Source organism: Silene latifolia, chromosome 11 (genome assembly GCF_048544455.1).
Source record: "Silene latifolia isolate original U9 population chromosome 11, ASM4854445v1, whole genome shotgun sequence".
Classification (NCBI taxonomy): Eukaryota; Viridiplantae; Streptophyta; class Magnoliopsida; order Caryophyllales; family Caryophyllaceae; genus Silene; species Silene latifolia.
In genome coordinates, this window is record NC_133536.1 from 179,799,220 (window position 1) to 179,871,308 (window position 72,089).

At 37.2% G+C, this 72,089-nt stretch overlaps 3 protein-coding genes across 5 annotated transcripts; all 3 read left to right on the plus strand.

Moving 5' to 3' along the window:
- The first annotated feature begins 12,163 nt into the window (after positions 1 to 12,163).
- LOC141612113 (homeobox protein ATH1) lies at positions 12,164 to 18,729 on the plus strand. Of its 3 annotated transcripts, none has more exons than XM_074430828.1 (6): positions 12,164 to 13,900; positions 15,608 to 15,867; positions 16,059 to 16,792; positions 17,358 to 17,707; positions 17,846 to 17,906; positions 18,309 to 18,729. In XM_074430828.1, exons 2-6 carry the CDS (start codon positions 15,618 to 15,620, stop codon positions 18,474 to 18,476), a joined length of 1,563 nt encoding a protein of 520 aa, XP_074286929.1. In that variant the 5' UTR covers positions 12,164 to 13,900; positions 15,608 to 15,617; the 3' UTR covers positions 18,477 to 18,729. The 3 variants fall into 3 exon arrangements, with proteins under 3 accessions (XP_074286929.1, XP_074286928.1, XP_074286930.1); XM_074430827.1 differs by having other exon boundaries at positions 12,251 to 12,661; XM_074430829.1 differs by having other exon boundaries at positions 12,790 to 12,968.
- A 1,966-nt stretch (positions 18,730 to 20,695) lies between these two features.
- Positions 20,696 to 24,373, plus strand: LOC141612114 (NADH dehydrogenase [ubiquinone] iron-sulfur protein 7, mitochondrial). The gene is made up of 2 exons (XM_074430831.1): positions 20,696 to 21,200; positions 23,906 to 24,373. Exons 1-2 carry the CDS (start codon positions 20,803 to 20,805, stop codon positions 24,138 to 24,140), a joined length of 633 nt encoding a protein of 210 aa, XP_074286932.1. The 5' UTR covers positions 20,696 to 20,802; the 3' UTR covers positions 24,141 to 24,373.
- Positions 24,374 to 53,542: 29,169 nt separating this feature from the next.
- On the plus strand, positions 53,543 to 54,262 carry LOC141614425 (uncharacterized). Its single transcript, XM_074433169.1, has one exon. It carries the CDS (start codon positions 53,543 to 53,545, stop codon positions 54,260 to 54,262), a length of 720 nt encoding a protein of 239 aa, XP_074289270.1.
- The last annotated feature ends 17,827 nt before the right edge of the window (positions 54,263 to 72,089 follow it).

Here is a 72,089-nt window from a genome sequence, read left to right on the forward strand (position 1 = left end):
TTTGTGCAATAAAATATTCGTAGTAATAGCAACCATTTTATTTATTAACCCATATTTCTTATTGTAATGGTTTTACAACTTTTGTGGACAATTTATTCTCAATTTGTAAATGTTTTAAGTTAACCTATTATAGGTTGATCTCATAAAAGAGCTATTAATGTTTTAAGTTAATCTATTATAGAGCGATCTGCTAAAAAAGTTATTAAAAAGTTTTATTCATGATAAGTGAAATAAAAGTATTAGACATGTTTAATAAATAATACGTAATTACCTTGTGTGTGAAGTGTCTCACCCTCTCTCTAAATCAAAAATCCTTGATCTTAGTATTTTTATAAGAGAAATTATAAAAAAGTAAAGTAGCTGAATTTAAAATAATAAGCACATTTCATTCCATTTTCACCATTCAATTCTGTTTTGAATGCTTTAATAATGTGAAAAAAGTAATAAAATATGTGAAGAACCCATGGTTACGTCATCGGTATAATGATTTAAATAGGGCCATTATTTGCCAGTTTGATGAACTTGTGTTAACCTCTTATTTGTTCCCGTCTAAGTTTATTTGCAGTCAGATATGAATTCATATGTTGGGAAGAAACCCAAAGTTTCACATGTGAGGATTATTCCACATTGAAAGTTCCACATGTGAGGATTATCCTGCATTGATAAAAGAGGATAAGAATTACCACTTTATAAGGCAATGAGGTACTCTCTCCATTGCCAATTGACTTTAGAGTGAAACTCTCCTGAGCCTGAGTTGTGGACTCTTTCTCCTCAGTTTGGATGTGACTCAGGCCCGTTATTGAATTTAACATGTGTTGATGGTTCATGTCTAAATTTAAGATAGACCTCACATATTAGGGGACAATGTAAAATAAGAACTTGAGTCTAAGAGGTCTTACCGTCTTACTATAGCTATTAAGCCGAAGGTATTGTGTTTAATAGGTCACGTGTTTAAATCTGCCTTCCAAATATTACCCTTGTGGCTCAATTGAGATATTACGTCCCCAAATGGTTTTTCATCTTCTATTCTGCGCATTAGGATTTCGACCCATCGCTTAGAATGACTAAATGCAATTGAATATAATCTAATATTTTTAAAATAACCGTGTGTAACACCCCCATTTATTTAAGGGCCTGGATTAGGACTCCTCAGATAAAGAAGGGTGTTGCCATCTCGGAAACCCGAGGCAGTAGATAACAAAGAAAAAATAAACAGTACTTTAAATTGAAAGTTATAAATGTTTAACACTCAAACGGAACATGTCTCAAAACTGAAATAAAGTCTGATAGCTAAACTGAAATAAAAGTGGGCTAGCTCTAAGTCAGGTGATCCATGCTCTCTCCCCCGCCACTCCATATGTCTCAACAACCCACAATCGCTCCCCGCAAATGGATCATCACAGGCGTACACGAATACACAAGGTCAACCGCGAGGTTGAGTAGGTAATACGATATAATAAAGAATGCAATGATATGATCCTCCAATCTCAACTCCATCACACACATCCCCGAACGCCCACCATACCGATCCCCGACAGACTATATCAATCGACCGTCGTCGATATACCACCTAAATGGCCGAGGACACCAGGGCAAGTCCTGCAGAACCCGCCCGGGCCTTAATCGCAATAATCTCATCTCCTCCAACTCCAACTCCGATGCAAATGCAATGTATGAAACGTATGAAACAATAATGCTCAACAAGATAAATAAGATAATCAGATATGTCATATAATCACCGAACATGCCAACTCTTTATAATCGTAAGAACTCAATCGTGTATTCCCTACCTCGATCTTTGCGGTCAAATAGTCGGGTGCCCAAAGAATATTCCACAACAAATTCGCCCTCTGAAAGATAAATAAATGATAAACAATTACTTAAACTATTCCCGTTCCCAAAATAGAAAGTTACTAAAAATAGAAACTTCTTTAAATGGAAAGTTTTCTTAAATGGAAACTTTCCCGATATAGCAGCTTTTCCATTTTAACAAACCCGACTCAAAACCCATCTCTAAATATTTTAAATAACTCGGGAATTGAATTAAATAACGAATACGATAAATAAAAGATTAAACGAATTATACGATTAAGAAAAAAAACGAAACAGAGTATTGGTGATATTGTCAAAGGTTCAAAGAACCGTGCTCAACACTTAGAGTAAACTCTAAGCTACTCACCCACTAGGCCAAGGTCGGAAGAACAACAATTAACAATACAATACAAAATCGATCAATAACATGATTAAAGTCCCGTACTCATAATCTTAAATGCTCATTGCCAATTTAAAGTACGAACCACTAATTGTCATTATAATAATACCACAACTTTGAAGTTACCAACAATTCCTCATCACATAATACTAAGTAACTCACGCCATTATACGAGACAATCTACAACCAGTAACCTAACACCTTAATCCATTATTTGATCATGCTAACACTCTTAGCTATACACAAACGAAGCCTACTACATCTACCCACGAACCTAAAACCAACTCTCAAAAGAACGGAATTTCCAATATGCTATTACACATATAAAATACAGAGTAATAATTACAGTAATATTTATAACAAGATTCATCTCAGTAGTTCATGTAACAAAAAATTCAACAACGAATAGCACAATAAGAACATGTACATATAACCCCGAACAATAATAAGAGTATTAGGATCGGTAGAATCGTGTTACCTTATTTATAAGAAATTAAAAGAATAATGAAGAGACGAATTGACGAGCAAGTAGCGGAATTAAAAAGCCAAGTGAAAAGGATTGATGAGTATGTAATTGTGGAACACAAATAAAACGGAAGTCGCTAGAAAACCATGGATCAATGTTTTGTGTTTCAATGAGATTTGATGATGATGATCAAAGAAATAAGTTATGCGGCAGCCTTATTTAAAAGAATGAGAAGGAGAATATATTGCCAAGTTTAGGGTTGACGCTGTAATACTCCGTATTTATGGTCTTGGGGGTACTCTATCGAGTAGCCCTTACTCTGTCGAGTAAGGGTATGTTGCAGAATAAAATAGTTTCTGACCTGTTGGGCACTCGATCGAGTAGCTGGGGCACTCGATCGAGTAGGGGGGTACTCGATCGAGTACCTTGGGTACTCGATCGAGTGTCCTGCTTACGGGGAGTTTTCTCGGGTTTTGTTAATTACGCGATTAAGGTATTTAAACCAATTCGTCTTTGTTCTAAATCACTTTTTACAAAACCTAAAATCTGTTTAAGAGAGAAAGCAACTTGTCTTCTTCCTAATCGCGTTCTTGACAATTCCCGGAGTTCAGGCGGTCGGTTTGCATCATAGTTTGTGTCGTTGGATTCCTTGCGTCGAGGGTAAGCTTCTAGCATAATTTTTATAACGTTTTGTTAAGATTAGTGAAACCCTAATTTAGTAATTGGGGGTTTTTATGAATAGTGTTTGAATAGTAGTATCCGTGTGTTATATGTTAGGAGGAGAATTCATAGAAGAGGCGTTTTGAGACAGCTGTAGATACCGTCTGCGTGTTGTGCTTTCCAGGTAGGATTTCCTACTCAGTATTAGTCCCATAATGGGATATTAGTGATGTGCTGTAGTTAGTTAATTGATTTGATGAATGCAACTGTGTTTGTGATTGTGGTTGTGTTGTTGATGGTTCTCGAGATGCGTTCTCGGCTGAGTGGGGTCACTTGCGGGAGTGATCTCACGCCCTAGTTTCGCCCTTAGTGGAACCCGCCACGAAAAGGGATGTGCACATTAATGGACAGGGTTATCGCTCGTACGATGAGCGGGGCTTAGGTGGGAACGGCTGCGGTCCCCCATCGGCGGGGCTGGTCCAAAGGTGGACGATCGATGATTGAGACGGTTGGTTGGATGTGTGTGTGTGTGTGCGGTTCAAATTGTCTGTTTGTCTTATTGTTGTTATCTATTTTGATTGTGTGATTAGTACTGACCCCGGTGTTGTTTTGTAAACCTGCGGTGATCCATTCGGGGATGGTGAGCAGGTATAGAGATGATACGGGGATAGCTGGGATGGCCACGACATGACGATAGAGTCTTCCGCTGTAGTTTAGCTTTTGTTTACATTTCAGTTGAGAACAGTTAGTTTGGAATAATGTATCTTACTTTCAGTTTGGTTTCAAGGATTGTATTCATTCACTAAGCTATTGATAATAAATGTTGTTTCTTTATCGTTGTTGTTTGATTATCATACCTCGGGCAACCGAGATGGTGATGTCTTCATACCTGAGTGGTCCTGGTAAGGCACTCGGAGTATGGGGGTGTTACAGACGCAAACAAGATAGAAAAACATAATTGGTTTAGCTCCATTTGTATTAAGGAAATATTATGCTTTAAAACAAAAGATGTTATTATTAACTCGAAAATCTCAAAATTAATTAATTAAACTAATATAAAATAATCAAAATATTTTGGGTATTACAATCTTCCCCTCTTAAAAGAAACTTCGTCCCCAAAGTTTAAGTTTAGAAATCAAAAACAATACTTTAAAATTTGAGTATTGGTACGTTATTGCTACTGTCGACATTATGGTGGCTGTTGTAGCAGTCACGGTGGTGCCATGGTGGTTTAAAGATGACAAACATGTTATTCGTATTACAAGGATTACCCATAACAAGAAAACTCAGATTCGAAGGTCCTAAACATACGAGATACATAGTCTTAAACTTACAGGGGCGCATGGATGTTTACGAGGATGGTGACGGCTGTGTTACTACCGCTTTCCTTCTCTTCTAATCACGGTTGTCACTATAGATTAGGGTTCTTGTTTAGTTTGGTTTAGGGGAGGCAGATGAGGTGATAGAGGAGTAGGGTTTCCAATGTGAATGTCGAAGGTTACAACTTTGTGAATGTCGATGGATAGGTGAATTATGGTTGTATGTCGTGTAGTGTGTTGATGGGTTAACGGGTTTATGGTTGTGTTACACGGTTCATTGCTACCACCATCCAAGTCCAAGCCCATCACTAAAAGTCCGTCACGCATCTCTAGGTAATTGACCTCTATTTACCGTCCTCGACTCGTAACTTAAAATAAACGAGTACTTATAATTTATTTATACTAATTAAATTAATTATGAGAATATAATTTTATTAGAACTAACATAAAATATATAAAAATTAGGATTTAAATATAATTATGACTTAAATAATAAAACAAGTATAATTGAGAAATAAATATAAATATGAAATATATTTAATTATAATATATTATCAAAATTAAAGAAATACGAATGAAATGTCATTTTATGAAATAATCGTCAAATATAAAATGATTATGAAATACGAAATAATCGTAGGATTACGATTTATAAAATAGTAACAGTTTACGTAAAATACTTTATACACATCCGTTTGAAAAAAAAACGCGTATAAAACAAGGTTTGACTATCGTTGACCGAGGCTAAAATACGGGGTATTACAGTCTTCCCTCCTTAAAATGAACTTCGTCCCGAAGTTCGCCACCCCGTAACGATAACCAAACATCCACAAGCATAAGACAAACACAAGTAGTACGTATACATAAGCTCTAAAACGCGAAGTGTTATATTCTATCCCCCTTAAGAAACTTTGTCCCCAAAGTTGAACATACGACAGAAGTATGTGGCACTTAAAGAACCACAACATTGACCGAATAATAACAAATTAAAACAAAGACTCCATGCATGGTCAATTCTCGTCACCAATTCTCGATCGACCAATCATAACATACCACTTAGCCAGATCGTAAACCATCAAGATTTTACAATCCTATCCTCCTTAAAACATGGTTACGTCCCCGTAACCCCATTATAAAATTCCACATCCAATGTTCAAGAAGATTATCAAACAATAGGCACAAATCATCTGATAAGCTAATTACTCTATATTGGCAACTAGCATCCGACTTTTCAAGCAACAAAACACACTTGTCAATTTCATGCTACGCATTACACAAAATCAAGGTAACAAATACTTGGATGCTTTGACACCAAATTAACACATTTACATCAATGTAGACAATCAACTAACTCATAGTTCATACTTGACGAATTAAAATATTTCATATCGAGTAATCATATCATAGAAGTAAAATCCATATTTACGCAAATCGGGTTTAGAGAAAGACACTAGGCAAAATTCAAGCAATGTAATAGCGTTTGTATAATTGAGACTACTTTACATAAAACTCACCGAAATAAATAAGATTATATTATCATATAACAAGGTTCATACTCATATCATATGTCTACCGTTCATGCTACAGAATTCATATCAGAGTATTACATGGTTACATCACATAATTCATATTTGATTAAACTTTTATATGAAACTCACATAACTTACAATTTCAACAATCAAACATCATGCAACAACTTTCAAAATTCATAATTAAATAACCGTTTAGCTATTTTGCGAGCTATTATCGTTTTTAGGAAATATAATGAATTAACTAATCATAGGAAAGAGAATAAATTGCAAAGCTTAAGGAATTTATTTATAACAAATTTTACAACTCAGTTGGTCGGAACAAAAACTTTACAATTAGACAAAAATTGGGCAACTTGCAAAAATCACTATTAAATAACGACTCGTTAAGATTTTACGTGGCTTATCATTTTGAAAATGTGAATGAATATTCTAAACAGTGGAGTTAGAATTATGCATAAACAATAAACACGTTTTAAATGGTTTCTTTTTCAAAAACATGGGTCGAAACAGAACTGTGCAGTAACAATCTGACCACTGTCAACTAAAATATTTATTTCTCTCAAAATATAATTCATATTAGCATGAAACTAAAAGCATTGAAAAGCTAAATTAGAATGTTATCACACATAAAATTTTCACCATTATATAGAGAACACATTTTAAATGGCAGCCTGTACAAACAAGGTAACATTCTGGAATTTATTAAAAATTTTGGTTCCTTTAAATTACTTCACATTATCACACAACCATTCTTCCTCCAACACATGTTACATATCATTTGGGGCATAGAAATCACGTTGCACCATATACATGTAATTGCCATCTAGAAAACGGTAAAGATTGCGAAACCGAAAATAAAATCAACTAGATAACTCAATAATCATGTATGTATAGACAATGCATTAGTTTCTCATCGTAACAATCACAACTTATTTAAATACGAAAATATATCCTAGAAATCACTAAGGTGTCACTTATTGAATACTAACCTTATAACTAAATTAAATGTATATAATTAGACGTAAAAATTAGCATGAAATTTTCAACACACAACTATATAACATCCATGGCTTAGGGCAACACATTCCACATACCACTAGACATGGATTGCTAAGGCAATTAGTAAAATAATAACAATCATAAATCTCAAAATTCGATCACATTTGCCTAGTAAGCAAAACAAGAAACTCTTGCAAAGAATAAGACATTCAACAAGAAGTATATACACACTTAGAATAACAAAGAAACAATTATCAACGGACACGACACCCGTTTCGGTCTACTAGCTTTACACATAGGACTTAACTTGATTCTTCATCCTGTAACAACATAGCCTGGTTGGCTCTACTAACCATTCCAGTCAATCATGGTCATATCCCTCCTACATCTAACCTCTTAGGTAGCTATAGCTTATGGTGCCTCTATGATCAACTCATTAAACATATCATTATATTATATCTCTACCTAAGGGTTCAGGGATCAGAAAGCCGCATGCATATCATCATATAATTCATAATTCACAACTCATGTCATCCATACACTTAAAATTTCACTCAATTATTCAAATAAGTCAGCATGCCAATATCAACCATATTCTTTCATTGCTCATCTTTAGCCATGTATCACATCATTACTTACCTCATTCCGCTCCTGCAAAACTGTTAGTATAATATAGGCAAGGTCTGATCCTTTATTTTGTTACTACCCACTCTCTGCATCACTCAAGGGTTACCAGGTTAGACTGAAAGAGCCAGTGGCTTGGTTTGAGGAGGGCCCTAACTCATTCCAATCCTGGGGGCTCCTAACAGTTACTAGCATGGGTTCATTTTATTTGACTCTTCCTATGTTCATTATTTTTGTTCATTTGTTTTTTAGGCCTGAGGATCGTTCGCTCTGATACCACTTTGTAACACCCCCATTTATTTAAGGGCCTGGACTACGACTCCTCAGATAAAGAAGGGTGTTACCATCTCGAAAAACCGAGGCGATGATAACAAAGGAAAAATAAACAAGATTTTTAAATTGAAAATTATAAATGTTTACAACTCAAACGGAACATGTCTCAAAACCGAAATAAAGTCGATAGCTAAACCGAAATAAAAGTGGGCTAGCTCTAAGTCGGGTGATCCATGCTCTCTCCCCGCCCGACTCCATATGTCTCAACAACCTGTCATTCTCGCTCCCCAAGAAATGGATCATCACAAGCGTACACGAATACACAGGGTCAACCGCGAGGTTGAGTAGGTAATACGATATAATAAAGAATGCAATGATATGATCCTCCAATCTCAACTCCATCACACACATCCCGAACGCCCACCATACCGATCCCCGTGAGACTATATCAATCGACCGTCGTTGATATACCGGCTAAATGGCGAGGACACCAGGGCAAGTCTGCAGAACCCGCCGGGCCTTAATCGCAATAATCTCATCTCCTCCAACTCCAACTCCGATGCAAATGCAATGTATGAAACGTATGAAACAATAATGCTCAACAAGATAAATAAGATAATCAGATATGTCATATAATCACCGAACATGCCAACTCTTTATAATCGTAAGAACTCAATCAGTGTATTCCCCTACCTCAGTACTGCAGTCAAATAGTCGGGTGCCCAGTAATATTCCACAACAAATTCGCCCTTTGAAAGATAAATAAATGATAAACAATTACTTAAACTATTCCCGTTCCCAAAATAGAAAGTTACTAAAAATAGAAACTTCTTTAAATGGAAAGTTTTCTTAAATGGAAACTTTTCCGATATAGCAGCTTTTCCATTTTAACAAACCCGACTCAAAACCCATCTCTAAATATTTTAAATAACTCGGGAATTAAAGTAAATAACGAATACGATAAATAAAAGATTAAACGAATTATACGATTAAGAAAAAAAAACGAAACAGAGTATTGGTGATATTGTCAAAGGTTCAAAGAACCGTGCTCAACACTTAGAGTAAACTCTAAGCTACTCACCCACTAGGCCAAGGTCGGAGGAACAACAATTAACAATACAATACAAAATCGATCAATAACATGATTAAAGTCCCGTACTCATAATCTTAAATGCTCATTGCCAATTTAAAGTACGAACCACTAATTGTCATTATAATAATACCACAACTTTGATGTTACCAACAATTCCTCATCACATAATACTAAGTAACTCACGCCATTATACGAGACAATCTACAACCAGTAACCTAACACCTTAATCCATTATTTGATCATGCTAACACTCTTAGCTATACACAAACGAAGCCTACTACATCTACCCACGAACCTAAAACCAACTCTCAAAAGAACGGAATTTCCAATATGCTATTACACATATAAAATACAGAGTAATAATTACAGTAATATTTATAACAAGATTCATCTCAGTAGTTCATGTAACAAAAAATTCAACAACGAATAGCACAATAAGAACATGTACATATAACCCCGAACAATAATAAGAGTATTAGGATCGGTAGAATCGTGTTACCTTATTTATAAGAAATTAAAAGAATAATGAAGAGACGAATTGACGAGCAAGTAGCGGAATTAAAAAGCCAAGTGAAAAGGATTGATGAGTATGTAATTGTGGAACACAAATAAAACGGAAGTCGCTAGAAAACCATGGATCAATGTTTTGTGTTTCAATGAGATTTGATGATGATGATCAAAGAAATAAGTTATGCGGCAGCCTTATTTAAAAGAATGAGAAGGAGAATATATTGCCAAGTTTAGGGTTGACGCAAACAAGATAGAAAAACATAATTGGTTTAGCTCCATTTGTATTAAGGAAATATTATGCTTTAAAACAAAAGATGTTATTATTATCTCGAAAATCTCAAAATTAATTAATTAAACTAATATAAAATAATCAAAATATTTGGGGTATTACACCGTGTGCGTGGCAGATTAATAAGACAATGAAACATGTGGTGGAACATTACATAGAACATAAAATTTACATTGCTTGTGAGTTGTGGTTATACTTGAACCAAACGTAAATAAATTTTTTTTTTTTTTTAAGTAGGTCTCATATTAACATATTAATATCAATGTCACAACATCTTATTTTAAGAACCTAATAAAGAATGAATAATGAATAAAGAATAGATAAAGTAATGAGAGTTGTTGATTTTTAGGAGAGAGAAATTAATAAAAAATGAATGAAACTTACCAAAAAAGGAAAGAGGAAAGATAATCAAATTTGTGTGAAAAAGGAAAGAGGGAAGATAATAGGAAATTGGAGGGAGTATATATTTATATAGATAGATAATATTGGTAATCCCCATAAACATGTTTAGTTGACGGGGGTCACACTTGGTGTGCTATAATTGGTATTTAATTTGGATGAGTATTGGTCATTGGGCTGTTTAGTATGGACTGGTCCATTAGATTTTCAGAGTAAAAGTTGATAAGTAGGTATTGTCATGAGTGAGCGGGAAAAAAAAAATCTACTAGTTTGTGTTTTATATATTTATATAGATTTTCCCGTCGTAACGCTTTTTATTTATAATCCTGTTTTTTTCTAAAAAAAACACAAATTGTATTCCCCCTATTCTCTAACATCTTCCACATTTTCTAACGTAATTGCTAAATCTCGCGCATCAATTTACTTAATTCCGCGCATTTTTTCCCTTTTTTCCGCATATACCCCTTTCATTTTTAACCCACCAAGAGAGAAAGAAAAACAGAAGAGTAGAAAAACCCCAAAAAAATGAGAAACCCCAACCACCCTTCCAGCGCCGACACCCTCCTCCACCACCCTCCCAGCGCCACAGACCACTCCTCCCTGCACTACCAATGGACGCCCCCATCTCCGTGCCGACCACTGCTCCCTGCACTACCAATGGACGCCGCCACAACCTCCACTATTAATCGACGCCGCCACTTTCCCAGTGCCGCCAACATAAATGGGATGTAGTGAGTATTTGATGATCAGTTCGGCATCTTCAAGTTCAATCTCAATCTCAATCGGCTATTTTTGTCAGGCAATTAGATGGGGAAAGCCGGAAAGGGAGACTAGAGACAATGTTTGTTCTTATTTTTTGCAGAAGAGTATATGAAGATCAATTCAAATTAATTAAATTCATTACTGTTAACTATTTTCTTGGGTTTTTAGACTCTTTCTGGGAATTGAATACTGGGTTACTGGCAAATGATTCAATTTCGTGAATTAATGGCGTGACTTAAGCATTCTTTCTGCATTAGTATTCAAATATTGTTCTGCAAATGACACTAAAATCGATAACTGTTGTTAATCGACATTGTAATCGACCGTAGTTCAAACCCTAATTTTAAAAACAAACTTTTTTAATAAAAAATTACTTAAATCGATTAAATGACGGTATTAAAATTTTTTTTGATAAAATGGAAAAATTACAGTGATATGCGCGAATTTCGATCCATTATTGTCGAACAATTAACGAATTGGTTAGGTTTTGAAAGAAAAAAAAGAGAGAAAACTCTTTTTAATTATCTTTGAAGACAAAGGGCAATTATGGAATATCAAGGGTAAAATGCGTGGGATTTAGTAAACTAATGCGCGGGATTTAGCAACTCCCTTTTCTAAAACGGCAAATTCACTAAGATCTTCCACTTTTCTTATTTGTTTATCATTTGTGGTTGTAGTAATTTGTAACCCCGCATTCTCTCTCTTACTTTCATTTATATCCGCATACAATCATACAACTAAATTTTACCTCAAAACTAATGTGGAAGATCATAGTGAATAGGAGGGAATAACATTTAAGTTAAACAACTAGTCTTGCTTGTGACGGGCTAATCCCGTCACAAGATTGTGACCTCTCACAAAAAGGGAGAGGGGACAAAGGTGGGGCACCCCATGTGTTTCTCACTCACCTCTCAATGAGCATTTTGTGAGAGAAAACGGTACCCGTCACAAACTTGTGACGGATATCGCCGTCACAAATGAGAATTTGTGTAAGTTAAATGACATTTAATGTAGAAGAAGATGACAATAGTGATATTCCTTCCAAGACATACAAATCACCATCCCTCTAAAAACCCAAGAGTACATAAAACATTAAAACCCATGAAACAACCAAAGTTCCTGAATTAAAAGCAACACTCATATAAACTTACTGTAAAATTACTCATAATTCTCATCACTAACTATGATCCAAACACCAAGGAGTGAAATACTATACCCTTTCTAGCTATCTCCCCAAATATGAACTAAAAACCAAACTACTTTTCCAAATTATGACAAAATGTAGTGGCATGTCTCAGAAATAAACAACCAAAACCCTCAGATATACCCACAAGTTAAAACCAGTAAAACTATTTGATCATTTAAAGTTTAAACTACACCTATATACTCCTACACCTAACTTATTACAGTACATAGAGTGTTAAGCCCTATATAATCAGAGGCAGCTGCCCTATAATTTATGTGATCATGATGATGATTAAAAAGCATATTAATGGGACCCTATCAAAGCCTGCAATACAAATGTGTGACACTGCATTTACTGTACTAAACTTACTGTTATCAGTGTTATGTATATGTATTTTTCCCCCCCTTTATTTGCACTCCATATATCATAAATTTTGAATCTTGTGTTGTGTTTTTGTATGTGGTTCCTCTTCTTCTCTTTATCTTATTTAAGGGTCCACCCTCCCTTTTCTCTCCCAATTGCAGAATTCAGAATCCCCTTTCTTTTCTTGACTTGGATTTCTCTGATTTTTGCTTTCTTTTCTTTTGGACTCACATTTGTGTTTTTTTACTATACCAGTATACTTGTTGTTTTGGTGGCAAAAGGTTTGTGCTTTGTGGGTTCCATGTTAATTTAATTTCATTTACTTTACTGTTGTTTTTATTTGGGTGATTTTCTTTAGTCGGGTTTGTGGAAACTATGGATGGTTCATGTTAGCCGACCTCATTTTCTTTCGGGTCTAAAACCCTTTGTTATCGACTTTTCGTTATTAGATTGTTTTCAACCTGTATTTTAAGTCCTGATATTATTTGTGAAAACGATGGATGGTTCATGTTAGCCGACCTCATTTTCTTTCGGGGTTAAAACTTTGTTATCGGCTGTTCGTTATTAGATTGTTTTAGTAGGGTATGTAAGGATAGTGTGACTTGTTCTCAACCTGTAAAGTTCTAAGTCATGATATTATTTGTGGAAACAATGGATGGTTCATGTTAGCCGATCTCATTTTCTTTCGTGTGTCGACTTTTGTTATTTGTTTGTCTAAATAAGGCATGTGAGGACTGAGGGTAGTGTGGATTGTTTTTACCCTGTACTTTGAAGACATGATATTATATGAAATGAGGACAGTATTGAGTTCACTACAGTAGTATTTACTTACCACAAGTTGGTGAATAATTGAAATGTTACACTGTTGGGAAGAAAAGAGCAAAGCAATGATTTCTTAATTTGGGAGTTCCGGAGGAAACACATATAGGAAGAGGTTTGAGGTGTACAGGCCTTCAGGGTGCTGTTTGTTTCCCTGTTTCAGGATATATATATTAGTATATTATACCCCAACTAACATTTCTACCCTCAATCCTTCACTTCCAAGTCTATCATACATTACATTTCTGGTGCTGTTTGGTTTTGATTTCCTACAAAATCAATCAACTCCATTGTCTTAGTCTTTACATTCCTCATTGTTTTCTTTACTTTTTCTAAGGAGTGGTTGGGAGAAAGCTGATTTTATTTTATATTTATAAAGGGGAAAAACACAAAGGTTAGTAGTTCTTTTGGTATCATCTTTCTTTACATTTATGTACATGATTTGATACTAACTTTATTTATATATTAGTCAAGCACTTATAATATTTATTGTTCTACACAATTTCTTGGTTAAGTCTTAAGCACTCACAACCGATTTACATAAAGCAAAAATTAAAGGATAGTTGTGAGAGGTCTTAACTTATGACGGTGTTAAGCAAGAAATACTGATTATTTTAACTTTACATGTGAAGATTGGTACTTGAACTTTAATATTGTTTAATGTGTTTGCTAAAGAAATGTTATCTTAATGCTTGTTAGTTGGTGGGAGTTTAGTACCTTAAACTAAATATCCCTTCTGCTGTCAGTAGCTGCATTATTTAGGTGTTTCAATAAATGCTTCTTTTGGAGTGGTTTCAGTGTAATGTTACTTTGAACCTCAAGTAACTAAAACAGTGTCATTGACCCTTGGAGTGATTGATGTATCTCTGTGATAGAATTAAGGCTAAATATTCCATTGTCTGGAACTCACTTGGTCCTGAACATACTTAGTTTTGATGGTGGTATACTCTTGTAGTAGTACTGTAGTAGTAATAGTAGTAGTAGTAAGTAGTAAAGTATATGTTGATGTGTTAGTTCCTTGTGAGCATACTTGGTATACTAGAATTATATACAGACGTCGGTTAGTTAGTTTGTAAAATCATTGACGCGTGGAATACTAGAGTTGTGCAAACGTCGGCTAGCTTAGTAAAATCATTGGCACATGGTACTCATGATTGGGTTTCAATCCCGTTAGTATTAAACCTGCCTTTGCGAGTTGTAACTCCCTTGACCTGGAAGAAAAAGTTTACTTGGGTTGCTTTCCCATTTCGGCATGGTTACCATAGTTTTCTGAGGTAATGAGGCCAAGTTGTTTCTCTAGATGTTGCAGGCTTGTTATACAACAACAGTATACAACAACATTACCTCAATTCCTCAATGTCTTTCGACTTGTCTGTGAGATAACAAGGGTCGAATGTACGCAGCTTTACCTTTGTATTTTTAACACGGGGAGAGCGTTGGATGACCCATCGTGAAAATGGCATCATGAAATGCTTCCACACTCTGCTACTCTCAAAATAAAAGAAGGATAGAGTGTTTAGAGGGTCATTTTGCTTTATTCCAAAGCTAAAGAGTAGGCAGTCTTTTGGGGCCCATTGGTGATGAAAGTACTTGAGCCTTTGAGGCTGTTTATGCAAGGAAACATGTTTCGCCTTCCTTAGTACCTGCTGAGAGTGTGGATTATGAAATAGACATAATTCCTTTGAACTTGGTATTAAACTTCGAATACTCTTGAAAATGTACTATCTCTGAACGACTATTGAAATGTTCTGGAGGGAATTATATCAGGATTTGAAGGCAACCTCTGCTTGTTATTTGAGTCTCCTGTTGGTGAAAGTGACCTATTATTTGAGGAAAGCATTCTCTTCTAGTAGCTAATAGGAGTAGATCATTCTCTTCCCTTGTTTGATCGTGGAAATCATATCGGCTAACTCGTCTATATTCTTCGAGTCTGAAGGACGATACGTAAAAAGCTTTTGCCAATCCTATATCCCTATACTTGTTTTTTCTTTTAACGCGTAGATATATGAGGAAGCTACATTGTTAAATACTCTTGAAAAAGCTTTTGCCAATCCTCCTCCTGTGTTATTGAATGCCTGCTTTTGATCCTGTATATTTTCAGGCAGTCCATCATGGAGAATGATCAACTCATGCAATTAGATCTATACAATCGTATGCCAGTCGTTATCGAGGGAACTTCTCCTCAACTGTCGTCAGAATCCCATCTCCCAACTACTTTCTTTCGACCTGGCTATCCTAACGACAGGATGATTGGCCATCCGGTAGGGCAATCCTTTGATAATCTTCATCATGATAAAAGTGTCGGCAATGGTGAATTACTTAATAAAGAGTACTTCAATTATCAAGACCTATGCTTGCGAGGTAATTTTTCTGTCCTGAATAAAAACTCTATGGTCTCTGTTTTGAGGTGTCCATGAATAAATCTCAGTTGAAATATTTCTTTTGTTTTGTATTATTTGTGGTGAGTATGGTTTATGACCACCATTTGTCATCAACTTGCATTTTCACCCACATCTCGTTACATTCCTATATTTTTGTGCTAAACAAATCAGGAAGTTTATTTATGGACGGAGGGAGTGCATTTTTTGGTTCCGGTTCCTTGGATAATTCAGTCGTTCCTCAACAAGAAGAGGCATCCGAATCTCTTAGGGCAATGTACTCAAGCAATGTCTCTTATGCCTCAAGTTCTGCAGTCCCGGTTCCTCTAAGTTGTGGCTATGACATCTTAGGGCAATGGGAGCAGAACAGGCTTGCGATGCAGCCTGAGTTGGGATGGAGAACAACCTCGGATATGGAGTCTGTGCGGCTCAGTGGGGCCCAGGATGGTCTTGCTTATGGAACATTGAGATCTCAAAATGAGCTGGGCCTAAGTCTAGCTACTGCTGGCCCGCCTTTCCCTTGCCCAGAGAGCATTCAAGAACAGTGTTCTGATATGGGCTATTCGTATATTTTTGACAGTTCTCAGCCTGAAAGAAGGTTACGTGACAAGGAGCTCTCTCTAGGTAGGGCTTCCAGTAGTCAGTCAGCCCAGTTTTCTCAGGCAATATCGGGGTCTAAATATCGTGCAGTACTTCAGCAGATACTTTCACAAGTTGCGAGCTATTCCCTCGACAATGTAGATCCCACCAATTATTCTGTCGGCCATTTGATCAGCTCTAGTTCAAATGTTCCATTTTCTGATGAATTTCGGGACAATGATGGGTCAATTGAAGTTCCTGCAGGAAGTTCACACAGAAAACAGAAACTTGAGTCTAAAAAGTCGCAGCTCTTGTCTCTGCTTCAAGTGGTATGCCATATAACTTGGGTTTATGTAATCATTGTCTATATATGTTTGGAAATATATTGTCATTGCATCATTCGTCCAATCAGATTGTTTTTGGTTATTTGTAAAAGTTTGAACAATCACTCAAATAAGATGGAAAGTAATAGGTTTTCGACTTTCATGTCTGAATTAAAAGGTTCAACTTTAAGTGTGGAGTCATATTTGTATCTGTAGGTGTACCTAAGAAAACTGACCCGACTCGACCTAAGGGAGGGAAAAGGACCTAAAATGACTACATTGAAACAAAATATCTTAATAGTCAGCCTAAAACAGTCGTAAATGATCCAAGATGCCTAATTTGAAGCAAAAACCTTTAGTCGTAAATGATCCAAACCCGTAAACACCTACCCAAAAATGACTTGATAACCCTGCAACCAAAATGATCTGGATCCCTGAACCAAATCCGACTGAATGACCTGTTTGCCAGCTCTAGACTTGCCAGTACCAGTTCTTCTTTTCTTCTGGTGCTGCTTCTTGAGGGTCTTAGGCTTATTTGCCTTGACAAAACTAAAATATTTGTATGTTGCAGGTTGATGATCAATATAGCCGATGCTTAGATCAGATACACACGGTAATATCAGCGTTCCATGCTGCGTCGGAGCTGGACCCTCAACTACACGCGTGTTTTGCACTTCAATCAGTCTCGTTCTTCTACAAAAATCTAAGACAGAGAATCAGTAATCAAATCCTAGAAATGGGGATGGATAGTGAAGTTGGTGAAGACAGTAGGACATCTTTTGAGAAATCTTTCATTCAGAAACAGTGGGCTCTCCAGCAATTAAAGAAGAAAGATCAACAACTGTGGAGACCTCAGAGAGGCTTGCCAGAGAAATCTGTCTCGGTTTTAAGAGCATGGATGTTCGACAACTTTCTTCACCCGTTAGTTATCTCACTTCTCTGCAATCACTCGTACATGGAATTGACCTTTTTAGTTGGACTCGACTATCCCCACTCCCATATTGTCTTCTTGCAGTCCACTTACAATAGAGAACATGTAATGGTGTTTGATTATTTCAGGTATCCTAAAGACGCAGAGAAGCATTTGCTTGCGATTAAAAGTGGATTGTCGAGGAGCCAGGTATCTCTATAATTTGTCCTGACGGGTTTCAAAATAACAAATCTGAAACATATTACATGCTGCATCTAGAAGATGGTTCTGTATAATTAATACTCCCTACGTATCATCAGTAAGCGCCCATTTGTACAAATTTTCCCGCACAGAAAATTAATTTTAAAAAAATACTCCGTATATAAACAGCTGATTGGCAGAAAGAGGGTATGTTTATTTATTCTCGGATTGACAAACATGACAAAGATCTATATAATTGGATTACTTCATTACCTGTATTTGGAGAATTTGTAGCTTAAATAGCATGAAGGTCAAAGACATGTAACTTACAAAGATCTCTTCGTCTTAATCTACTTATCTAGATAGTAATACTAATCTATTGTAATTTGCCTATTGATATGAAATTAACAGGTTTCTAATTGGTTTATAAACGCCCGGGTTCGTCTATGGAAACCGCTAGTTGAGGAAATGTGTTCGGAACTAAGTCGAAGAAATGGTAACCGCCAAGTGGAGGAAGGTAGCAACGACAGGAGCAGCCAATTAAGCATATATGACTTCAATCAAAGACTCGACGCATGAACTCCAAGCTTTTTGGTATGGATAAATCTAAATACATGTATATGTGTGTAGTCGTCGGGAAGTTAGCTAGTAAATCTTAATTGGAGTTGTAAAAGATGAATGCAAGTGTACATAAATTGGAGAATGCTCTACTATTTTGGTAGCTCCCATGGCCGTATCTAAATCTAGCATTGTCTTTAGGATAACTTGTGGTTTTGGATGGTCTTGCAATGACTTCAATTGCCTATAATTCCCAATGTTCATTTTCTGTTCACTTGAACTTCTCATTGCAACTCCGGTAATGCCGGACATGTGTGTCTAGAACACAACTATTGCTAATTGGTACTTCATCTTAGGCAAAAAAACATGATTTCTCTCTGGCTGAGCTGGGTGACGGGCGCTGGATGCGCTAGCGATTGGATCTCTCAATGTCTTAATTGTCCCGAGAAATTTATGAAAGCCGATTCACTCAATTGATGAATTGATTGAATGTCTACCAAATGACAAACGTGGATCTTCCAGTGTAGAGTATGTTTTGTGGCTATATTTGGTTATACATCTAACTATTAACAACTACTTTACCAAAAAAAAGATCCAAGTATCTCTAACTATTAATGAGTTCGAACTAATAATGGGATTAATGGGTGTAGTTTTTCCATGTTTGTGTCATTGGTACAACTTACGTCGCCTTTGTCAATTGCCTCATAAGTCTAAACGTCCATTAGAGACTTAGAGTAGGAGAATGATAACGTCAAAGGTTAAGTTACTGGTGTCATTCGCTTTCTAAAAATACTTGTATCTATTAATCAGTTTATCTAACTCAAGCATAAAAACGAGTGATATAATATATTTTTGAGTGATATTATGACCATAAGGTTCGTTCGTAAAATGTTGCAATGATGCTTTCAGTTGTATTAGTCTCTTTGATATAAGAAGTTGAATTTAACTTAGGTTTGAAAAAGTCTCATTTATCATTATCGAAGCGTTTGCCTTAGAAATCACCAAAGAATGGCGCCATGGCGGTAATTAAAAATATTAAGAGGCTATTTGATAAATACTAGGGTGTATTAGGTAAAAAAAAAAAGTAGATTTAATTTGGAAAGTAAAATCAACTGGAGAACCATTTATTTACATGAGTTGTTAAATAGTTACTACTTTCGTATTAGTCATTTGTTTATCTTTGATTAAAATATCCACCTAAAAAAAGATAAAAATGAATGATAAACATGATTTGGCCTAACATAAAACATGCAAAATAGTTTAGACAATTAGACACTTTCACAAAATGAAGAAAGTACTAATTACCGTGTATTGAAATAACACATCCACAATACTTGACGTAAGGTATGTAAAATAGTTTAGAAGTAGGAGTACTTTGGTAAATATTTGAACTCGCAAAAATTGGAAATTCATCGATCAAACACCTCCAAATTCGATTAACAAAAGCAAATAGATATTACTCTTTTATATACAAGATTCACTCAATGATGTACAATAAATATTACTGTTGCCATTTTACTCATTCATATACTTAACTCCCCTTTCAATTTCCCCTATTTTCTTCATTATTCTTCTCCTCCACCACCTTACCGCCCCTCCCCACCGCTTGCCATCCAAATGCATGCCACCTCCCCTCACCCACCCCGTCGATCCTCAACACCTTCCTTACCACATTCTACATCTCCCACCCCTGCCCACCTTCCTCACAAGACAACTACCTCCCTCCATTATCGCCTGCCATCTCCCATGCCCGTACCCCTCTGCGAACCCCTCCCACTTCGCCTACCGTTCTCATGCAAAAATTATTATCTTTTTGAGCTAGTTGTAATGGTATCGACATTAAAACTCGTAGCAGAGGAACCAAACTGAGATGACCATAAATTCGAAATATGAAGAGTCGTGATGATACGGGGCAAGTGTCGACTCTTGTGTAGGTTTGGGTCGGTATCCCGAGCTCCCCACCGTTGTCATTCCCGTTTCTCAAGTTCATTGCCTCATAAGTAAACTAGAGAAACCTGAGCCGACCCGAAAAACCTGATTCGGTAAGTTGACCCGAGATCCGAAAGGACTCGAAATTGCATGACCCAAAAATTGAATTGACCCGATTCCGACCCAAACTCAATCCAACCTTGATTAACCCGATATTAACATCACCGTAAGTGACCCGCCCTAAAACCACTCGACCGGTAATTGACCCGATTTAAAATAACCAGCGCAAATTGACGGATCAAACTCAGTTCGATTTACCCATTTTCCACCTGTACGAGTCAGAAGTCTCCTAACAATTCCAAACTTGAGCAAACATCAAAAATCCCCAAATCATTCTCCCATCTCCCTCTCATCCACCATGGCGCACCTAGCCCGAACCATATCCCGAACCTCATCCCACACCACCACCGACGCATACCGCACCGCGATCGCATCCCTCCACACCACCCTCCCAACCCTCTCCTCCACCACCACCACCCAACCCACCTCCTACACACGCGCTCCCCCGCCTGCGATGCCCAAGGCGGCGGAGTACGTGATCTCCAAAGTAGACGACCTGATGAACTGGGCTCGTCGTGGGTCCATCTGGCCCATGACTTTTGGGCTCGCCTGCTGCGCTGTCGAGATGATGCATACCGGTGCGGCTCGTTATGATCTGGATAGGTTCGGGATTATTTTCCGACCTAGCCCAAGGCAGTCGGATTGTATGATTGTTGCTGGCACGCTTACCAATAAGATGGCCCCTGCTCTTCGCAAGTATGTTTTCTCATCTCCCCGACCCCTTTATTCCGGTCTGTTATTATCGAGTTATTTAGGGGTGATGGCCTGTTTGTGACCACAGGTTCGGGTTTTTTTGTTTAGGTATTGATCTATTATCGAATTATTCCTCCCGTCTCAATCAATTGTTTACCTTTAATTAAAATACATCGGAAAGAATAAAGAAGGAAACAAATGATTGGTACGAATGGAGTATTTAGGAGTGAAGGCCTGTTTGTGACCACAAATCCGGTTATTTTGGTTAGGTATTGATCTATGATCGATTTTTTTAGGAGTGACCGCCTGTTTGTGATGACAGGTTCGAGTTTATTTTGACAGGTCTATGGTATAATAAGCGCGATTTCTGAGTGTGGTTTATGTTTAGGGGGGTTTTTGAAGTGCTGTCCTGTTTAGAATCGTTTTATCCAGTGTTTGTTTTGTATTTTTGATGTGTAATTGGTGTGAGCAGATGTTTCGATTTGTGATATGTCAAATGGTACTGAATGTTTTCGTTCTTTGATTTTTGGGTTGGGCTGTGTGGTTTATCTTATTGGATATGTGTTCTTATTTAGTTCAATGTTTGAGAATACTTACAATCACATGGAAGATAAAAGGAAGATAGGGTTGGTTTGGAATGGATGTTGTGAAGAGAATTGAAAGATGATGTTCTTGGGACTTTTTCATCACAGTGGGGGTGAGGCTTTAGTCCCAAAGCAATTGAGATTGGTTGACGTAAATTTCTGTAAGGATCTAAGGGTATTTGTTGAAGTTCATGTTGTGAGGGTAGAAGAGTTGGAAAATTCATGTTGATCTGGAAATAATGAGGCTAAGTGCATTGGGAATTTGGGAATGTTAATAATGATTGTGAATGGAAATGGAAGTCATTAACGAAATTGGAAGTTGAGATCTTTAAGCCGGTGGTTTGGAAATACGAAGAGTTTGTATTAGATTTTAGCGTGAGTGTAGAGTTTGCTCTTTTTTTCTTTTCTTTTTTAATTTTAACATTTGAGTCTGTTTTCATATATATTGTGGGATGAAGGTTTGTTGTTTATGTCTATGAGAATCAATTGAGAGCTTCAGGGTGTTGATATTTGATGCTGAAGACGTAAATAATGACGGGGAGTGTTTTCCTTGAGTACTAGTCAGCATATGGGATGAAAGATTTGTCTTCTTAGGAACTTACAAGAACGTTTGGAGATATTTGTGCTTGTGAAATGGAAATGAGGGCATGTAAGAGAGATAAATATTGTGTGGTTAGAAATTTACAACGATTTAATTTTTTTTTTACATCTGTCAGCATTAGTCTTCCCATGTTGTTGGGTACTTTTGCTCAATAGCTCTCTTCGTATAGCCTGTGGGTCATTTTGTGTCTCACTGCCTCGTAAGTTATAAATTTGTTCATTTAAGCTGAAGCTTGTATATGTGTTTCCCCTGAAGTGATGGGTTATTGGCGTATTGGCCATAATTTGTATTTTTGAAATGCTGCGGTATGTCAATTATGTGCCTAAAACGATTTTTCTGCCTTCTGATGAGATGATCGTTTTGTTGTTAATCTGGCAATCGAGCTTGTGTGTGGGAGGGATGGGGGGTTGTCAACTTGTCATGGAAAGACTTCACAAATCGTCTTGAAGAATTTCAGTATTTAGACATGCCTTCCACCTTAGTCTAATGCTTACATTGAATTTTTACTTAAGCTACATGTTTCGGATGGTAGTCTTAGTTTTCAGCCGAGGCAATGAAAGTGCGTGACAATAAGGTGCACGGAGCAAGAGGAAAGTGCTGGCTTCATAAAACAACTACACGAGACACACTTTTTTTGTAAACTAATTTGCATTCACGGTGTAAAAATTTGTGCCATATGCCCATAATACCCTGTTTTTTGGATTAAAAGTGTGAAGGAGTAAAGCTAAGGATAATTTTGCAAAGTGAAGGTATGTTGCAAGAAGAACTAAGAAAAAATGTGAAATTGTGTAGTACTACGCCTCGCTAGTCATGCACTTGCACCTTATCTATGCTTACAACAAGGTGCAGGCTCCCTTGCCACTTTGGGTGTTATCTTATTAATACTCTTGGTGTTGCATTTTGATTGTAAGAACCAAATCTGAATGGTCAAATGGTTGTTGATAGATGCAATTTTGACATATTAACCATGTTTAATTGATGATCGATATGCTTCTACATGCATTGGGTGGCCGTTCAACTGTCTTTGTACAGGCTACTAGGCCAGTTCTGGTTTGTACTTGCCTAGCTTCTTAGTTCTTATCAAAGGACTATGAGTGCATACTGCGTACCAGATTCTAGTTCGTCGACAGTTTTTTTAATGGCTATAATACCCACTGTCTACCCTCTGTGATGAGAGTGTTTCTGCTTTTGCTGTAATTCTGCATTGGGTATTCCTTCATCAGTTCTCAGACATTATCCACACATCAACATTGCCTACTATCATGTGGGATTCTACAAATGGCGGGTTATGGCTAATACTTGCAAATGATTCAATAAAAATTGCATCTGATAATTGTAACTTCAAATTGAAAGAACTCAAGAAGGCTACCAACCATTTTAATTTATAATGAGCCATTTTACTTTCTTCGTACTCCTTGAAAAAATTGTTGGACAAAAATTTGCCATTTTAGTACTATCAAGTAAAATCTTTTGGATTCTCATTCTTCTAGATGTCATAATTGTTGCATGTTTCTACATATCAGGGTCTATGACCAAATGCCGGAGCCAAGGTGGGTTATCTCTATGGGAAGTTGTGCTAACGGAGGCGGATACTACCACTACTCGTACTCTGTTGTCCGTGGTTGTGACAGGATTGTTCCCGTGGATATCTATGTTCCAGGTTGCCCCCCTACAGCTGAAGCTTTGCTCTATGGACTTCTACAGCTACAAAAGAAAATTAACAGGCGCAAGGATTTCCTTCATTGGTGGACCAAGTGAGCATGTTTTGCGATAGTGAGTCTTGTATGAGATGGTTAATGTGTTGGTTTCATTTGTAAGACTATCTTGTTTAAGTGTTTGTGGGAGCTGTTACTGTGAAAATAATGTGCAACTGATTCGGCTAGTTAATTGCCAAAGGTCGTCAGTTATTTCTTGAGAAAAAAACGTGAACTACTCGAGTTGCAGAGTCCATTGTATGTTTGTTATTTATATGTAAGAAGTGGATTTTATTATTTTTGTAGTTCCAGTTCAAGCGGATTGGACAAATCTCAATAGTTTTCTTTTCATTTGGCTCAAGGCCTTGTTTGAATAGCAAAAAACGGAGGGAAAGGGAGGGCGGAGGAGGAATGCGGAGTCGATGTTTGGATATAATTGGATTTTAATTTGTCCTTCAAAATCTTATGGCCCATATCCTCCTATATACTAAGAGAATAAAACTTTTTTAAAGTTTTTCCTTTAAAGTGCTCAAGCTTATACTTCATCCATTCCATATGATAGTTTATGTTTACTTTATATAAGTATGTCAACGCTTGTGTTATTTTGTTCATATCTTTAGTTACATATCATTAAAAATTATAAAAAATTGATTTTCATAATGCACTTTGTAAGACAATTTAAACAAGATCTCACATGACTATCTTTTATGTTATCCATTAGAATAGTGCTCATAAAGCAAACGTAAATAATTTAATAGAATGGAGGAAGTATATGGAAACAAATTAGATTTTCATTTATTAGACTAATTTTTCATTTAAAATAATTTATATATATAAACTGTATCTCCTATTATTAACTTCGTGACGAAAAAAGAATTTATTAAAATAATCGGAGGTAATTAAAATATTTTCTTAAAAAACACAGTTCTTGAAATCAACTAGTTTTACGCCCGTGCAGAAATTGCACTGTCTACATTGATAAAATTTGTTGAACATATATTTTATTGTCAGAAAATCCACAATTAAGTATTATATTATGGCATATTTAAAATTTTTGACTATAAGTCATATTTTTAATTTAAGAGAATGTAAAAATTGATAAACGAAATGTGTCGTAGACTATTTTTAACCCGTATTCTAACTATGATTCGACCCCTATTTATTTTTACCCATATTTTATCTCGACATGGCCAATCTGTTTAACGTAATCTAAATTAACCCGACTTGCATAATCCGAATGCAACTATAATGAATTGATTAAGCTCGTTTATAGGCGACTTGATGTGAATCAATATAAAAAAAATGCCAGAAATAACCATATAATAATACACGTGGAATCCAAATTGCTCGATCTAGCCCGAGTATCGCCATTTTAAGGTTACTGGGTCAAATAATAAGAATTGGTCAAACGTAAAAGATTTAGATTTGTCTTATATGCTCAAATGAAATGGTACTTATCCGTTTTAATGTTAAGGCGGGATACTTTCATTTTAAGGGAGACTAACTGAAGACAAACCTAACACCATACATAACAAAAACAAATTGTATGAATATGTTTCAAATAGTCATTTTATATTACTTAAAATGAGATTAAAAGTTATGTTAATTAATATGGTTTAGTCAACATTCCTAATATGGGCCAAACTCGCATTTTATTTAACCGAAATAATTATAAACCCAATTATTTGACCCATGACCTCCCACATTCATAAGTCATGTAACTCATAACCCTCCATGTATCCTCATTCTTCATAAATTTTGCTGCCTCAAAGTGTCAAACTGTAACCCTACCACTGCCAAAATCCCGCCGTCTTATATTTCACCTGCTTTTCAGTACACTTCCATCTCACCTCAAAACTATCGCCTCTTCAAGATTATTGGTGCGCCAGTTGAACTCTTAATCTCCCAGTTCTGCTTTCTCTCTCACTCCCCCTCTCATCCTTCATAAATTTTTCTTGTATTCTTCGATTTCAATTTTAAAAAACTTGGGTGAATAAATTTATTTTTCTTAAACTTTATTTTTCTATTAAATGATGAAAACTCTAAATTTCCTCATTTCTATCTCTTTTCATTCACATTATTTCACTAAAGTTTGAATAAATATGGTGTTTAATGTTTTCTTATTATGCCTTACTAATTTGATTATAAAGAAAAATTAGGTTGTTTCTGAGTTGTATTTATTAATCTAGTTAATTAATGAGTTTATCTTAATAAGATCAAGTCTGAATTATATATTTTTTTTAAATTTTTTTACTAATTCTTTAATATATTTGTATTTAAGTGACTTTTATATTTTTTTTTGTTTTTTCGAATTTTTTCCCTCAAAATACGATGAACTCAGTTGTCACCCTTGAAAAAGAGAGAAAGAAATGCAAAACAAACACAAACTGAATATAGGAGAGAGTAATTAAATAGCTACAATGAACATGGGGTCCCTACTAAAAAAAGTGTTTTCAATTCCATCAGCCAATGAAAAGCCAAGAAAAAACTTGGCTTTTATACTATGTAGATTCTCTTGATTAATTTTAAGATTAATTATTTTTTATAAAAATTCATGAGATATAAATCTAAAATCTATAACTAATACAGTAAAAATTAAAAGGCCTCTATGTGCCGCGTATTTGCGCGAGATCTACACTAATTTTCCATTATCATTACTAAAATTATTAAAAGAGTACACCATCCCTTCCTCATCGATGGTGATCCAAACTAATGTACTTCTACCATATAGTCATACCTTGCCACTATCACAAATTTCCACCCCATGGAATCCAGATGAAAATTACCTTTTCACCACCTCATTCTTACAGTCGTTTTTTCCAAACCGTCACACTAAGAAGCCATCATTACCCATAACTATTTCCAACTCTCCTGTCACAAAACCGCCACCTACGTCACCACCAAATCGGTGTTCAATCTATCCTCTCATAATCCGTCATTGTAATCGTAATCGTCATCACCAAACTAGTAGGCAGTAGCCTTGAATTTCCGCCTTATTTATCTTCTTCAAAAAAGTTAGAAAGCCAAATCACGAGATTTAACAAAAGAGATTAAAATGATTTTTTTTTCGGTGATAAGAGATGATAATGATGAATTATTGATGGGTGGCTATGGAATTGGAAGCCGAAAAATTAACAGGCGTAATGGAGAAGATGAGTAAAATATGTAGAAATAATAGGAAGAAATAAGAAGAAGCCATCTTGGCCCTTACTTTATTTCTTCCCCGATGTGGCTTTAGACCAAGTGTAATACTACGCATTTATGAGTCTCTGGGTACTCTATCGAGTAGGCCTTACTCTGTCGAGTAAGGGTGTGTTGCGTTTTAAAATAGTTTCTGACCTGTTGGGTACTCGATCGAGTAACGTTGATACTCGATCGAGTAAGGGGGCACTCGATCGAGTACCTCAGCTACTCGATCGAGTAGCCGGTTTACGGGGGATGATTTGTCGGGTTTTGTTAATAATGCGATTAAGTATATAATAACTTCCGTCACTTTTCTTTAAACACTTTTAAAACCTAATTACTTTCAAAAAGAGAAATCAAACTACGTTCTTCGCATCAATCGCATTGTTGGCAAATCCCGGAGCTTGGAAGGTCGGATTTTACCTTTCTTTATACCGTTGTAATCCTTGCGTCGAGGGTAAGATCTATGTACCGTTTTTATAGTATTTCGTTAAAGTTGGTTAAACCCTAATATTGGGATTTGGGAGTTTTGTTGTATTTTGTGATTGGTAGTGATTATATGTTTGTATGTTAGGAGGAGGATTCGTAGAGGAAGCTTTTTGATATCAGCTGTGAGACCGTCTGATTGTGTTGTGCTTTCCAGGTAGGGTTTCCCTACTCAGTATTAGTCCCATAATGCATTGTTGGTGTTGTGTGATTGTTGAATATTATCGTATTCGTATTATGACGGTTGTTGGTTTGATTTGCTGCTTAATGGTTGTGATTGTTTGTCTCTGGTTCTCGAGATGCGTTCTCGGCTGAGTGGAGTCACTTGCGGGAGTGGCTTCACGCCCTAGTTTCGCCCTCCGTGGATCCCGCCACGGGAGGGGATGTGCACATTAATGGGACAGGGTTATCACTCGGTATGATGAGCGGGGATTTGGTGGGTACGGCTGCGGTCCCCCACTGGCAGGGCTGGTCCAGTGGACAGTCGGAGACGGAGATTGATTGGAGTGGGTGATTGTGTGTGACTGTTTGAGCTGTGTTGTTTACTGTGCTGTTGGTTATATAAATTGTGTGATTAGTACTGACCCCGTTTAATGTTTTAAAAACTGTGGTGATACATTCGGGGATGGTGAGCAGTTATTGAGCAGGTATGAGTCGAGTTACTGGGATAGCTGGGATGTGCCACCGTCTGATGATAGAAGTCTTCCGCTGTAGCTTTAGTAGTTTGATAAACATTTCAGTTAGCTGATTAAACAGTTGGTTTGAGAACTTGTATTCGTATTTTGGATTTGGTTTTGGATTGTAACCTTTCACTAAAGTATTACTATTTAAATGTTGTTTCGTTATTGTCTGATGATTATCATTGCCTCGGGTAACCGAGATGGTAGCATCCTTATACCTGAGTGGTCCTGGTAAGGCACTTGGAGTATGGGGGTGTTACACCAAGGATGTACTGGACCTCCAGATTCTTTTCAAGAACTGTAAAAAGAACTACAGAGGAGCTAGACTCCTTCAAATCTCTCCCCGTCCCTTCCGCACCACCCTTATTTGATATCCAAACAAGAGATTTTAATTCTACTACTCTCCTTCCCTTTTCTTTTCCTCTAAATCCTTCAATCCAAACACACCTTAAATGTAGCATGTCGAGGCTATGTAATCATATCCGATATATTAAACTTCCCCATAATTTTTAAGAATTTAATAGTATTAAGTTTTATTATTTTCAAATTTTTAATTCGTTCTTACCTGGGAAAAAAACATTATACATACTAAAAACAACAGACTGAGTAGAAGTAAAACCGAATATTTAGAATGTAGGTCTAGTGACTTTGGAGGTAGAGAATCAGGAACAATCACTTTTAATGGAGGATCACCCTTCCTTCTCGACAACGGTATGGTTGTCATTTCTTCCTATCAATGGTAGATCGGCCCAATGGTCTTTATTCAATCTCATCTAAACCTTCTTCTTTTACATGCCATAGGATAGGCGATCCCCCCAACCCCTCCCCTACTTCTCACTGGTATCTTTGTGAGTAGATGGTCTCTCCAAAATGGTGGTTTTGTCCTGTCATCAAAGCGGTGTTTCCTCTTCCCTCGCCTCTTCCTCCACTGTAGGCTGACAAGCTTATAATCATTATTGCATGCTTTAGATTTGGGTTTGTCCAATCGGTTTGATTCGGTTTGGCTCCTTAGGGGTTTGTTATGTGGGTTTCTCGGGTGGCTAGTGGTGTTAACGGTAGTTTTCGTTCAATCCTCTCCAAACTATGTTATCTACAGTTTTTCATAATGTGATTTGCTTCATAGTATTCTTTGGGTTTTCTATTAAAATTTACCTTCCTCTTATTTTGAGCTTGGGTGCTAGTAGGTCAGAATTCTTTAGTGTCGCCTAGTTGGTTTCGTGTTATGCACCTGGATGTTGAAATAATGGCCTTTGTAAGGCTTTTATAGTTGCTCTTCGTTGGGTTTGGGTTGGATTCGCTGGAGAATATTGCTTTATGGTGATTTTGGCCAGGATATTGGTTGAGGGGTGTCCTCCTTACTTCTACTTGTTGGATCTTCTGGTTAATTAGCCTTGTGACTCGAGAGTTAGATCATCGAGGTGTAGGAGTGGTTCATCGGTTTTGTTACTCGTCGTCAAAAGTTACCTAGACCAAAATAATATTTATAACTTCACAAACTACTCTAATATTAGTAAAGAGGTTAGTAAAGGTCGGATCCCAAGGGACGGGTATTGATGTAGGATTTTCAATTGCAAATGGTCGTGTCTAAGGGTGTCACAATTTGGGTTGAAGTAGGAGATCAACTAAACTAAATAACAATGTAAATAAAGTAATGAAAGCAAGCAAGATGATTAAAATGAGATGTAAACAATTGATTAAAAGCACTAGGGTGTCATGGGTTCATAGGGGATTCATGGGATTTGATCATACAAACATATTTTCTACTAGATGCAAGCAATTATTGTTGTGATGGGATCGAGTTAGTGTACATCTTACAACCCCTAGGAAGGTTTGGGTCCCGGAGCCGAATCGATTAGATTGTACAACACCTACAAGTCGACTAATCCTCCCTATCCAACTATATGCATGGTCTAATGAGACTCGATTTGGTTTATGTCTTACAAGTCTCATTGAAAAGGTAAGTGATGGGTAAAAAATGCAAGGATTCATAGGCTCGCATTTAATCAAACATAACATGTGCATAAGTTGAAATCACAACAAGCAAGCAAATTAATTATGAAAGCATATTAGATTAAGTATGAATCAATCCCCATGTTGGTTTCCCCTAATTCCCCATTAACCATAGTTAAGGAAACTACTCACTCATTATCAAGTTTAACATGCTAACAAGGTTTTCAATCATACTTGCAAGGCAAAACATGATGAACAAATGAAAATGATTAACAATAATTAAAAAGGATTAAGAGAGAATTATACCTAAAAATGATTCTAAATAATAAAGCAAAGAATAATAGAAGTACTTGATAATTGATGGAAGGTTGTCAATCCTCCAAATAAATCCAAATAATCTTCTAATTACCTAAAATAAATGATGAACAATAAAGAAATTAAGGAAAGATTAAGAAATGAGATTTGTATTAATGCTAAATTAAGAGTTGATTACAAGATTAAGATGAGATTAAGAATGCATAATAAGAACATGATAATCCAATTAGTACAATGGGGTATTTATACTAAGGATTAGGTACATAAATCAGGGTTACTAAGGGCTTAAATGACGATTAAGACCCTTAAGAAAAGTTGAGGAAGTGCTCCTCTCGAGGGAGATGCGCATATCCGTTTTCATAGTCTTCAAGAAATACGCTCGTCTCGAGCGGCTTGGCCGAGGGACGGTTTGCACTGGAGAGGAATTCGAGCGGATTGGGGAAGACGACGCTCGGATCATCAGGTACCAAGACGAGCGTCTAGGCCACAGGACGCTCGGATTGCGGCAAGGCTAGACGCTCGTCCCGAGCACTGCGACGCTCGGATTGCTGGGCAGTCACTTCTTCTTCTTTTCTTTCTCCAACAATCCCCAAGGATCTTGTTGGAGATGCAAGGATCCTTTCACCATTGCCCAATTACTTTATTATCTACATAAGCCTTCTAGCATTGTCTTCCCTTTGATGCTTGGTCATTGAATTCGATCAATTTAGCTCCATTTTGCCATGAAAATGCAAGGTTCTTACTCCTTTCCTACCAATTATAGTAAATGACCCAATTATGCAATAAAAAGCACAGGAACGAGGCTAATTCGGGGACTAAATATGCTCAAATATGAATCACATCAAGGTGTTTCTTTTTCATCGAAGGCACGCTATTTTGGTTTGTATTTCAATTTTCATATTTACGTTCTTGTGGCGTAAGTGCACCTTGTTCTTGTCACTCTGAAGAAGTTCGTATGCATCAATGGTATTTGAAAGATTTTTGTTGTGTGCTAGATATGGATGAAGACACTCCTGGCCAGTGTTCCGTACTCCATCAACTTGGTTTAATTACCCGACGTTCTTATCTTGTTAAGATGTGTTAGATTTAGTTATATAACTCGGTAAAGTCGTTGTGTTGTTCAGGTATGTTTGTATTAATGGTTTTGCGAACCCTAACCTTATGTGATTAAATCTCTTTTTACTGCCTGTAGGGAAAAACAAAAAGAATCTTCATTTCTAAATATTTGTACACTATACCAACATACCCTCCCTTATGAATTAAACTTCACTCACATTATTAATTAAACCTTGACCAATTCTTTTCCATTTACTTCCTTATTCTCCTCTGTATTTGTCCCTAAAACCAGCTAATGAATGTCATCCCCTTTTGTAAAATTTTTATCTTTGTAATTATTATTTCCTCCAAAGCAAACCCATATCATTTACCCAAAATATGGATTTGTAAAACCCAGTTCTCAAATTATTTTCGCCTTGAATCTGGGTTTGCTTTACTTTAGTAGCTTAAGTTTGTTAATTATTGATTAATTAATTTGTCTTTCTAAAGTAGCAAATGGAATATGATATGTGTTGGACCATATAGTCATATGAAATTATGTTTTATGGTGACAAGTATGCTTAACTATATATCTACTTGTTGCTTGTAATCGTTTGTTTAGTTTTTATAGATTGAACATGATTACACTTTCGTATGACGATTTGTGATTCATTTGAGCTCGTGATCAAAGTACAAGTGATGAATCTTGAATGAAGCTCAAAGATAAGCTTGTGATGAAGAGCTTAAGATCAAGATGGAAGTGATGAACCTCATACTGAAGATCTGCAGGAAGATTAGATAGCATAGGTCTTCGTCCCTTAATGATGTTTAAGAAGTAATTTTGGCAAGTAAAGAGCTTATTTAGCTATAACTTCACTCACCAGACTTAAGGTTATAGGTGATTTAGCCATAACCCTAAGCTCCAGTAATTGATGCACGACTTTCATTGTTTCAAATCTGTTTTAAATTAGTTTTTCACAGATTAAATTTCAGAATCTTTTAAAGAAAAATGTATTTATAGTAGGATGAGATTTGGGCTTGATTAGATTGAATAGGTTTACGATTTCCCAATCGATTAGCTAATGTCCATATAACAACTTATGAGTTGGTATTTGATATACTATCTACGGTTTTCTAATACTCATTTCCAAACCCTAATCTATCCTATGCAATCTAATATCTTAAACATGTATTTCGATAAAATGAATGGTGGGCTTATGAGCCGCCCCCTATTTACTCGAAATGCCTTGTGCAGGTAAAGAATTAGGGTAAATCTAGAATAAGTAGTTGTTAGAGATATTTTATCTCTTTATACTTATTTAGATTTATTTTCTATTATTTACTAAGATATTATTGTATTAGATAAGATGAGATTAGATTTGTTTCTTGCTCTACATTCCACATGAGTCTAGGTGGCACATTATGGTTTCATAATGAAAACCTAAGTCTGCTTCTCTACTATAAATAAAACACTTTGTCATTCATTTGAAACTACTTTTCGAGCTATAAATTTTCTTGCAAACAAAATTGAGTAAACAGTTGTTTTTGCATTTAAAAATCATTTTGAAAAGTCGTGCTATTTCTACTGCAATTATTTCTAAAATAACATTGGATAATAGGGCTCAATATTGTTTCTTACTCTGTAATACTCGGATATTTTGGGACCCGTAAAAGAACTTTGGGATGCGTAAGAGGACCTCCGGGTTTGACGAGAGAGTAAGGGATGACCGTACACTAGATCAAGTATGACCTAGACTAGACCTAGTGAGTGTTCAGTGGACCGAGTAGAGTGTCCATTCAACCGAGTGGGTGGCACTCGACCGAGTGGACTCAGCACTCGACCGAGTGCAACTCGTAAGTGGGGGATAAAACCTATGACGGGATCTCATTTCGGCTAACCCTAAATCATTACATTCTTTCTCCTTATCACTCCAAAATATCTCCCTTCTCTCTAATACCCTCCCGAACACTTCTCCATTGGATTCAAGTTTAGATTAGAAGATATCACACCTTATCCTTCTTTCTTTTCACCTTGTGAGTAAGATCTACTTTTTTTCCCTTTCTTTATCAAACCCCAATTTTTGGGGTTTTTATTATGGGCAATTAAATAGTAATTAATATGATTAATATGGGTAATTGAGGGTAGTAATAAGAGGTTTTGTGTTGTATAATAGTATGACATGTTGTGATAGTTATGTTATGAATTATGTAGGATCCGACGGTTTCATGAGATGGAATCGTGTTGGATTTCAATAACTTGTGAAGATTGCTAAAAGGTAGGTTATCCTACTCGGTTTAATAATGTGAATATGTGTTGTGTGTTCATCATTCATGTTTCCATGGTATAAGTCGATTTATATCTTATTATGATTGTCGTGAATCACATGTTGTTGTCGGAAATGCATATGAGTACGGAATTGGATTGTGGTGATTCGAGGAGTCAGAATACTTGAGGAAATGATGTTTATGGCATGTTTGGGAAGTGTATCTCATCATGAGTCGTATTTTGATATATTGTGTTGTATATAACATTATTGTGATGGTCGAATACTGTAATACTCCTAATAATAATAATAATAATAATAATAATAATAATAATAATAATAATAATAATAATAATAATAATAATAATAATAATAATAATAATAATAACAACAACAACAATTTCATGTAAACCTTTTATTTTTATTTTAATGAAAGCTGCGCGCATCTTATAACAACAACAATAATAACAATAATAATAATAATAACAATAATAACAATAACAATAACAATAATAATAATAATAATAATAATAATAATAATAATAATAATAATAATAATAATAATAATAATAATAACAACAACAACAACAACAACAACAACAACAACAACAACAACAACAACAACAACAACAACAACAACAACAACAACAACAATAATAATAATAATAATAAATAATAATAATAATAATAATAATAATAATAATAATAATAATAATAATAATAATAATAATAATAATAATAATAATAATAATAATAATAATAATAATAATAAGCTACATGTATATACATACATACATTTATCCTATACTACTCCCACCCTATATATACCCCCTTATCCCTTATCCACCCACCTTATCATTTCATCTTACACATTTCCACCACACAAACAAAAGAAAGAGAAAAAGACAGAAAAGAGAGAGATTAGAAGATATGAGCATTTAGTCCCTCCGTCTCAAGATCTGAGGTAAGACCGTCTTATACTAGCCTATATGTTAATTATTTTATACCGTTGAGTCACCCGCGAGTTGGACCCGCTGTGTGACCACTGACCACCTTGACTGACCCTGGTGTAATACTATGGTTTTATGTGCTGTTGGGTACTCTATCGAGTAGGACTTACTCTGTCGAGTAAGTGAGTGTTGCGTGCGAAACAATGTACTGCTGATGGATACTCGATCGAGTAAGTGGGTTACTTGATCGAGTAGGGGGGCACTCGATCGAGTAAGTGACTTACTCGATCGAGTAAGTGACTTACTCGATCGAGTAAGTTGGTTTATACGGGCTTTGTCGAGTTTGATAGCAACGCGTGAAAAAATTATATAAACCTTTCCGTCAGTATTCTTTTACCTCTTTACTTATTCTAAAACCTTTAAAAGAGAAAAGTAAACAAAGTAAGATCCTTCTCTCACATTGCTATCAAATCCAACGGGCTAGAGTCGTCGGATTTCAGAGTTCTTTATACCGTGGAAACCGTCGCGTTGTGGGTAAGATCCTAGTATAATTTTTATATTGTCTTGTTGATTTTGGTTGAAACCCTAATCGGGTAATTTGGGGGTTTTGGGAGTATTTTGATAATAGATGGTAATTGTATGATTGTGTGATTGATAGGAGGTGATTTCGTAGATAAACAGTTTTTAATAGCTGATTGTGACGATCTTGGTGTTTGCCTTTCCAGGTACGGTTTCCCTACTCGGTTATTGATTACATGGTTTTGATGGTGGATTGTTGTGGTTGTTACTGTTTTTGATCTTTATCGTTTTGGTAATTGTTGTTGTTGTATAATTTGGTTGGTTGTGTTTGTCTGTGGTTCGCGAGTCACATCCTCGGCTGAGTGAAGTCACTTGCGAGAGTGGCTTCACGCCCTTGATTCGCCTATGTGGAACCCGCTACAGGAGGGGATGTGCACATTAAGGAACTTGGGTTTTCGCTCGGGATTGATGAGCGGGGATTTGGTGGGTACGGCTGCGGTCCCCCACTGGCGGCGTGGAATATTTGTTGCGATTGTGTGTGGAGATTTCACGGAGTTGGGTGATATGTGTATTGTTATCTTGCTTATATTGTTTTGTGTAATCAGTAACTAACCCCGTTTAAATGTTTTAAAAACTGTGGTGATCCATTCGGGGGTGGTGAACAGTTGTCTAACAGGTATTGTAAGAACTCGGAGAAATTTAGAAAGAAAGAGCACAATAAGTAGGTGTAGATACCCGTATCCGTCGATATTAGAATTTATAGAGAACCCGACAAACACCCAATGATGATAGGACACATGTATTCTTTAGTTGTCATTGTCATTATTTGGAGCTCGTTTTACGATGTAGAATGGGCGTCGTTGATGAAGTATTTTATTAATTTAAATGATATTTAAATTAATGTTTTTTTTAAGTGAGTTCATTTTATTAATTTAAATGATATTTAAATTATAGCTTTTTTTTAGGTGAATTCAATTTATTTTATTTTATCTTGAATTTATTTTCCCAAGTTCGAACTACCCATCCAACCCCAGTTCGAACCCCATAATTACGGCCCAAATGCCATCCCAAACACCCCCCAAACAGCCCGCAAACACGAAACAACCCCCCCTGTTTTGCAGCTCAATCCCGAGCCCAAAACCCGCTCCAAATACCACCAAAACCCGTGCCCATTAACCCTAACCCGTATCCTAATATCCTACCCATATTACCTTACCTTAATCACCAAGAAAAACCCCCAAACGAACCCTAGAAAACCCCCCAAAAGCTGCTGGACAGCAGCTATGTTCAGCCGAGCCCGTCTGCCTCTCCTCCCTTTTACCCTACTTTAACTCCTTATAAATACCCACCCTTCACCATACATTCATTCCTATAAGTTATCCATACTTCCTACCTTCACTCACAAGCTTTAAACCTCAGAAACAAACCCTAATTGCCTCTCAAAAACCCTCCACAAAACCGACATCCAAACTGAAACAGTTTGTGTGTCCTCTTCGAAAAACAATTTGTTCCTCCTTCAAACCTCCATCAAAACTCGAGTTTCTTGTTCCTAATTAACCATATAACATCCATCTACACATTAGACAAAGATTTACGAGCCAAATTGCCCTTGAGAGTACACGAAAACCCTCGAAAAACAGTGTTATACACTCTGTTTTTGCGATTTGTTCCCTGTCTGTCCAGTTCTGTTTGTGCTCGTTTTTCGTGCCCAATAACTCAAAACGAGCAGGGGTTGCTTTAAGATCTCTGTTCTACTCTCTTTCTAGTTTTCAAAACATCTTTTAAATCGAATTTTCATCGTGAAACGAGGGAGAAATCGCTGTTTGAAAGTTGCTGTCCAGATTCGATAAAAACGCGTGTTTGCTTTGTTTCTTCGTCGACGACGGCCTCTCGGGATAAAATCTACCATCGATTACGACCCAAGACGGTGTCAACGATACATGTAGGTTGAGGGTGCATCAAATCCTCCTCTTTCTCCTTTTTTTATTTCGTTTTTATGTTTGTTTTTCTTATAGTTTGTTTTGTTTGTTTATCGCTTTTTATTTATCGTTTAAATTAACTATGAAACTAGTTTAGTCCGAGTATGAGTTAAAGTACCACCATGAACACCCGCGTTGACTTGAGATGGGAAAAGAAACCGCTACATCAGTCGGTCGTACACCCCCGTCTCATTTACATATCCTCGTGTTCAAGGTAGGGCATTAATAAAACAAAATCTAACTTCGTTCTTCGCTTTTGACCTCTCCTTTGTTTCGTATGATTCGACCCACCCTAGGACCATTCACATGTTAGTTTGACCTCTGATTGTTAACATGTGACTTATTTAGGCGACATTCGATCATTTAAATAACCTAATTAGACATGTTAGGGTGCTTCGACATAAGCTTTAAAATCAACTAACAATTATGTAATTCAATCGAATGCATCTCTCTTTCGCATAATTTCTCGCTAGTATGAGAGTGCGTGATTAGCACCTTCTTATTGACACTCGATGAGTTAAATTAATTAGCAAACTTGACCTAATTTGACCCCTTTTAGGCCGTGTAGAATACACCTTTGCGCGACATCCTTCCAATCGATCAACGTCGTTTCTAACTTGTTTTCTAATTTGTTTCGAGCTCGTTTCGCAATCAATTGATCTAACTAATGAACCTGACCTAGGACCTAGGGTAGCCGTGTTTGGTTTGGCCGTGATTTGGCCGTGTCTTTTGGTCCTTCTGGTTTCGTCCGTTTTATGAATCGCTTGTTCTTTATCGCTTTATAACTTGTAATTTATCGTTTGTTCATCGAGTTGTAATTTTCAAGTTAGTTTCCCTTTATCGAGTCAAAACCTCTTTCAAAAACCTTAGTTTTGTTTGGTTAGATGGTTGTGTCCCAATGCATGTAAGAGCGTAGTAAATCGCATGTTGTTTAAAGCAACGTGGCCCGGTTTATGCTAATGCATGCTTTGGTGCGTGGCCCTATGTCTAATTCGATAAGATTAAGTGGAAGCACGCATTACGAGGAGTGACCCAAGGCCGTGAGTCATGTAGGCCGTGAGTCACCCCTTTGTGCACGTTTTCCTAGGCCGAATGGCCATGTGTTGTGTATGGTGTCGTATATAGCAATTGTATTTAGATCGAGTTGTATCTTTAATTTATTGTTGTGTCGGCATGAAATGCTTGGTTTGTAATAGGTAGATCCCACGGCTCCCCCATTCCCCATTAAGCCTTGTTTGCTTTGTTTTGTATGTTGTTAGATTAATCAACCCACATGCTAAATTACAACTTTGACAAAGTTAGTTTAGTTGCATCTAAAACGACATAGAAATTGTTGTCACAGGTTAGGGTTTAAAACGATGTTTGCATATCATATATCGTAGTAGCTATGACCTTGTTTGAAATCCGACACTTGACTTAGTAGAGGTCGTTATTGACGGGCGGGGTTGGGTGTCCTTATGGGCTTCCCAACACGTACCCTCACCCCTTACTCAAGATCTATGGTTTGTGGATCCGTCTAAATACCATTGGATTACGAGAGTCATTCAAATCGAGTGATATAGGGTACAAGTCTTTATCTTTAATCACTCGTAGTCGATTGGCTTTATGCTTTTCGATGAAAGGTGTAAAGTTGACTTGAACGGTTCCAAGTTCCCAAAAAACTTGGTGGCGACTCTAATTTGTCTTAATTCGATTCGAAAGAACCTCGAGTCGATTATGCCTAGTGTGGATCCCGCGGACGCAGTTTCCGAGGGCCTTGTCCACAGTAGGAAAGTAATGAGAGTGAACAAGAAACTTAGGATAGATAGGACACACACGTGTAACAATAAGTGTAATAAGGGCAAGAAAATACACGAGGACCGAGAATGAGGCTTGAGAGAAGACCGAGGAATAATTGAAAAAGGGAGTGAGTGGTGAACTTCGGGGATGAAGTTCATTTTAAGGGGGGAAGATTGTAATACCCAGCATTTGTGGGACCCGCACTTAGATCTAGGGACGCGCGAGGGAACCCACACGTACTCGAACAAGACCAAGTAAGACCTAAACTAGACCTAGTAGACTTCCATTGGACCGAGTAAAACCCCAAGTGGACCAAGTGAGTCGGCACTCGGTTAAGTGAGGACACACTCGACCGAGTGAGATCCACTCGGTCGAGTGAACCGGTCACTTGGTTGAGTGTGCTGAGCTGTACCCGGGAGATGATATTTCGGGATTTCATTTTCTCCCAACCCTATCCCATTCATTCTTCTCCGTCTTCCTTCTTACACTAAGACCCTCTCCCTTCTCTCTAAAATTCCCCAAATACCTTTACCTTGGCCTTCAAGCTTGTATTAATGGTGGAACATGTCTCCTATGCCCCGATCTACCTTTCTAAGTAGAAATCTCACCCTTTCCTCTTTGTCTTATGAGTAAATTCGAGTTAGGGTTTATTAAGATAGATTAATTAGTATTTAGTTATGTAAAATGAATAGTTAGTAACTAATAATGAGGGATTTTATGTTGTAAATTAGTATAGAGTGAATTTTGATAGTTATTACATGATTTATGTAGGATGAGACGGTTTTATGAGATGGATACTTGGTGATTTCGATTAGCTTGAGGATTATGCTTAAAGGTAGGTTATCCTACTCGGTTTCAATGTTCTATAAGCATGTTGGTATGTCTTTCTTTGTCATATGCATTCATGAATTGGTTAGTATGTCATGTGGGTATTGGAAGGGTTGTTATTCATAATATGTGGGATGTAATTCATGAATTGGTCATATGCTTAATGTGGTTCTTCCATTTTCTATGTGTAGTTGTGAATGGATTGTGTTGGAGATCTTTGATGGTGGTATTTGATTGTTGGGGAGATGTGAGACAGTTGGGAAACCATCTTACGCTCGGGTCGCCCCTTGGAGTTTTCCACTCCAAGGGGAATGTGCACATTAATGGCTTGAGTACGGAGAGATGCATGTGGTTGAGACACGATGTCTGGTAGGGGATCCGGTTGACTTCCAGACCCGGTACGCCTGGCCGTGTCCCGGTACCTAGTGTGATGATCGGTATGCCCGGGCATGTCCCAGTACCGGAGTAGAGGTTGGGAGTATGTCTGGGCGTGTCCCGGTACTGGTTTGATGTTGATTCATCCGTGTGTCATTTATATAATCAATATGTTACATATTCTCTTATTATGTCATGTCTTGCATTTATCATTGAAACTGACGTTTGTCTGTCTGTGTAATTGTCACCTATTTCCGGGGTGGCCTGTGTTGATCCATATGATATTTCCGATCATATGGGGAGCAATTGTTTACAGGTTAGCTTTGGTAGCATGCAAGAGAAGGGACGAGGCTTGGTGATCTCCGAGTCGGACTTGTTGATTAGATTAGCTTAGAAGTCATGACTTATAATCTTTCATTTTCATGTATTCGTTGTAAACCATTAAACATGCTATTTATAATATTGTTCTTGGATTGTATCTCCGATTTCACTACCTCGGGAAACCGAGACAATAACACTCCAATCATCTTGGCCGGATAGTTGGGGTGTTACAAAGTGGTATCAGAGCGACGATTTTGGAACCTAAACGAATGAACCAAAATGAACTAGGTGTGTCTATTAAAAATGAACCCGACATGAGTCCAATAGGAGATCGGTTTTGTATGAGTGGACGCCCTCATATCAAAACTAGTGCCTATTGCCTCGGTTGGTCACTACCTGGGTGGTTACAAGTAAGGTTGAACGATATTGACAATGTGGTATGATGGCATGAATGATATGGCTGTTGCTAGACTCTTGCCTGCTATGAATTTCATATGCGTAGGGATGAATTTCCATGTCTTAACATCTCTTGGAAAGTGATAATCCCATTCCCTTGATGTATATCATACGGTTATCTAATGCTTGATAGAGTTATTGTTAGTATATAAATGGCAACATTTCGGCAAAGTAAGCGTGAGGGTGGATGTAGGGAGTAAGGATCGACAACCTTGGTGTCACATTAGCTAACTCGGGACGAGCCACCGATAAGTGGTGGGCTCCCGAACCTTGTATTGTCTTGCAGGAAATCCGTCGATAAGCTCTTAGTGAGAATTTGAAGCCCAACGAGGTCACATGACCGAGTGCGAGTGCCAACTCGGCCGAGTAAGCGAGCACTCGACCGAGTGGACCTTGATTCGACCGAGTGGACCTGGTTCCAGGGGGCTATACATTCTGGAAAACTCGTAACTCGACCGAGTGGGTCATCCACTCGACCGAGTGGGCTTATACTCGACCGGGTGGGTTCACACGGGTGGAGTTACCCGGTTAAAGCCCTTATTTTCCCCAATTTCCCATTCTCATCTTCATACCTTCATCCCTTCCATCACCAAATTCTCCTAAAAACCTCCATTGTTGCTCTAACTTGCATGGAATTCATCCTATTTCTCCACCTTTCGCATCTAATCTCACTAATTTGGTCAAGGTAAGCTTATTCATCTTCTTCCAACTTTTTCCCCAAATTTGAATTTCTTAGATCTACTTCTAAATCCTTCAAGTTTTGTTAATTAATTGTTCCTTTTGCTTAATTCATGGTACTAGTAAGCTTTTAATACCATTGTTGTGGATAAAAATCAAATTTTTGTAGAAAATTTTCATTCACCATTGTAGAACTCGAATTGGGTGTTGTTGAGTCAGTGGTTGGATTTTTGGTGATTGTTCTTTTGTATAGTTGGACAACAAAGGCTTAACTTTTGTTGTCACGAATGGATCTTATGTGATATGTGTAAATTTCGTCTTAAAACTCCGTCTTAAATTTTGAATTTTAGACAAGTCATGCCCAAATTTTGATTTTTCATGAGCAAAACTTAGTTTAATTACCTTGTAGGACTACTATCTTGGTTGATAATGTGTTATGTAAACCAAAATGAATCAATTTTGTCTTAAAACTTGGGTGAAAACTCTTCTAAGTTCTTCTAAAATTCTCATGAATAATGCATTTTGTGCCTCAATGATGAATTTCCTATGTTGTAGTATTGAGAACCTTGTGGTTACTACCACCTTATAAGAAGGGCTAAAAGAAATTTCGTCTTAAAGTCTTGAAAATCGACACTAACCATATTAAAATTTTAATTTATACTCACTATTTGTGTTACTACTTACTTGTTCAACTTAAAGGTTTTCTTATGATAAAGAATCACTTCACTCACCCGAATTCCTTTTTAAATCTTGACAAGCTATATTTTTATTCCACCAATTTTAACGAAATTATGGTTGATGGTAATGTCATGTAATCTCTTAAGTGAAACTTTGAAGTGTAGTGTGTCATGGGTGAGTCGAAATTTGACAAGTCGGGTGATGAATTGGGATAATACATATAATTAAGGTCATGCTTAAACTCGTGTTGTGTCACAAGGATCTTTAAATTCCAGTAAATAATTTTTGTAACATAAGAAAATTTTCGAGAGGTCAATTAAATTAAAAGAAAACTATAATAGAAATCCCCTTTCTATTTGATGACTATAAAATTGAGAAGTTGAGAAAATTCTATCCATATTCAAAATTTGCTCCAAATTCTTACCTTTCTCGTTCCATACCTTGTATGATCTCCTCTTGTAGCATGGCAAGGAACGCTAGAAGCGGTCGTGGAAGGAATTGTTGGAGCTTGTGTCCTCCACAATTAGTGTGATAACATTTATAAATCTCTTATTGGTTCACAAGGGTATACTTCGTATTTTATCAGTTGATTAACGATTACCTAATAACGGTTAGCTTGCTAGAAAGTTTGACATTATTATCATACAGATGGCGGTGATCAACTGGTCCCTAAAAGTCACACCTAAAGGATGTGTTTTAGAGATGTGATTATGGAAATGTAATCACATTGATGCCTTATATGACTAAAGGTTAGTTCATATAATTGACTAAACAGTTAGTCAACGTGTTGATGAGACGATTATTTAATGCCGATTAAATAATATTAGCCGAGACGAATTAACTGTCAATTCGTAAATTGAATATAATAAGTTATATTTAATTAATGTATATAATGTTAGCTTGGGCGAATTAATATGTTAATTCGTAATTAAATGTAATCGGTTATATTTAATAAGCTAATTATAAATATGCGATATTTATAATTAAAGTATATATTATACGATATTGTCACAGACTGGCATTAATAAATCCACTGCAAGCTGTTGTGTATAGACTTATTAATACGGAATTATATAAATGACAATTTATAAATAATATATTTTATACATTTTGTATACTACCAAAATAAGAAGATTTAATCTCCTTATTTTTGGTAAGTAGAAAAACCGAAAAAAAGAGAAAATAATCTCTCTTATTTTCGGTTATATGGGCCGAAATTAGGGAGAAAATATCTCTCCTGGACTTCTCTTTTTCGGTGAGAATAAGAGGAGTAGAGAGATCATTTTTCCTACCCTAATTCCGTGCCTCTCATCAAAACACAAAAAACACAAAACCCTAAATAATTTACAGAAAATTGGGGATCGATTCTAGCAAAGAACAAAGGCATATCTCATATCATGTTGGGTGCAACTGATAGGAGAATATCATTGCGATATTGTTCATAGGCCATATTAGCTAGGACCGAAGGTTATTTCTTAATTCTCTACCCTTTTATTTATGTAATTTATTTTATGACTCGTATTCATCACAATAAATTCGTTATAATCCTTAATAATAAGGGAAGTATACAGATTATTTCCCACAAGTGGTATCAGAGCCAAGGCCACGATTTTATTTTTGATGATTTTCATAAAATGAATTTAAACAAAAGGTTGTTGAATCGAAAAAAAAAAACGGCTGAATTTTTTTTTATGCCGAATTGAATTTTTTTTTCCAGCCGGTTTTTTTGTTCTTGTTTTGATGTTATATTTCCATTTTGATTTTTCATATTGTTGTTTTAATCAGTTAAAATGATTATATGAAGAATTGGTAGATGTTTGATTGAATGAAGATTAAGTTAAAATGTAAATGGAAATAGTCATGTTGATGATATAAAAATTTGTTTTTGCTATATAGTTTTTGGCATATACGGTTAATTATGTTTCATTAATTCATATGCTAATCTTGTTCTAATAGCAACTATAAACGATTTTCTTCATCTAATTTTTTTTTGTTTTAGAGCATTTTTGCCGCAAAAAAAAAAAGAAAAAAAAGGGGGACGTTTTTTTTAGGGTTTGCCGAGAGCATTAAAAAAAAAGTTTCTAGTTTTTTATGTTTGTTTTTTTTTTTTTGAAATGCCGAGAAAGAAAAAAAAAAAAAACTGTTGGATTCGGTTTTTGCAGAATTACCGAAAGAGAGAAAAAAAATAAAATAATGTTTTTCTGTTTTTTTAGCCGTGCTAAAAAAATAAAAAATAAAAATTTTCCTCCTATTTTGCCGAAATCAGAAAAAAAAAAGGTTGTTTTCGTTTTTTTGTTTGGTTTGTTTTGGCCTAAATTAATTATACATTGAAATTTATAATGTATGATTGATTGTTGTGAAGAAGTTCACAATTTTAGATACCTAATTATTTTAAAGAAGTTTAAAATATTGATGGATTAAATTCATATTACAAGTTTAATATGAATTAAGATTGAAATTAATGTGAGTAATTGAGGAATTGTCACTTAATTTGATCATTTAAATAGGTGGTTTGGGCAAAATTAATCTACATAATTAAAGAATTATGTCTTGCATGTTTAATTTTTTAGTTGATGCATTTTTTTTTTGTTGAATGAATTGTTGAATGAATTTATTTACGTATTTTTGCAATCGGTTGTAATTTGTAATACCTAGTGTGACCTTAGTTAAATTATGTTTTCATAATGATGGAAATATAATTTTTAATGTAATTTGAGATCTCTTATCTCCGTTTGGTTTTCTTTATTTATTACGGTTTTGAAATTAGAATGTAAATAGGTTTATTATGTAGTTTTAAATTATAATTTTTGAGAAGACTAAAGATGGAGATTGAGCTCACTCCCGCTACATGGATCAAGATGGAACATCAAGACAAGCTTCTCGGGTCCAAGGATGGATTCCAAAGTTGTATTTATATTCATTTTGATAGATAAGCCACACTAGGACTTTTTATTATTTTACGTTTACGTTCCTTTTGCTTTTCATTCACATGATAGTTTATGCATCATATTCCGCCTAAACCAAACCACCTACTAAAATGCATGAAAATTGACTCGTATAGATTGTATGTTAGTTTTCATAGACATACAGATGTCACTCAGTTTAAGCCATCACCTTAGTTTATTCATTCACGCATGCTAGATATTAGTTCACATAAAATGAATTAAAATAAAGTTGATGGGATCTTCCTCTAAAACGGAAATTGAGACTAGTCTTTATAAGGGCAAACAACTATGAATCCCTTCTTCGTCGGTAGGCATAATATGACCCCTTCTACGTTGGGTAAGTAGTTTGTGTTGACTTAGTTTATCTCAACATTATAGTCCGAAGAGTTTCTCGTGATTATGATGGACTAAAGATAGAATTTACAGAAATTTATCGACCAAGAATTCTAACAGTAGAATTAGCCAAAAGGTTGGCTTATCAATTTACAGATAATTGAGTCTTAGGATCATTTATATAATTCTTGAGGGAGGTCAATTGTATAAATGCTTGAGTCTTCGCTTATAACAGTTTTGCATTAAGACTTAAAATCATAACGATGTATATGCTTATTATTTTATTCTTCTTTTCGCAGTGTAGAATACGTTTATTTTGATAAAACTGTTTGAACAAATGGCTGGAAATAACGAAATCCCAATGCCGAGTGCCACACTTGGATGCGAGTCCTGGCTTAAAGTTTTTATGGACAACATGAATGAGTTCACCCGACTAAAGAATGATGGGTCCAACTTTGCGGACTGGGAGGCAGCACTACGGAATGCTGCCATTGCTGACGGTAAGCTCAAGTACTTAACTGAGCCAATACCGGTAAACCCAGGCCTCAATGCAGGAGTTAACGAGTCACTTGCTTATAGTGATTTCGTCATGGAAGCGGGTGCGATAAAGAACGTACTCATCTTTGCAATGGAAACCAATTTGCAGAGACGCTTCATTGCCCAAGGTGCAAACAAGATTTTCACCACGCTCACTAACGAGTTCTCAAAAGCACCGAGAATCGTTACTTATGAGCATACCTGTCGCTTCTTTGATGCGAAACTCCAAAAGGGCCAACCGGTTAGCCCACACATTGACCGAATGCTTCATTGCAAAATCAGTGAGAGCATAGTCATTGACCGAATGCTTCATTCTCTTCATGATAGTTTTGCGCTTTTCATGGCGAACTACTACATGAATGACTTAAAGAAAAGTCCTCATGAACTACACTCACTTCTCGTACAGACCGAGAAGGATATGAAATTGAGTGGGAGCATAAAGCAGGATGTTCTCACGATTTCAAACAAGAATAAAGGTAAGAGCAAAGCTCCAGGCGACCTAACTGTAGGTAAGCCAAAGTTTAAAAAGCCAGGAAACGGTAAGAGTGGGCCTGGTGAGACTAGTGGCTCACAGAGCAAGGCAAAGAGCAAGGGCGGTGACATTGAGTGCCACCATTGTCACAAGACTGGACATTGGAGGAGGAACTGTCCTGTGTGCCGTGAGGACATAAAAGAAGGCCGCGTCATTTCTGTTGGTATGTCATCTTATATTCATATGATTGAGATTAACCATGCAAGTTTCGGAACTTGGGTACTTGATACTGGTTGTGGTTCTCATATGTGTAATCATTTGCAGGGCCTAAGAAACATCACACCTCTCGGAAAGGGTGATGTGGACCTGCGAGTCGGGAATGGAGCTAGAGTTGTTGCAGTCTCGAAGGGAACAAATGTAATCCAACTCCCTATTGGTTTTGAGTTATTTTTAAATAACTGTTACTATGTACCCAGTTTGTCTAAGAACATTGTTTCTATTTCCGTACTTGATAAGTACGGTTTTTCATTTTTAATAAAGGATAATAGCTGTATTTTCTCTTTCAATGAAATGATTTATGGCAAAGCAGTTTCCATGAATGGAATTTATATCTTAGATCAAACCACGGAAATATTACACGTGAATAATAAGAAGTTAAAGGTTGGTGACAAATATCTAACCTATCTATGGCATTGTCGAATGGGACACATAAATGAAAAACGTGTAAAGAAACTCGTCGATAATGGGACTATTCCCGCATTCGATTTTTCTACATATGGCACGTGTGAATCATGTCTCATTGGCAAAATGACTCGAATTTCCTTCAAAGGTGTTGGAATGCGCGCTATTGACCTATTAGGACTCATACATACTGATGTTTGTGGACCTATGTCAATTACCGCTAGAGATGGCTATAGATATTTTATCACTTTCACGGACGATTTGAGTAGATACGGATATGTCTACTTAATGAAGCATAAAAGTGAGTCCTTTGAGAAATTCAAGGAATACCAGAACAAGTTTGAGAACCAACTGGGTAGAAAGGTTAAAGCACTCCGTTCAGATCGGGGTGGCGAATATCTTTCAAATGAGTTTGATCAACACCTTAAAGACTGTGGAATCGTTTTGCAGTTAACTCCACCTGGAACACCTCAATTAAATGGTGTGTCCGAACGGAGAAATCGAACTTTACTTGATATGGTTCGATCCATGATGAGTCACATGGTAGTACCTGATTCATTATGGGGTTTTGCTCTTTTGTCAGCTGCTCTTATACTTAACCGAAGTCCGACTAAAGCTGTCGACAAGACTCCATATGAAATGTGGAGGGGAACGGTCCCCAACTTGTCCTTTATTCGGGTTTGGGGCTGCGAGGCTTATGTCAAGTGGAGACACGAGGATAAGCTCGGCCCGCGATTGGTCAAGACATACTTTATTGGTTATCCAAAAGGAATGTTTGGTCATTACTTCTATTCGCCTACCGAACATTGAGTTTTTGTTGCGGCTAATGCGACGTTCTTAGAGAAAGAATTTCTCGAGAACAAGACAAGTAATAGAACCTTCGAGCTGTCGGAGATTCTAGAACCAACAACCGAGGAACAGATGGAGGAAGTTGTTCCTCCAACTGATGATACGGTTAATATTTCTGAGGAACCTAGGAGGTCGGGTAGAGTCAGTAATCTTCCGGACAGATACATTGGTATGGTCGAGGAGAATTTCGTTTTGCTCCTAGAGAGTAATGAACCCGCTACCTATAAAGGTGCTATGGCCTGTTCCGACTCAAAGCTATGGCTCGAAGCCATGCAATCCGAGATGGACTTTATGTATGAGAATAACGTATGGGATCTTGTTGATTTACCTAATAAGGTAAAACCTCTACAGTGCAAATGGCTTTACAAAATAAAGCATTCTGTAGACGCGCAACCAGATACCTATAAAGCACGATTAGTGGCAAAAGGTTTCACTCAAGTGCACGGATTGCATTATGATGAGATTTTTGCACCTGTAGTCATGCTACGTTCCATTCGGATAATCTTAGCGATTGCCGCTTTTCATGATTATGAAATTTGGCAAATGGATGTGAAAACCGCCTTCTTAAATGGTTATTTGGAGGAAGAGTTGTACATGGTGCAACCCGAAGGTTTCATAGATCCTGAACATCCTAAGAAAGTATGCAAGCTTAAGCGTTCCATTTATGGTCTTAAGCAAGCTTCTCGAAGTTGGAATCATCGTTCCGACCAGGTGATAAAAGAGTATGGTTTCACTCGATCGGTCGAGGAACCATGCTTATATATCAAGTCGAGTGGGAGCAAGATTGTTTTCCTGATATTGTATGTTGATGACATACTCTTGATTGGGAATGACATTCCTCTCTTATCTTCGGTTAAAGGATGGTTGAAGAACCATTTCCAGATGAAAGATCTGGGTGAGGCACAACGCATATTGGGAATCTGTATCTACCGAGATAGATCACGACGGACGTTATCACTTAGTTAGGAGTCTTATTTAGATAAGATTCTTGAGAAGTTCAGCATGACCAACTCTAAGAAGGGAAACCTTCCTATGACGCCTGAGATGCAGTTGAGCAAGTCTCAGTCACCCACGACGCCTGAAGGAATTGAGCGCATGAGTCGTGTTCCTTATGCATCTGCAATAGGATCAATCATGTATGCCATGATATGCACACGTCCAGACGTGGCATATGCATTGAGTATGACGAGTCGGTACCAAAAGAATCCAGGTGAATCACACTGGATAGCTGTTAAAAACATCCTCACGTACCTACGGAGGACTAAGGATAGGGTATTGACTTATGGAGGCGATACTAAGCTATGCGCAATCGGTTACGCAGATGCTAGCTTCCAAACGGATCGAGATGATTCAAAATCTCAGTCCGGGTTCGTCTTCACTCTTAATGGTGCTGCGGTCAGCTGGAAGAGTTCCAAACAGAGTTTTGTAGCAGATTCTACCACTGAATCCGAGTACTATGCCGCTTCGGAAGCAGCTAAGGAAGCGATATGGATGCGTCAATTCTTAAAAGGAGTTACCATAGTTCCTAGTTCGAATGACCCGATCACCATCTATTGTGACAATAGAGGAGCCATCTTCCAGGCTAAGGAGCCAAAGTCTAGCAACAAATCTAGACATGTACATCGGAAAGCTCACCTGATCCGTGATTACGTGGAGCAAGAAGAGATAGTGATTGACAAGATAGCTTCGGATGACAACATCGCGGATCCTCTCACTAAACCGTTGAATTTTGATAAGCATGAAGGGCACGTTATTTCCATGGGAATTAAACGTGTTCCTGAGTTGTAGTAGTTGATTATGGATTTGATACATTATCTTTTTCATATACTATTTATAACTTCATCGTTTTAATATAATATTTTGTTTTTCATGTGGATTGTACTGACAACATTGAACGCCACAAAGTGAACTGAATTACATTATATTTGTTTTGGTCCGTAATCGCCCATATGAGCTGGTAACTCTGGCTATTATATTGTGCAGTCGATTGATGGTGGGTTCAACGAGCCATAAGTCAATCAGTTGGCTGATCGATCACAAATACGGGTTATAACGATACCTCGTAGGACAATTTTTGGTGACAACGTAATGGAGTCCTAAATGTTTAAAAACATTCGATGCCACGTCATGGATTGGACGTCCATTGTGTTCCTAGAGTCGATTCTTTTGACTATCGACTGTCTCTTGAGATTAAGGCAGTTTTTGGGTGACTTTGGTTTCTTTCTCATGGTCTGCCGTAACTGGAGACTAAGTAGATTTTTTCTGGGTCATTTCATACTGTGCTTACATCGGCAGGATTCGAGTTGAAGAAAATATCCAACCCTTATCACGTATAGTTATTTCTCAGGGCCACTCGAGGAGTTGTAACTGAAATGCATGGCCATGCTCGAATGATGATTCGTTTATCATTTAATTTACTGTCTAGTCGGGGAAACCACTCTTGATACAGATCACTTGTAAAATACGACCTTTGTAAATACGGATTTTTCAAATTGTTTTACATTGAGTGGGAGAAATTTTAGGATATGAGAATCGGTTATCGCACATACACTTGTGAGGACAAGTGAGACTTTGTTGGAGCTTGTGTCCTCCACAATTAGTGTGATAACGTTTATAAATATCTTATAGGTTCACAAGGGTATACTTAGTATTTTATCAGTTGATTAACGATGACCTAATAACGGTTGGCTTGCTAGAAAGTTTGACGTTATTATCATACAGATGGCGGTGATCAACTGGTCCCTAAAAGTCACACCTAAAGGATGTGTTTGAGAGATGTGATTATGGAAATGTAATCACATTGATGCCTTATATGACTAAAAGGTTAGTTCATATAATTGACTAAACAGTTAGTCAACGTGTTGATGAGACGATTATTTAATGCTGATTAAATAATATTAGGTAAAGACGAATTAATCACAATTCGTAAATTGAATATAATAAGTTTTATTTAATTAATGTATATAATGTTAGCTTGGACGAATTAATATGTTAATTCGTAATTAAATGTAATCGGTTATATTTAATAAGCTAATTATAAATATGCGATATTTATAATTAAAGTATATATTATACGATATTGTCACAGACTGGCATTGATAAATCCACTACAAGCTGTTGTGTGTAGACTTAATAATACGGAATTATATAAATGAAAATTTATAAATAATACATTTTATACATTTTGTATACTACAAAAATAAGAAGATTTAATCTACTTATTTTTGGTAAGTAGAAAAACCGAAAAAAAGAGAAAATAATCTCTCTTATTTTCGGTTATATGGGCCAAAATTAGGGAGAAAATATCTCCCCTGGACTTCTCTTTTTCGGTGAGAATAAGAGGAGTAGAGAGATCATTTTTCCTACCCTAATTCTAACATAATCTTGTCGCTCATCAAAATACAAAAAACACAAAACCCTAAATAATTTACAGAAAATTGGGGATCGATTCTAGCAAAGAACAAAGGCATATCTCATATCATCTTGGGTGCAACTGATAGGAGAATATCATTGCGATATTGTTCATAGGCCATATTAGCTAGGACCGAAGGCTATTTCTTAATTCTTTACCCTTTTGTTTATGTAATTTATTTTATGACTCGTATTCATTACAATAAATTCATTATAATCCTTAATAATAAGGGAAGTATACAGATTATTTCTCACAGGAATGGTCGCCAACCTCAACAAGAAGCACCGCCCGCTATTGTAACACCCCCATACTCCAAGTGCCTTATCAGGACCACTCAAAGCACGGGAATGCTACCATCTTGGTTACCCGAGGCAATCAAATAGACCATAAAAGAGCGTACTTTATTAATAAATAAGTTTAAGTGATTACATAGCAAAACCAACTGTAAAGTAAAGTACAACTGTTCTCCAACCAAATTACAACTGAAGTAACAAAGTTATAAAGACAACACAACGGAAGACTACTATCAGACTCGTGGCAACTCCATCCCCAACTAATCCCACGCGCATCCACAATATACCTGCTAGACAACTGCTCACCACCCCCGAATGGATCACCATAGTTTTTAAAATATTTAAACGGGGTCAGTACTGATTACACAAAACAAACAGCTGTAATAAAACAATACCACAACCAATTCAATCAACCCAAACTCCATCACATCACCACACACCTGATTACACACTAAAGTGTGTAGCCCTGCCAGATTACTTATCGCAACAGGTAATCCTCGCCGCCAGTGGGGGGACCGCGGCCGTTCCCACCTAAGCCCCGCTCATCTCATCCGAGCTATAAACCCATGTTTATTAATGTGCACATCCCTTATGTGGTGGATTCTACAGAAGGCGAATCAAGGGCGTGAAGCCACTCCCGCAAGTGACTCCACTCAGCCAGGGACGCACCCCGAAGATCACAGACAAACAATCACAACCAATTACCAAAATCAACAATCACAATCATCAAATGCCAATTCCTTTATGATAATCAATCAACAACAATAAAACAATCACCAACAATCAACAATGCCATGTAACCAATACTGAGTAGGGAAACCCTACCTGGAAAGGCAATCACCAAGATCGTCACACACAGCTAATCATAATCATTCTTCAACGAAATCACCTTTTATAAACACACAATCATAATCTAACATCTACAATACTCCCAAAACCCCCAATTAGGGTTTCAACTAAAATCAATGAAACAATATAAAAATTATACAAGAAGCTTACCCTTGACACGGCGATCACAACGGTATAAAGAACTAGATAATCCGGCGATCCTAGCCTTGTGATTTGTTAACAACGCGAAGACCATGAATTACGTAACTCCTCTTTTTCTTTGAAAGGTTTTAGAAAGGTTAAAAGTGATTAAGAATAGTGACAGAAGCCCTTATATATTAATCCCGTGTTGTTAACAAAACCCGGCTAAAACACCCATAAGACAAACTTACTCGATCGAGTAAGTGACTTACTCGATTGAGTGCCCCTTACTCGATCGAGTGTCACACGTACTCGATCGAGTACCCATCAGGTCAGCTACTGTTTTGCGTAAAACATACTTACTCGACAGAGTAAGCCCCACTCGATAGAGTACCCATAGACATAGAAAACCGTAATATTACATTCTTCTCTCCTTAAAAAGAACTTCGTCTTCATCATGTGGCCAGGTGGCGGGCCTTAACACGCCACCGGGGGCCCAATGAGGACTTTTTGCTGGAATTGCAGGGGACTTGGTGATGCGGACAACCCTGCGATTCCTTATCTTAGGTGGTGTGTCCGCAAATATGGCGTTTCCATTTTGTTTTTACAGGAAACGATGTGTTCTTTTGAAACTGCAGTGTCAAAAACAAACTCTCTGGATTTCCCGAATTTTTGTGACGTAGACGCCGTTGGTCTTAGTGGGGGTTTGTTGCTTAGACGGAGTAATGACATATCGCTTTTACCTATTGAACTAGATCGTCATTTTATCCTTTGTAAATTATCTATGGTGTATCCAGCTAGTGAATGTTATATAATCTTTCTTTATGGTGAACCAAATGTCGCTCTCCGCAACCCCTTATGGGAAAAGCTGTCAAATATTTGCTGTACCTATTCTCCGATGGTCTTAGTTGGTGACTTCAACCAAGTTGACCTTCACTCCGATAAACTTGGTGGTTCGAATAACATCCGAGGGCAAATTGATTTCATTAACTGGAATTTGGACAATGACTTATTGGATATACCCTTTTTTGGTCCACCTTGCACTTGGATGAACAGCAGGCACGACAACTCGTTGCTATATGAACGACTGGACAAGGGATATGCATCATCACAATGGTTGCACTTGTTTCCTTCAGCATATGTCTTACATTTACCAATTCTAGTTTCTGACCATGCACCAATTATTTTACATTTTAATGACAAATCGAAGCCATCTTGAAGACCTTACCGGTTGGATAATTGGTGCTTATCTCACCCAGATATTGAACAAATTGTTACCCGTTTCTGGAAAATGAAATTCCATGGCTCTTTTATGTTCGACCTCTCCAGGAAACTAGCTCTTATTCGGTACAACATAATGAAAGGGGTTATCCAACACCGGACTATCCATGGAATAAATTGGTCGGAGATTAATGATGCTCTTTTGAAGGAAGGGACCGATTTATCGAATATAGATGAAGCCAAAGATTATGTGACTCTCAGAAACACCCATTTACAGGTGCTCCGAAACAGTCATGAATATTGGATTCAGCGTGCCAAAATACGATCTCAAGTTCTGGAAGGCCTTCCTACAAAATACCTCTTTCAAACAACTCGCACTCGCACATCAAAGCAGCGAATCCTCGCCCTCCGTAGAACTGATGATACATGGATTCAATCCCCCGAAGATATTTCACTTGAGATTGTCAATTACTTCAGGAATATTTTTAGCTCTTCTCCACACCCAGCTGAGGAGGCTCGCTCGGTTCTTGAATCACTGGATTTACCTCACCTCTCCGAAACTGAATGCAACATTCTTTCTGCCCCCTTTACAGACAAGGACGTTGTTTTGGCTCTTCGACATATGGATGGTGCAAAATCCCCTGGTCCAGATGGTATCACTCCAAAATTTTTCCAACATTTCTGGCCACAAATTGGGACACAAGTTTCTGCTGCTATTCTCCAATTCTGAACTCGGGGGTCATGCTTAAGGAATGGAACAAAACGCATATAGTATTAATTCCGAAGACTGAAAAGCCCGAATCTGTTTCTCAATATCGTCCAATCAGTCTGTGCAATGTTATCTATCGGATAGCAGCGAAATGCCTTGCAAATAGATTGAAAGGCGTCATATCAACCTTAATATCCGACTCACAGCAAGCATTCGTACCTGGCCGATTACTCTCGGATGGTTGCTTAATCGCGCATGAAATCCTTCATTATATTAATAAAACAAGGAATGGAACAAACTGCTATGCTGCTTTGAAACTGGATATGCACAAGGCTTTCGACCGTGTCTCGTGGCCGTTTTTAATGCTGGTTTTACAACATTTTGGGTTCCCGTTGTCTTGGCAGAACATCATCTGGGAGTGCATCTCCACTGTACAATATAACGTCTTGATTAATGGTGAACCATCATGCGCCATTCAACCTAACTGTGGAATTCGCCAAGGTGACCCGCTCTCACCATACTTATTTATTTTATGCATGGAAATATTTTCTCGAATGCTGAACAAATCAGAACAACTACATCAGATACAAGGACTCAAAATCTCCAGATATGCACCTCCTATTACTCACCTTTTTTATGCGGATGATTTCTTTGTTTGCTGTAAAGCTACTCCTGACTCCTTTGCTACTCTCAAACATACTTTTCAAGATTTTGAAAGAATTTCCGGCCAAATGATTAGCCTCCACAAGTCATTTGTGAAGTTTAGTCCCAACACTCCTTCGGACTACAAGGATCATCTCTCATCAATACTCAACATGGCATCTTCGGACAAAATTGGCCTTTATCTTGGAATCCCGGTTGACTTACCCAAGAAAAGAACTACTGCCTTTCAATTCCTTATTGATCGAGTCGCTTCCAAAATTACATCCTGGAGTACTTTGCATCTCAGCCAGCCGAACAAACTCATCCTTATCAATGCAGTTTTAATGGCTTCTATCAACAATGTCCTGGCTGTTCTCCCTGTACCAGCTAGTGTGTGCTAAAAAATTGAATCTTTGATCCTTGCCTTCTGGTGGCGGCGAAACATGAAAAATAAATCCATACACTGGCTTCCAAAAGACACTATGCAAGCTCCAAAAGAAAAAGGCGGCATGTCCTTTAAGAATGTTACTCTACTCAACCAGGCATCCCTATGTAAACAGTACTGGCGGATTCAGGGCAACCCTCATCTTCTTCTATCCCGTCTTTTCAAAGCCAAATACAAGAGAGATTTTGTTATTCCCACAAGAAAGTCCAAGACAACTACGCCATCTCCGTTCTGGACTCATATATGTCGTATTGTTAGTTCCTGTGCTGATGGATTTGCGTGGAAAATTGGCAACGGAAAGCTCGTGAATTTGGTATCGGATAACTGGGTCAATGGGCGTCCTCCTAAGATTCGCCCCTGTTATCTTAACCAGCCTATCCAATTAGACACTTTGTTATCCGCTGACGATAAATGGAACCCGACTGCTATTTATAAAATTTTTGATACTCCTACGGCAACTCAGATTTTGCAAATGGAGAACCCGCATTTACTCTCAGACGACTTCATTTACTGGAAGTACACTGAAGACGGGAAATATACCACTCGCTCTGGATATGATTTTCTTCTTCAACAAAATCGACCTTTGGCTACTGCTGCACCAATTTCTTTTCCATGGAATACGTTATGGAAATCGAAGTTTCCTGCCAAACTCTCCATTTTTTTATGGAAAGTATGGCATGATATTTTACCCACACAGGTTAACTTATCAAAACGTGGTGTCCAACAACTCTCTCCTTGTGTTTTATGTTCCGACGCTGCAGAGTCTTTGGAGCACCTTTTCCGCTCTTGCCCTGTAACGCAACATATTTGGAAGGCCAGCGATCTCGGAATTAATGTCGAGCCAAACCTATATGTTCCGTTTGGAAAATGGGTCACTGATTTATTCACATTCCTGACACGATCCAGTTTCCCTTCTAACTCTGTTGTGCTATATTTTGCCTGTATTTTCAGGGCTATTTGGATCTTTCGCAACAATGTCCTCTTTAATGGTACAGAGCCCAACCTAGCTGACCTCTTCCATATTCTTCGTAAGCTGATGAACATATACCAAACACCTATTCTCGTTCGTACTACTGGAAAGCCATCAATTCTGGCCACTGGTGAGTCTACTACTGAACCTGAACTTGGCATCCCACAGCCTTCTACAACTTGTATCACGGCTGTCCTCAAAACGAAACACAAGCACTGCTTTGAGGTATACTGGATCAACAATTTTTGGAATGCATCGAAGAAATCCTATATCCGCGCATCTTCCTTCTTCGGTGCTGCGGCTTATAGCCTCCTTCTGGCAATGCACGAGGCTCAAGCTCAGGACATAACTGCTGTCAGGTTCATCACGCCTTCAAAAAAATTATCATCCGTTCTGGCACCTTCTATGCCAGTACCAAAAAAAGATTTTCGTCCCCAAAGTTCAACCCATACTCAAAACAGACATACTAACTCGACCAAAACACAACAACGCAACTAAGAACTCAAAACAAAACCCCAACCTATACAACATGAACTCTTAACACCAACTCCACCAACTATGCCTACCTCCACAACATGACTCACGATATCGTATCCACCACATTATAGTCTGTCGACACTAACTCCATACATTTCCAAATACCATCCACCAATGTCGCTAGCTTCGTCTCACTACATATTATCCACTAGAAAATCCAATATCAATACACTCATAAACATCAAACGGAATGTTACATTCTACCACCCTTAAAAGGAACTTCGTCCTCGAAGTTTACTCCCACTCATAGCATCATCATCCAACTGTCAACACTATCGAACTCATAAACATCATCACCCAACTGTCAACACTATCGAAGTATTCTCACACTCCTAGGCATCACACTACTACAAGCACGACCATGACCTTTAACAAAATCAACCACAACAAAGATCCATCCTTTATGCTACACCAACACTCTACTTTCAATTATACTACAACATGCACAACCATCAAACTCTCTTTGTCGCATCCTACTCCTCTTAAGATAAATTTTACGTCCTCGTAACTCACTAATACTAGATCCTTAGCTATATCTTCTCATTATCGTTATCACCACCACATGTCAAAGATAACCATACCAATAATCATTCCTATTTCCAACACTCTCTTTCTTAAACAGTTCTCATACCACAATTCATTCGGCACACTACCTAACTTATACCACAAAATCCTTAGCATAACCAATACTCCAATTCATCCACATTACTGTAGAACGACATACTCCTCTATATAAAGCACCTATATTCAAAAGCATAACTCACGATCCACACTTATTACCCACACTCACACTAGATCCTTAAGTTCCTTTCTTTCATTACCGCAAAACTCATTCATAACTTAACAAGATACTAATTCCCAACACTCTATGTTCACTGTCTCTATAAAAGATTATGAACTACTTGCAGTTTTCAGATCAGTACAACACCTGTTCCACAAATCACTTGCCATTACTATGTCAACCCATGCCTCATCCAAAACAAGGTCAAAAGTACTATAACAACCTCTCACAACTGTGTCCCATCAACAGGATATCACTATACCATGACAACAACGGAAACATACACAACTCTCTTCCATATCATACTCTACCCTCACGCCCAAGCTGAAACTGGTAAGAAACATCAATAAACAAAACAACAGTCTATATGTCCAAACGAAACTCACAAGAATCAACAGTAAACAAAACAACAATCTGTATAACTGGTATACTCATTCGAAAACGTACTCATCCCACCTACTCCACCACAACCGATGACGGCATCGCAACACCGCCACCAACAGCCACACCGCAGCGCGAAAATACCCGCATCACAACACGAAACACCGTGCCCGGATCACCACCCGAGGCACAACAACCACATCGATAGTCATCGCAATTTATACAATCGCATAAACACTGACTCAGTACAACTTCCATGACAAGAAAACTTTATTAAAACCGCTCTATTAGATCACAATGCAACAAATCAGACGGAATAAATAGATAACAACCTCATGAATATCATCCATACCTTTTCACGGAATAAACATATATCATGAATACACATACAAGTATAATTAGCCATGCTAAAACACCCAAACTATCACTTTTGATTATCATTCCATTAGGTTACTGTACCCAACAAATATTACAGGACATTCAAATAACAACTTTATAACTATCACACCATACCACTTATCGTGAGGTCAGAACCCCACACAAACGTTTATACACATGATAGACCCGTAGTCACATCCAACTAGTCAATCCTGATCACGTAAGTTACCACTTGATAAAGGTTACCTCTCACCCGAGCTTAACTCGTATGCCCACCATAACGTATTCCACCATTCGTATAACCATCACCTCCTGCCAAATATAACCATACAGCTAATACTCAACTACTAGCAACCGCCTCCTATGTTCACATCGTATACCCCCTCACGACCATACATACCAATCTGACCTCTACAAAAACCAACCTCTTTAAAATGGCTATCTTTCCTGCTTATCATCGCCCTTAACCACTAGTGATAACACCTCCACACTACCACCGTTCATACATCAAACCTCTTACACTCATCCCTAAATACCACGGTTTCTTTCCTATCTTCGGTTACCTTCCCAAATAACGTACATTAAATCCATCAACAACATTTACCTGAACATTCATCCCAATTTTGCCTTTAATTGTATCGCCACCTAACAACCTCCAAAATCTCATATCGTGCAAATACTCTTCCAACTTTTACTCCCCTTAAGTCCTCGAAGCTCATGGCTAACATGTTGTCCTGAAACTCCTATATAACCGTTAACTCAAATCCTAATGATAGTATCATACATCTCGATGATTCCTTACTTTTATATCACATAACTCAAGTGAACACTCTCCTAGTTTACTCCCCTCATCCTTTTCTTTTTACACTCGACAAAGTCAGTTAACAATTCAACTCCTTATTACTTCTACCTAACTCTTTAGTGCTCCGGTTACCTTCTCATTGCTCCAAAACTCAAATCCCATTATATCATATCAGTACCATCTCACTCTTTCTTACTATGGAACTTCTCTTAACATACTATCACTCACACTTATCACCAATCACTTTTTTTTTGAGAATCCCAAAACTCATTTCATACCGTTAACTGCCAAAGGAAATCACACATTAGTTTCACCTCTTGATAATACAAATTCCCAAACTCACTCACTATCTGCAAATCCACGTCGCGACATGTCTCCATTAAGTTCACTATATACCGCTCTTCTCAATCCCTCTTCAACGACCTTTCATTACATATATCCTTAACCAACACAATCTAACCATCTCCCTCCATAATTCCTTACACATCTCAAGTTGCTACTATCCATTCTCATGTTCCTTACACTTACATCACTCCTTGCTCATATACACTTACCTTTACATTACTCAAATTCGCAAATATATCACTCACCACGTCTCACAAAACTTGCACCATGCCTCAACCAGCTCATCAATGTTCCTTTTCTTTTTCCATTATCCATCACAACCACATATAACTCATGTCCTCCCCACCGAACTCATACCCACCATAAGGTGCCACTCTCTACATCATAAGATTGGGTAACTTACGCATCAAGACCAACATACATGTAAAACAATGCATAAAGAAGCAAAATACCACCTTTGAATTAAACATAATATGCAACGAAGTCAAAAGATAAGCATATGACCCAAAACAGGGGTCACTAGATCGAGTACAGTCTACTCGATCGAGTAGGTGAAGGTCACAAGCACGTATAATAAATTACCAGGGCTACTTGATCGAGTAAGTAAGGGCTACTCGATCGAGTAACAAGAGTTGCACTCGATCGAGTAAGGGCCACTCGATCGAGTACACTACGTATTTCTCAGCACTGTCCAATTTTTGTAAAACGGTCATATCTCACTCGTTTCTTGGCCATTTTGGGCGTGTGACCTATCGTTAGAATCGTAAAAGAACAAGCTATCACCTTCAATTGGAATCACATCAAAATAATATATACATCTCAAGTTATAATAGTTTAAAGACCACCTCACTGTAATCAGACAACATAACTATTTGATTTTCTCTTTCAAACAACTTAAACATCAACAAAGTGAATAAAAACGACTCGATACTTATAAAACCACAATCCCTAACCACATGTTACTATCTACTAAAAGCCAAACAATAACATCTATCATGCTCATACAACATTCAACTTATCAATCATGTACTACCCGCATGCTTTAACTTTATAACTTTTCGTAAAACAAAACATACTCATACCTTACAAATCCTATTTCCATGTTACTAATACAACAATATTACAAATCCACTTCGTCACCTAAACATATTCTTAATCACAAAATTCATATTCTCATGCAATTGATACTCCATCTTTTCCAATCAATTTTTCCCATTTCAACCACATTCTTCATGCAATAAGTATATATGATACAACAATAGACAAGTATATGAAGTTATTATATAACTTTACGTAAACAAAATTATGCCCATTCCCTAATCACATGTTACTAGTATAGCCACATTGTAAATCATCCATCCTGCAACATCATTATTCATCACATATTGTCATATATGAACTACTTCCTTTTTCCACCACATCATACATCATTCTCATATACTTTTCCAACAATTCCAAAGAAACATCATTGTAAACCAACTATCATTCAACATGCTTATTCACAACACTTTATCATTTACCACATTCCCCATTCCACCACAATCACTTTCCAACATTTATATACAACACATCATCCAACATACGCAATAGAACATTAGTAAATACGTAGAGATCCCATGACATCCCATAGTGACCGGTTTAAAGTTGTAGGGCGAGTTCGCAACTTTAGGACGTCTCCCAAGTCTTTGCATTAGCTCCTACAACTCCTACCCGGGTTCATTTTATTTTGACTGCTTAAGTTCATTGGTTACAGGTTCCAAAATTGTCCCTCTGATACCACTTTGTAACACCCCATACTCCAAGTGCCTTACTAGGACCACTCAAAGCATGAGAATGCTACCATCTCGGTTACCCGAGACAATGTATAACAAATAGACCATAAAAGAACGTACTTTAATAAATAAGTTTAAGTGATTACATAACAAAACCAACTGTAAAGTAAAGTATAACTGTTCTACAACCAAATTACAACTGAAGTAACAAAGGTATAAAGACAACATAGCGGAAGACTACTATCAGACTCGTGGAAACTCCATTCCCAGCTAATCCCGAGCGCATCCACAATATACCTGCTAGACAACTGCTCACCACCCCCGAAGGGATCACCACAATTTTTAAAATATTTAAACGGGGTCAGTACTAATTACACAAAACAAACAGCTGTAATAAAACAATACCATAATCAATTCAATCAACCCAAACTCTATCACATCACCACACACCTGACTACACACTAAAGTGTGTAGCCCTGCCAGATTACCCATCGCAACAGGTAATCCTCACCGCCAGTGGGGGACCGCAGCCGTTCCCACCTAAGCCCCGCTCATTTCATCCGAGCGATAAACCCATGTTCATTAATGTCCACATCCCTTCTGTGGCGGGTTTCATAGAAGGCGAATCAAGGGCGTGAAGCCACTCCCGCAAGTGACTCCACTCAGCCAGGGACGCACCCCGAAGATCACAGACAAACAATCACAACCAATTACCAAAATCAACAATCACAATCATCAAATGCCAATTACTTTATGATAATCAATCAACAACAATAAAATAATCACCAACAATCAACAATGCCATGTAACCAATACTGAGTAGGGAAACTCTACCTGGAAAGGCAATCACCAAGATCGTCACAATCAGCTAATCATAATTGTTATTCAACGAAATCACCTCCTATAAACACACAATCATACAATCACAATATAACATCAACAATACTCCCAAAACCCCCAATTTACCCAATTAGGGTTTCAACTAAAATCAATGAAACGATATAAAAATTATACAAGAAGCTTACCCTTGACACGACGATCACAATGGTATAAAGATCAAGATAATCCGACGATCCTAGCCTTGGGATTTGTTACCAACGCGAAGACCACGAATTACGTAACTCCTCTTTTTCTTTGAAAGGTTTTAGAAAGGTTAAAAGTGATTAAGAATAGTGACGGAAGCCCTTATATATTAATCCCGCGTTATTAACAAAACCCGGCTAAAACACCCGTAAGACACACTTACTCGATCGAGTAACTGACTTACTCGATCGAGTAAGTGACTTACTCAATCGAGTAAGTGACTTACTCAATCGAGTGCCCCTTACTCGATCGAGTGTCACACGTACTCGATCGAGTACCCATCAGGTCAGCTACTGTTTTGCGTAAAACATACTTACTCGACAGAGTAAGCCTCACTTGATAGAGTACCCATAGACATAAAAAACCGTAGTATTACAGCTATAACCCTCCCCGACTACCCATCCATAACTTTTGAGACTGAGGAGCACCTGGACAAATTTGAGGTCCTAGCCACTAGGAGGATGGCCCCGACCAAGTGCATGTCGGTAAGTGCCTTGGAAGCCCTAGGAATAGAGAAAGAGGTGCATAACATCTTCACGATTCTTGGATTGGAGGGTTTGTACACCTTGGAGGAGATAAGTTACCACAACCTCACCCTCGAGTTTTTGAGCTCCTTCACCTATGACAAGGGGACCCATAAGGTGAGTTTTAGGCTCAAAAATACCCCTTTCAACCTAAGTAGTGATACTTTTGCCGACCATCTAGGGGTGGGTAAGCGAGTCGTAGGTCACCATGACAATATTGAGAAGGACATGAAAGCTTCAAAGTATTACCACCTTTACACAAGCAAGGAAAAGGTTAGTGTAAGTAACATGAAGACTAGTGATATTGAGCACTCCGTCCTAAAGATTTTATTGCGCTCCTTGACCAACCGCCTCTATGGGAGGAGGGACCCGAGTAAGCTCAACTCCATGGAGGTATTGATCTTGAGCTCCTACCTTAACCCCCGCCACGAAAACCGTCTTCACTTCTATGTCATGTCTTTGGTGTGTCTTGCCCTTGCGAGGATGGCCGAAGTGGACCAATGGTCCTTAAATTGTGGAGCCTTGGTGACTCAATTGGCCAAAAACTTGTTAGCTTACGAACCGGGGGCAATGGATGCACCCATGTCTAAAGAAGTGGTTTATTTTGATCTTGATTGGTTGAAAGTAAAGTCTTGGGTAGTAGATCGAGAGGAGGACGGCACCTATTCTTGGAGGGTTGATGATGAGTGGTATATGAAGATCCCCGCCGGTGAGGACCTACCTCCGACTTCCCCCTTAGAGAGAGCGGGATCACTCCGCCCCAAGGCCCAAACATATACCATCCCTAGTAGTCTCACCTTTGACCTTGAGGATGCCACCGAGAAACGGGAGGCACCCCCGTTGCCTCCCTCACCTCGTGCTCCCGTCGAGCAAGCTCCCATATCTTTTCCCCACTCCATACCTACAACTATGATGCCTCTACCTTATGCCGGGAATTTTGGCCAAGCCCCACCTAACTTTGACTCCAACTATCCGATTTCGTACCTCATACACCGAGTGAACACCGACTTTGTATTGAGAGACATGCATGAGGTGGCCTATAGTCAAGGAGTACGACCCGCCCAGCGCCCTAGCTTTTGGTCCGGACCCAGAGACACTTCCGGAGTCTTCAAGGCCTATGGTATCCAACCATCGTATTGGGAGATCAACTTTACTTTTGGCATAGGACACTTGCGTGACCCATACATGGGTGATGCTGGGATCTACCCTAGCTATGCCTACCAAGGGATGAGTGGAAGTGAGGCGGGAACATCTGCGGCGGCGGAGGCCATGGACCTTGATGAAGTGTGGGAGGCGGCGGCTCACAAGGGACCGGAAGAGGAAAATGAAGAAGTGGAGGAGGAACAAGCGGAAGGAGGAAGCAAGACGGTGAAGAGTCGCTCCGGTTGGGGAAAGTGGATGCCTAACATTTACAAGAAGAGGAAGTCCTCCAAGTAGTGGTGACCTTATGATTCAGGATCCCTTGAGACTTTTAATTATCATTTGAAACTTTGAACAATTTAAATTTTTATGTCTTAAGCTGGCCATAAGGCTAAGACTAGGAGACCTTGCATAGTATGATGGTGTAGTGATCACCATCTGGAGCCCATTACATGTATGTTCAACCATAAGGAAGCTTAGAGGCCATTAATGGCCGAAATTTGGACTACCTAGTGACAATCGGCCGAGTGCTCTATTCACTCGACCGAGTGCGGGGTGGTCCACTCGACCGAGTGCCTCCTTCACTCAATCGAGTATACCTAAAAACAGGTTATGGAAACCCTCTATAAATACCCCCACTCAACCGAGTGGCGTGACCACTCAACCGAGTGACTCTGACTCGGCCGAGTAACTTCTGAATTCGACCGAGTGCAGTGGAATTTGACCCTTTTTGGGAATTTTAGACCACCTACGACACATTTGACCTTGATTTTGAACTATGCCGACCCACTAAGAGTCGATTGACCATAGAAAACCCACACGATAGACCCGTATGAATTGTTTACCATTGACCTTGTCAGTTGTTTGGACGGTATAAGAAAATAACCAAACTACAAAGGATTATATGATGGTAAAAATTACATGAAAATATGTAGACATTCCGTAATAATAGCAAAAAAGTAAATAATAGTAGTTAGTACACACCACGTGATGAGTTGGTAACACTAGTACGTGTTGTGGCGGTCCAATATGATATGTGAACGATATGTTGAATATTAAGAGTGGTTGTGTCCAGTCCTAAAGAGTACTTATATATATATATATATATATATATATATATATATATATATATATATATATATATATATATATATATATATATATATATATATAGGAATGGGATCATGTGAGTATGACTCATATATTTGAGGATTGAGGATTAATACTAGCTGTCAGATCTAAGAGATCCAACGCTCCCTATTATTTGCGGATCATTAAGGGTAAATTTGTCATTTCAACGTGCGCACATATATACCCCTTCCCCCAGCAAATTCATTCATTCTCGCCTGATTTATTTCTCTCTCTACCTTCTCTCTGTGTTTTCCCTCCCCAGAAACTCTCAAATATTCCCTCAATCACTCGCGCTATACAAGATCAACGTTCGATTCGTTGTTGTTTTCGTCATCTCATTCCATTTTCCATCGATACAATTTATTCTTTGTTTGCAATTACAATTTCAGGTTTGTGTTTGATTAACTTCCTTTTTCAATTTTGTTAAAAATTCATAGTTTATAATCATATTTCTTTTCTTAGAACTATTCTTGATGCATTTTTGTCGTTCATTCGGAATTATGTAGCTATTCATCCTGATTTACATGCTTTATTTGTCATTATTTGTCATTTCCCCTAAATTAGGTTTAATTTGAATTTCATATGATTTATTTGTCTTCTTTTTCATACATCCACGTTTAAATTCATAGTCATTTTTCTTGATGTAGTAGTTGTTGATGTAAAGCTTTTAGCTCCTGGAATTAAATGAAATGAAATCAAGTGTTTTTGATTTTCAATCTTGTTGTTTCTGATTTGTTCCTTTGTTTTAATTTGGTTACTTATTAGATCTAAAATGTGTGCTACTTGATTATTTCTTGTGTTTCTCTGTCTCAATCATTTGTATACCTTCACTTATGAACGGAGTAATCGATTTAAGAATCTAGGTTTATCTATTCTCCTTTTAATTGATGACTTTCTTTAGTATTATAACTATATTAAATTGCTACCTGGTTTATTAATGAGACTAGACTAGTAATGCTTGATTGTTGGTTAACTGTGTTTATTCTTAAATCGATTTACGCTTCTTTTTTGCTAGGCATGTCGAATCTGCACTAGAGTTTGACAATCAGGTTCACGATTATTCATCTAATTTACGCTTCTGTAGTTATTTATCATCATTCATCAGCTTATGAATATCAGGACAAATCATGTTCGACTACAATGGAGGAGCCGAGAAGTGAACAATACAGGAAAAAACTATTGTCTTTGGAATTTGACTGTTGCAGTTGAGAGCAGCTTAACATAATTTATTAGTAGCAAATTGGCAATGTGTCTGACTAGCATTGTTAAATGTTAGTTGCTTCTTGCTTTTAGATCAAATCGTGTTGAGATATTTATGTGAAATCGGTATAAATTTTGAAAGTCTAGTGTTACACTCCTGGATTGTACAGTTGAACTACGCTCTTTTATGTACGATGTATTTGAGTATTTTATACCGTACTTCTGTTTTTTGCAATGCGTCTCCTGTTCTGGGAAGCTAATTAGTTTTTGCTGGCTGTTTTGAGCAATGCGTCTACAGTTGAACTACACTATTTTAGGTATACAAATAAATCATGGAAACTCTGGTTAGTGTAATGATTGGTGAATACGCTTTCTAGAGCAATCATAAAGAATTCACATATTTGAGTAGTCTAACTATGTTAATCTAATGTTTCTTTCTAGAGAAAGGATCACTGCAATAATTAACTATGCTATATGGTGTACATACATGATAATGATTTAGTGAGAGCTTTTGTTAATTTAGAATGTCAATAGCGACCAAGTTTATTGGAAGAAGCATGTCATTCTGTTTGTGTGTATGAGATAATGCTATTGCAGTGCAAAGAATGAAGTTACTGAGACCAAGGCAGAGGCAGATGCTTCACTACAAGTGGGCATTAAGCCTTGCTCAACTTCATATCGATATCACTACAATAAGTACACCAAGATTATTCTAATGGTTTAACCGTGTTTTTGGAAAATGATCTACTGGCTGGTAATTGTGTCCTATTCTTTTTAGCAGGTTGAAGGGATTTGGTCAACTACATGATCTTATCATCTGAACTCTTGTAATGGTGTTAGTGTCACAACTTGAAGAAGACTCCAAATATTTAAGCTGCGAAGAGTTTTTTTTACTCAATTAGCTAGTTACTAAGGTTGTAATCTAAGTATTTGCTACCGAAATTTTAACAATGACCCTTTTCTAAATTAATAATTTGGCAGTTTCTCGTCTATTAGCTCAAAAGGTAGAGCATTGTGTTATTTCACAAGATGTGGGTTCGAATCCTACATAGACAAACAATGCAATTGTATAGGTTGAACTTTCGCAAGATCATACTTCACCCAAAACAATATCACAGTTATAAAGATTGTTTTCATCGTCAACTTTTGTGATATTAAGAAACAGTATCACAACCATTACCATATAATATCACACTTCACCCCAAGCAATATCACAATTATAAAGATTGTTTTTATCCCTCAACTTTTGTGATATTAAGAAATAATATCACAACCATTACCAAATAATATCACACTTCACCCAAAACAATATCACAAATAAAAACATTTGTAACTGCAACCATTACCAAAGAATTTCACCTTCACCCAAAACAATATCACAGTTATAAAGATTGTTATCATACCTCAACTTTTGTGATATTAAGAAACAATGTCACAACCATTACCAAACAATATCACACTTCACCCAAAACAATATCACATATAAAATAAATTGTTTACATCCTTCCAATTTTTGTGATATTAAGAAACAATATCACAACCATTAGCAAAAAATACCACCACCACCACCACCACCACACACCCACACCTCTGACTAACATCTCCCACCGCCGGCAAGCATTCCGGCGCACCTCTAACGTCCCTAACCACTTCACTACGCATAACCAGCTATCACGCCAGATGCCGGCGTAACTCCGGCGAGAAAAGATTCATAATTCCATCAAGCACACAAAATCAACTTAGCAATTGAATCGAGACACCAATGGCTTGTCGCCCCACCTCAATCAGAGCTAACAAAAATAATTCCTACTATTGGATTTTAGTTACAATATCATAATTTATGTAACACAATATCACAATGCATCTAATACAATATCACACTTGTTTACTGCAATATAAATAACACATGTAAGATGAAGAATAGTAGACCCTTTGAAATAGCACAAAAATGCAAATGAAATTGTACTTTGAAATAGCACATTAACAGTAGCCTATGTGGGACTTGAACCCACATTCTTTGCGCATTGCACAATGCTCTACCGATTGAGCTAATAGGCTTTTATGATGGGGTGTTATAAAATGTAGCCACAAAGTATAAGAAAAAATGTTCATATTATTAGTTCTACATACAACAAACTAACCCAAATTGCTCCAGTTCTATCACATATATAATTTGCATACTCCTTACACATACGATCTTTTGTCCATTATGACTGTAGGTATTAAAGATTATCAGTATAGAAAATCAATCAACTACCAGCTAGATGAATGCAGTACTTCAGTCATCCAGTCAGAAACAGAGGACATTGTGATAAAACAACAACAATTCTGTATTGAGAAACAATATGACAGGTCATTTCCATCAAAGGAACACGGGTGATACTATGCAAGATGTTAATTCTAATCGGTAATCTGGGAGATACCTATTTGCTGAGGATATGATAGGTTCTCAGGCGGTTTAGCAAAGTCTGCAATGTTGGCTATACTGATGCCCCATTTGAATGTAGGAGCCCAAAAGTGAACTGCACCAGAAAAAGACGTGGGAGAGATCAATAAGACATGCACAATCACCAATATGCTCACTGAATCACAATTCGCCACACACAAAAGCAAGGTAGCCAGTCAATAAATAAACGGTTGTCTAGTAATCATAACACCGTCAGGCGTCATCACATCAAAGCCTAAAACTAGGCTCTAGCTCAAGCATCATCATCTTCATTACATCAGAAACTCTGACAAGGCTCTTGCTTGGTAAAGCTCATTGACATGGAGGCCACTACTTGGCCAGAACCGGTTTTTACTTTATTGTACCCCGATATTAGCCAATAGCCATGTTACAACAGCATATAAGACTGCCCACCACCTTTTGCTCTCGAATCAACTCAGGTTGTTCGACTACTTTTTTTTTGTATCACCATTTCATCGTTTTTGCTCTTCTTTTTATTAGCAGTCTTTAACTTCTCGAGGCCTCTTTACGTCGCTGAATATCTTAGGATTATTCGAAACTGTCAAGCCAATTTTCCTGATATTGAGAAACAATATGACAGGTTATTAGAAATAATGTATGAAGATTGAGTACCACTAATCTTCACATAAAATATCACATCGTACAAATAATAGTATCACAAGGTTTTCGTAAACAATCAGCCTATCGACAATTACTCATTCTACTCATTCAAAACTGTCATTTTCATTACTCATCCCTCAACTGCATTTTCACTATCGAACAATTACTATCGAGCAATTACTCATTATACTCATGAGAACAATTTTGAACCCTAAATTTCACGATCGAACAATTAAAACCCTAATTTATGAGATTGAAACAATACGAATCCCTAATTTTCAAAATCGAACAATTTTGGAACCCTAAATTTCACTATCGAACAATTAAAACGTAATTTACGAGATTGAAACAATACGAAACCCTAATTTTCAAAATCGAATAATGTCGACCACTAAATTTCACAATTGAACAATTATAAACCTAATTTACGAGAATCAAACAATACGAAACCCAATTGTATTGAAGATATTCCTAAATTCAAAAATTCGAGCATTAAGACAAAAATGGTACTCGAATTATGCTCAAAGCGCAATTGTATTGAAGATTGATCGTTATTCCTTCGTAGTTTTGATTGATTCGCTAATTTAATCTCTTGTTTTTGATTCAGCTTTAGAGAGAGAAAGTGTGGAGTAAATAAAAATGTCGTTCGTTATGATTTTTTGAAGAAGGTCTGAGTGTGTTTTTTTTTACTCTATTCGCGAGTAATACTCTTTAGAATAACGTGTGATATTTCATTCGTTACTCAATCCTCAAATATTTAGTAGTTCTCACCGGATCCCGACTATATATATATATATATATATATATATATATATATATATATATATATATATATATAGAGAGAGAGAGAGAGAGAGAGAGAGAGAGGCGGGATCTCGTGAGTTGGGGTCTTATGGTGAGTTGTGAGTTGCGGAAATCAAGGGCTGAGATTAAAAGAAATCAAGGGCTGAGATTAAAAGATAAATTAGAAAAAAAAAAAAGGAAAAATCGAAAAATACAAAAGCGCTGAAACATGAAAACATAAACCTCATTCTAACGATATTCTCTCTCTCTCTACATCTCTCTACAAATCAAAAAACAGAAAAACTCAAAAATCAGAACGCCGACTATAGAAAACTCATAAAAAACCTAATAAGATTACACAAATTCGTTGATTTTTAGCCGCAATCGAATTACAGGTAATGTAAATTCGTTGATTTTTAGTATATTCAATCGTATTTTCAAAATTAATGTAAAAAACCTAATTAATGTAAAAATCGTTGATTTTTAGTGTAAATTCGTTGATTTTAATTGAATTTAATACTTGATTTTACTTGTTTTCGTATAAAAGATGGACATCGAGATCAATAACAATGTTAGCGAAGAAATCAACTCGACGGTGAATATGGAAACAGTAATACCGCTATTCATTCTTATATCTTCATCCGCCGTTGTTTATAAATAAATTATTGATTTCTATATGTTTCTCAAATTATTCGATATTATTGTACTTTGTCTGGCTTGTATTAGAGTAGAAAAAGATAAATCGTTATTCGATATTAATGTACTATTATTAGCTCGAGTGTGTATAAATCAATTATTGATTTCTATGTGTTTCTCACCGTTATTCTCGATATTATTGTATCTTTCTGGCTTGTATTAGAGTACAAAAAGAGAACTCGTTATTCTAATATTAATGTACTATTATTAGCCCGAGTGTTTATAAATCAATTATTGATTTCTATGTGTTTCTCAAATTTTATTCGATACTATTGTACTGTCTGGCTTGCATTACAGTAGAAAAAGAGAACTGTTATTCTGATATTAATGTACTATTATTGTAACCGTACAGTAACATGATTATATTATTGTACTGTTATTGTGGTATTATTGTAACATTATTGTGCTATTATTGTGCAGTAACATGAAAATATATGCC

Bases quoted from the DNA above. Each gene is read 5' to 3' on its own strand.
- LOC141612113 (XM_074430827.1), top strand. From the start codon at position 12,606: ATGATGATGATTAAAAAGCATATTAATGGGACCCTATCAAAGCCTGCA. The intron at 15,868-16,058 runs GTAATTTTTCTG...TAAACAAATCAG, and splicing joins TCAAGACCTATGCTTGCGAG to GAAGTTTATTTATGGACGGA. The intron at 16,793-17,357 runs GTATGCCATATA...TGTATGTTGCAG, and splicing joins TCTTGTCTCTGCTTCAAGTG to GTTGATGATCAATATAGCCG.
- LOC141614425 (XM_074433169.1), top strand. From the start codon at position 53,543: ATGAGGACTTTTTGCTGGAATTGCAGGGGACTTGGTGATGCGGACAAC.
- LOC141612114 (XM_074430831.1), top strand. From the start codon at position 20,803: ATGGCGCACCTAGCCCGAACCATATCCCGAACCTCATCCCACACCACC. The intron at 21,201-23,905 runs GTATGTTTTCTC...TCTACATATCAG, and splicing joins ATGGCCCCTGCTCTTCGCAA to GGTCTATGACCAAATGCCGG.